General features: G+C 36.2%; 1 protein-coding gene across 1 annotated transcript; it reads left to right on the forward strand.

Annotated features, from left to right (window-relative positions):
• The first annotated feature begins 17,339 nt into the window (after positions 1-17,339).
• LOC131030103 (uncharacterized) lies at positions 17,340-55,579 on the forward strand. Its single transcript, XM_057960790.2, has 3 exons — positions 17,340-17,666; positions 21,657-21,817; positions 55,117-55,579. The coding sequence occupies exons 2-3, from the start codon at positions 21,689-21,691 to the stop codon at positions 55,204-55,206; spliced, it is 219 nt and encodes a 72-aa protein (XP_057816773.1). The 5' UTR covers positions 17,340-17,666; positions 21,657-21,688; the 3' UTR covers positions 55,207-55,579.
• Positions 55,580-72,089: the final 16,510 nt, after the last annotated feature.

Raw genomic sequence — 72,089 nt, forward strand, 5'->3', positions numbered from 1 at the left:
CCCCATGCATGTGCGTACCTCGCCCATTAGGGCAGACGGCTAGTGCTATGACGGCAATCATAAGACGTCTCATGAGGGGCACCTCTCCTGTAGGATGTAAGAGCCAACTGACCATGATGCGACCTCTCATCTCACCGGGCATGACTCTCCCTATGTAGTATACCTGCTCCCTCTGATGATCCTCTGCTGACCGATCGGTCGCGTATGTCACGGTAGCTCCTCTGATAGGTAGGCGAAGTATGCGGTAAACATCCTCAAGTGTCACCGTCATCTCTCCTACTAGGCGCTGGAATGTACATGCGTCAGGATCCCATCACTCCATAAGTGCCATCAGCATCGCAGGATGGAACCGAATGGCTGGCATAAGAATCATATACCACAAACCTACTATAGATAATGTATCTCTCTCTACCTGAGTCAGCCGAGGAATTTGATCTCGCAAACTATGAAGAATCTACCCTGCCATGTGTTCTCTCATGTACGGGAGACCCTGCAATACAAAAACATCAATATAATCAGTACTCAACCATCAAAATCATCTATGCGAAAAATAAAAATTGTCAACCATCGAAAGCTAACCCTTGCCAAGTCTTGATTGGGACCATGGCGCCCTCAGTGGACCATGGCGCCCTGAGGGGACCATGGCGCCCTGGGTGGGACCTAGGGTCAGATTCCAGGGCCCGCATTCGATCACAGAAATTCAAAGTCAACAGAAATGCAGAAAGTCAAAGTCAAAGTTCAGTCAACTCACCTCGTCCAGTGGCTCGTCGCCGATTACGGCCTGTTGCATGATCTCCATCCTCGTGGGATGCTCTAGTCGTCGTGAAGGCATGATGATGGCTATGTGGGCTCTGCTGCAATGAACAATACTCAGAAATCAACAAAGTGACAAATGCAATAGTCACTTTCAAGGTATATATTTTCATTTTGGTTTCAAAACCCTAATGTTCCTCTTTCACTCATTTCATCATAACTTGAGTTTGGGAGATGCAATTTCTGAACCGTTTGTTGCGTAGGAATTGTATTTTCGTTCCCTTACTCCCTGGATGTTCCAAAACATGCTCTGATGAAGCCTCTTCAGTGAACATCTCTCATCAATCATCTCTCACACAATTTGTTGTAAGTAAACATGCTATCCTGTTTCACCTCCCTAATAAGCAAGCCGAAACAGGGGGGGCATATAGCTACTCGCAAATTTCATCACCTTCCTTAGTAAGCATTAGGTGATTTTGTGATCTAACGTGTGTTTTGTAGGGTGCGGTTCCTAACTGTGTAGTGCAGATACCATTGGGGGCTTCGTTCGACAGACTTATGGGACTTATGGATATATCCTTTTTCAAATAATGTTTACTTTCCTGTATTTTAGCTTGCATATGCACGTAGTACTCATATGACCGCTAAAGTGGGGGCTAAATGTAATGTCATAAATTGTACACACTTGCTAAAGCAGTACAATTGCACACCTAGTTTAGCACCCGCCTTGGCACATTTTGCATTTGCATTGCATTTCCCCTTTAGCACTTAATTAATCAAATTAATTAGGTCTAAGGTTCTATTTCATCATCTTCCACATCATAAAGTTGGGCCCTTTCATTAAAGTGTGCCCCTTTTCACTTTATTCTTCCAATACATCATTTAGTCAAAAACCCTAATTAGGTCCTATTTTGAACTTGGGGGCTTGATTTCGGGGGTCAAAACATCTCGAAATCACCTGTAACTTCGGTATTCTCTCTAAAATCATCATATCCGACGGCCCTGAAAATTTGGTGAAAAGTTGTTGGGACCATGGCGCCCGGAGTGCACACGGTCCCGGACATTTTTCCCGAAATTTTAGGAGCGCGATCCAATCATAAAATAAAGCTTAACCCCAAGAAATTGGCGGGAGATTCAATCTCTAGGTCGGCCAAAAGTTGAAATTAAGACCTAGGGTTTCATATATAAGAGCTCTCTTCCTTCATTTGAAAGGATCCGAATTTTGTTTTCAGGAACCTTCTATGCAGCGAAAGAGAAGATCGTTGTGGCATACCCATGACCATTATCACTGATAATGGGCGACCGTTCAAGAACCAAGATGTACAAGAACTATGTGAAAAATTCAAGATCCAACACAAATTTTCCACACCCTATTATCCACAAGGGAATGGGCAAGCAGAAGCATCAAACAAAACTATTTTGAAAATCCTCAAAAAGACAGTGAATGATGTTGGTAGAGATTGACATATTCAATTGAACCCTACTCTATGGGCCTATCGTACGAGTATCTGCACACCAACATGCACCACACCTTTATTTATTGTCTATGGATCAAAAGCAATACTGCCAATAGAAGTAGAGATACCTTCTCTACGAGTATCATTAAAAGGTCTTATCCCTAATGAAGAACAAAGAGTATCCAGACTACAAGAACTAAAATTGATCCATGAACGACGACAAAATTCCTTTGATCATTTGAAGGTGTATCAGCAAAGAATGTGTCGAATTCATAATCACAAGGTCAAACCAAGAGCCTTTCAAGTTGGAGAACTAATCCACACAACCAGATAGCTTGAGAAAAGAAAGGGAAGTTTGAACCAAGCTAGTTAGGTCCATTTGTGGTCACAGTAGTATTTGGATCAGGAGCCTATCAACTATCAACACAGGATGCGGATCAACTTGAGGAACCCATCAATAGCATGCATCTGAAAAATTTTGATGTCTGAAAAAGCAAAAAAATCCAAAAATAATGAAAAACCTAGAAAATCTTTTAAAAAAAAGTGAAAAAGTAGAAAAATACAAAAATAGTGAAAAAGAAGAAAAAAAAATCAAATATGAGAAAAAGTACAATAAAAATAGATGGTGAAAACCTAGCAATAGGCGCTATCTGTCAGCTAGCTCTTCCATCTATTAGTTCATGCATCCTTCCGCTTGCATTCATTTCCATCAACGTTGTTCATATCCATAATAAGCCTTTGTACATATGCAAGCATCGTAACTTATTTCTTACCATGGTTTGGATCATTGGTTATATCATAATAAATTTGTTTCTAAGCTTGGGGCAAAATCCTACACCTAGTTGGGGGCAAGATTTTCGATCGTTTTGAGCTTAATCAAATAGGTAGAGAAATAGTTAGGCAACTCTTGTCAAGCAAAAACTGAGACACATCCAATGTTGAACACGAGATCAAATTATCAACTATCAAACTATCACATGTCAGTCTAAGCACGACACACACATATCAATGACTGATATCTTTTGACTAATGATTTTCACACTTTGGTTCAACTTTTATATCTTGCTTTTCGCTATCATGATTTCTGAGTGACTCCAGGATGTCTCTAACTAGCGGAACAAGAAAGGAACATGATATTTTTCTTGTCTGTTGTCTTTAAATTAATCATTAATATGTGCAAATTTGTCCCAGGACATGATCATCAGAGCATCATCGAAGACATTTCTGATTTGCATATAGAAATGGTTAATACTGCCTGTTTTACGCAAGCAACACTTAGGTCATCTTGGTTCAATTATACCTCTATGCTTGTGCTCACTTGCAATATCAAACTCTAGGAAAATAGTTCTTAGGTCATCATGGTTCAATTATACCATCGATGTTTGCACTCACTTCCCACATTTTAAAAAGCTCCATGATGACAGAAAGCAATAACCCAGTGACTGGTCCAATCACAACTTTGCATTTCATTTGCATTTAGCTTGCATTTCATTCATACATAGGATCACAAAAGCTCATCTTATCCAAGGCCAAATCTATCACAGGAATCATCAGTGTATCATCATAGGTGTATACACAATCAGATCGATGACTCATCTCTCTCCAAATATTGTCGACCCAAAGCGAATCTTATGCTACTCCCTCAAATATGCCAACATCAGCACATCTGAATCTTCCTGCAACATGATATCAACAAAATGTCAGTTCTTTATCTAATCAATCTTATCAATTCTATCAATCCATCTCATATGATCCATTCTATCATGTCTTATACAGGATGTATCTTTCCTAGAACCAGACGTTTTGATCAAGTCTTATACAAGATATATCGTTCTTGAAACCAGACGCTTTGATCATCTTTGTCTTATACAGGAAGTGTCATTCCTGAAACCAAACTAGATCTCAATCTTATCAATCTAATCAATCTTATCAATTCAATCAAACTCTATCAATCATCACATCAATAACCACATCACAATGATCAAAGAACTCACACTTTCATCAATCAACATTGTAAAAATCACATCATTTCTAATCGGGACATCAATTTCACACAAATTCAAACACTCCAAAGGTCAATTATCTCAATTGATCTCTCGAGGGGGCATCATCATACCACAATTTAGCAATCAATGTATGGGGCATCCTATCGAATCAATATCACATCAACATCATCAAAATGAGATTATTCTTTGAATCAACGCGTCATCACACCTCGCTTCAAAGAGGGGCAAAATGTATACACCTAAAAATGGTCTGAAGATAATTAATTAAATAAGCAATTATTTAATTAATCCCCCTTCCCAATTTAATTGAATTCATTAGCAATTTGATTAAATTCCCCACTCACCTGCTTATTAATAAATCTAAGGATTTACTTAATAAGTTCATTTCAATAGTCCCCTTTAGATTAATCCTCCCCCCATTTAATTCATTTCTTCTAATCCCTTAATTAATTAAAACAAATCAATTTATGAATTGTTGAAAGTTAATTAACCTTTTCCTTTTATTTGAATTTTTAAATTCAAATTTCCCACATGCCTCCTAACTTCTAACCACCTAACCTAACCACCCCCTTAACCTAACCCATTTCACCTAATCCTGGGTTTAGCTAACCCTATCCTATCTTGCACATCCTAACCTCCTCATCCTAACCTCCTTATCCTAACCTCCTATGAGTTGGATATTCTCCTCTTGAGACACATGGCACTTATGCCACACGTCTCCTCCCTTGGACACTTGCTCTCTTGTGAGAAATATTCCTTGACACTTGTCACCACAGAGATGACAAGTATCCCTCCCTCCAACCTCTTCTCCAACCTCCTCCAATTTGACCCTTGATATCTTCAGATTCAATCTTAACCGTTGATTCCTGCCACCTCACTCCTTGCCTTGGAAATCCTATAAATATCCCCCATTTTGGAGCACAAAGGATCCCATCTCATATCATTTTAAGCATTGTTATTATAGGAACATCCCCATCTCATCTCATTTCAAGCATTGTTATTATAGGCAATTGCATCTTAAATTTAGCTTAGTTTGATAATCCTCTAGCATAATTGTTTAATCATATAGCATAATCAATCTCTCATCTAGCTTAATTACATCTATCATTTAGCATAATCATGCATGTCATTAGCATAATTAGCTTCTTGGATCAATCTATCTTAATTATGCTTTCATCTAGCTTGCACATCATATCATTTTAAATCCTTTGTCTTGGTGTAGTCAAGTCACTGGGATTGCTCATCTAGATCTGAGAGCAAATCCACACTCGCATCTCTTAGGAAGCGATAGGTTGCTTTGTCATGGTTTATCTTTCATTTGATTTCAATTTGCTAAGCGTTCTTGTAATATTGAGTGTTTGTGTTGCAACTACGGGTATCTTACGTCACACACACGACAATTGTAATATTATATAATACAATAATAATTAATAACATGAAGGTCCAAGGGTTTGAGCTTAACTGGTTAAAACACTGGGTTCTCACTGTGGAGACCCAAGTTCAATTCCCAATAGAGACATCTAAAGTGGAATTCTAAGTTGGTCAAAAGCTATTCAGGCTTCGGCCAATTACCGATCAAAAAAAATAATAATTAATAACATGAAGTAGTTATATTATTATTATAATATTATTATATATAATATATTTTTTTTACTTAAATATGTTTAATGTATAATAAGCTAAGAATAAGAATAATGTTAAAATATAATATATTATTATATTATATTAATAAAATATAATAATATATATGTGTGAGTGAAAATGTGAACCAATAAAGAGATTGAAATAAAAAACTAGCAATTGAAGCAAACACAAAATCCATTCAAACACTCAAGATAAGGATGTTTTAGAAGCAAAATTAGAATGATAAAATAAAATAAACAATACAAATTCGCAAACAAAGTGACAATGACTACGATAAGCATGTCGCTTTTGGCTCAGAGTACATATGTTCCTGCTAGACTAGGTAGCACCCACTAAAGGACAATTATGACAAGTTGGACTGATTACTGGACAAATTTTATGCAAAAGATTTCTTTATGACACAAACACAATAAGTACAATAGCAGATGTTTAACTCAATTGAGATAATGAGGGCATCGATTAGCCCAAGATGTTTACAATTATTGGTTTCAATAAGAAGACAAATCAATCAAACAACCTGAGGCTTGGAATACGAATACTACTTGTTGAGTCCCCACTTGGAATAAATCTAGATACTGAAACAAAGTGGGTAGCTAGAGATATGGTAGCATTGGCTCCCCCACCACGGTGCAGACATACCAAATCTCTTACTCTGAAGAGTTGAAGATCTTATGAACTGAGGAATTTCCTATCTCTACAATGACTAGTACAAATTAGGGTAGCTTCAGAGGTTCAACCTCCTGCACCAACACGTATTAAGGTTTTAGGCTACTAAAACATTGGTTCGCAATGGGGGAACTTTTGGGGAAAATCTGGTGGCTATACATGTGGCGACAATAGCTCATTTAAGAGATATCCCAACCTATAGAACATAAATTTTTACACATTTGCCACACAAGCACTAGGGGATTTTGACTTTCGTCAAGACAACAAAGGTATTTGCATGTAGTTATCGAGAGAAATCATCGGTATAACGCAACTGCACCAGTTGATTATGGCTTTTGCCAAAATCATGACTATTTATATAGCAGACTGAAAGAAAGTATCACTTGGGTCATTCCTTCTCACTGGCATAAAGCACTAGGAGACAGGCCCTTTTCTAAAAATAAAAATTCAGGTGTTGTTAATCACCTTTCTCTTACACCCGGGATCCTAAAGGCAAGGGGAGAGGATAATTGGTGTAACAATGGGTCCACCCTATGATATGCAAATGCATCAAACACAGAAAACACTTGTTCTTTCCTTTAGAAAATTGAAGTGTGTGACTAACTAATAAGGAAGACAAGATGTAAAATTTAAACCCAAATTGTTTCGAAAGCACCACTCTTTGGTGGCCCTACAACAAACAAGTTAGTGCCTAGATTGTGGGGTCTTTGATAATCGATGTAGCTACACAAACGTTAGTAAAATTGCATCAAACAACAAATGTTAGCAGGTTAGCAATAAATTGAGAAAATTGAGATTCAGAAAAAGTATGTAGTAAATAACATAAACTACAAACCCGCTAAAACATAGTTCAAACCCACGAGAGCTAAGCCTAAATGCAAACCCGCAGAAGCATAGTTCAAATCCGCTAGACTATGGCTCAAACATGCCAAACTAGTAATCAAACCCGTTGTTTTGCAAAGAAATAGCAACCACACAAAAATAGAGATCAACAACAAACCCGCTAAAGATAACCCCCAACCCACTAAATTAACTTTGGACTATTTCAACTAACCAGATAAACTAGAGAACTTAAAGACTCAAAATTAATTCACCAACACAAACCCACTAGAGTAACTTCAAACTCGCTGAATGACCTAGATTGATTAATAAATAGACAGTTAGACCAGAGAACCCAAAAGACCTAGAACTAAGATTAATCAGTTCAAACCTGTTATAGTTAACTGCAAACTCGCTAAACTGTGAAAAAGCTAGGAATTTTATACCTGTAGACAAAATGGTAGGAATACATTCCCGCTGGACTTGGTAGTGAACCCGCCATTCCTAGTAACGTTCCCACGAGTTCATGAAAATTGAGCTAAAAAATCTGCAACTAAAATCATTTAAACAACAAAAAGCGTTAGAATGACCCGTGAAGTGGATCCCACCGGGCGTGCCAGAAATGTGTGAGTGAAGATGTGAACCAATAAAGAGATTGAAATAAAATCTAGCAATCTAAGCAAACACAAAATTCATTCAAACACTCAAGATAAGGATAATTTAGAAGTGAAATTGGAATTGATAAAATGAAATAAACAATACAAATTCACAACCAATATCAACTTCAATTTGATGTGTGCTCATGACGTTGTAGGTGCTCAATTTTGCTCCATGACGGTTGATGCAAGATGTGGATAATGACATGATTATGCAAAGGATGAGTTATTATACAGGCATTACGATAACGCATTATGCAAAAGGGTGGGTGATTTGCAAAAAAATGGAGGGATTAAATAGGTAAGGATGAGAGGGCATAGGGCTTGAAAAGGAGATACTTGTCCTCGACAAGTGACAATCCTTAAAATTCCATGTGGAATGAAATTCCACAAAGAGGACAAGTGGCTCAACCCAAGGGCAAGTGTCATGCGGGGGAATGACAAGTTTCCCTAAGGACACTTGTCTATTTGGGTGAAAACACCCAAATAATAAGGATCTTTTCCAAATATTGAAAATATTAGGAATGTGCACACACATGTGAGGGGGGAGGTTAGAAAGGATAAGGTTGGTTAGAACCCTTGGGTTAGGCAATAAAATAAGTTAGAAAAAGGGTTAGATGAGGGTTTAGGTTAGTAGGCATGTGGGGAAATATAATTAATTCTATAATGGAAAAATGAGCAAAATGACAAAAAGTGAATTGAATAGTCAAATTATGCATTTGATTTATTTAATAGAAGAAGGGATCACATTTAATCAATTAAATGATTTATGGTTGTCAAATAATTAATTAAAAGGGGACTATAGCGTAATTAATAAAAGTAATTAGATAGAAAGAAAGAAATTAAATAATGCGTAAATATTTAATTTAAAAGTATTCAGGATAGCTAAATTCAATTAATTAAATTTAATCAAATTTAGGTGTCTACAATATAATGTTGTAATAAAATGATATATACTATAATAATAATAATAATAATAATAATAATAATAATAATAATAATAATTTAGTTAATGGCTGCATTTTTAACTCCTATTATATTTTTCCAAATCAAAAGTTACAATTTTTAATGTTATAATTTTTTTTATATAATTCATAATCAAAGTTTTCGTATTCTTGGTCCAATATTGATTTGTTAAACTTTGATGAAGTAAAAAAATAATAATATGAAAAAAATTTGATATGTTATATAATTAATTGAAAATATAACTAGCTTATATATATTTAATAATATATATAGAATAAGCCGAGAGTTATCCTTCTCGAGGTGCCTATTGCAGTTTAATGTTGAAAAATTAATTAAAAATAGGCGCCTCGAGAAGGATACCTCTCGGCTTATTCTATATATATTATTAAATATATATAAGCTAGTAGCAATCGCAGCGTGAATTGGAAGACATAATTCAATAAGGATTAGGATTCATTTTGGTTTACTATTAGGGTTAGGATTTGATTTGGTTTAAAATATAGTAGGCCTAGTTATATAAGGAATAGGGTTCATTTTGGTTTGTTATTAGGGTTAGGGTTAGGTTTAGGATTATAGTTAGGGTTTACATTATTGTCGGAGTTAGGATAATAGTTAGGGTTTGGATTTACATCATGGTTAGTGTTACAGTTAGTGTTAAGATTGTGATTAGGCTTAGGGTTTAGGGCTATGGTTAGGACTATGTGTAGGGTTATGGTTTATATCATAGGGTTATGATTAGGGTTAAGGGTTAGGGTGAGGATTATAGTTAGGGTTAGATTAATGGTGAGGGTTTGGATTTACTTCATGATTAGGGTTAGGGTTAGGGTTAATGTTATGGTTAGGCTTAGGATTTAGCATTATGGTTAGGGTTAGGGTTAAGGGTTAGGTTTAGGATAATAGTTAGGGTTTACATCATTGTTAGAGTTAGGTTAATGGTTAGGGTTTGGATTTACATAATGGTTAGTGTTAAGATTGTGATTAGGCTTAGGATTTAGGGTTGTGGTTAGGATTATGTGTAGGGTTATGGTTTATACCATAGGGCTATGATTAGGGTTAAGGAGGGCTAGTATTATAGTTAGGGTGTACATCATTGTTAAGGTTAGGTTAATGGTTAGGGTTTGGATTTGCTTCATGATTAGGATTAGGGTTAGGGTGAAGTTTGTGGTTAGGCTTAGGATTTAGCATTATGGCTAGGATTATGTGTAGGGTTAGGGTTAGGATTATACTTAGGGTTTACATCATTGTTAGGGTTAGGCTAATGGTTAGGGTTTGGATTTACATCATGGTGAGGTTTAAGGTTCTAGATAGGCTTAATTTATAGGTATATGGTTAGGAGTATGTCTATGACTTGAGTTTATATCATAGGGTTAGGGTTAAGGGTTAGGTTTAGGATTATAGTTAGGGTTTGAATTTACATCATGGTTAGTGTTACAGTTAGTGTTAAGATTATGGTTAGGCTTAGGATTTAGGGTTATGGTTAAGATTATGCTAAGAGTTAGGGTTTATATCAATGGGATGGGGTTAGGGTTTACATCATTGTTAAGGTTAGTTTAATGGTTAGGGTTTGGATTTACACCATGATTTGGGTTAGGGTTAGGGTAAGGGTTAAGATTGTGGTTAGCATTAAGATTTACTATTATGGTTAGTTTTATGTTTAGGGTTAGGGTTCATATAATATCATTAGGGTTAGGATTAGCATCATGGTTGGGGTTATGGTTATGTTTAAGATTGTGGCTAGGATTAACGTTTAGAATTATGGTTAGGGTTATGTCTAGGCTTATGGTTTATATCATAGGGTTAGGCTTAGGATTAGGATTATAGATATATTTTACATCATTGTTAGGGTTAGGTTAATGGTTAGGGTCAGGTCAGGGTTGGGGTTAGGGTTAAGATTGTGTTTAGGCTTAGGATTTATGTTTATGGTTAGGATTATGTGTAGGGTTAGGGTTTAAATCACAGGGTTACAACTAGGCTTAAGGGTTAGGGTTAGGATTATAGTTCTGGTTAGCGTCACTTTTAGGGTTAGGTTAGTAATTAGGATTAGGTTAATGGTTAACGTTTGAATTTAGGGTTTAAGGTTAGGACTAGGCTTATGATTGTTGTTAGGCTTAGGATTTAGGTTTATTTTTATGATTATTTCTAGGGTTAGGGTTTATATAATAGAATTATGATTAGAGTTAGGGTTAGGATTTATGATTATGGTTAGTTTTATGTTTAGGGTTAGGGTTTATATCACAGCATTAGGGTTAGGATTAGCATCATGGTTACGGTTATGGTTAAGTTTATTTCTAGGGTTAGGATTAGCATCATGTTTAGGTTTAATATTTAGAATTATGGTTAGGGTTATGTCTAGGGTTAGGGTTTATATCATAGGGTTAGGGTTAGGGTTAGGATTATAGATAGATTTGATATCATAGTTAGGGTTAGGTTAATGGTTAGGGTCAGGGTCAAGGTTAAGGTCAGTGTTAAGATTATGTTTAGGATTAGGATTTATGGTTATGGTTAGGATTATGTGTAGGGTTAGGGATTATATTTAGGCTTAGACTTAGGGTTAGGGTTATAGTTATGGTTTGCATCAATTTTAGGATTGAGTTAATGGTTAGGGTTTGGATTTACATCATGTTTAGGGTTAAGGTTAGGGTTAGGATTGAGATTGTAGTTATACTTAGGATTTAGGGTTATGGTTAGGATTATGTCTAGGGTTAGGGTTTATATCATAGCCTATAAGGGTTATGATTATGGTTATGGTTTACATCATTGTGAGGGTTAAGTTAATGGGTAGGGTTTAGATTTAGAGAATGGTTAGGGTTAGGGTTAGGGTTAAAGTTTATATTAGAGGGCTAGAGTTAGGGTTAAGGGTTAGGGTTACTCTTTCATTTGGTTTAGTGTGAGGGTTGAATTTGGTATAGTGTTAGAGTTCAATATTGTTTACCATTCAATTTGGTCTAGTTTTAGGTTTAGGGTTCGATTAGGTTTAGGGTTAGGGTTTGATTAGGTTTAGGTTTATAGTTCAATTTGCTTTAGTGTCAATAAAGTTTAAGGCTAGTGTTCAATTCAATTTAGGGTTAAAGTTTAATTTGGTATATTATTAAGGTTCGGGTATAATTTTGTTCAGGGTCAAGGTTTATTTTGGTTTAATATTCAATTAAGTTTAGGGTTAGGGTTCAAATTGGTTTAGGGTAAAGGTTGTCATTCAATTTATTTTAGATTGTTGTCATTCAATTTGTTTTAGATTGGTTTTAAATTGTTTTAGATTGTTGTCATTCAATTTGTTTTAGATTGTTATCATTCAATTTATTTTAGATTGTTGTCATTCAATTTGTTTAGGTTTATAGTTCAATTTGGTTTAGGGTCAAGGTTTATTTGGGTTTAATATTCAATTAGGTTTAGGGTTAGGGTTCAAATTGGTTTAAGGTAAAGGTTGCCATTCAATTTGTTTTAGATTGTTGTCATTCAATTTGTTTTAGATTGGTTTAGATTGGTTTAGATTGTTTTAGATTGTTGTCATTCAATTTGTTTTAGATTGGTTTTAAATTGTTTTAGATTGTTGTCATTCAATTTTGTTCAGGGTCAAGGTTTATTTTGGTTTAATATTCAATTAGGTTTAGGGTTAGGGTTCAAATTGGTTTAGGGTAAAGGTTGTCATTCAATTTTGTTCAAGGTCAAGGTTTATTTTGGTTTAATATTCAATTAGGTTTAGGGTTAGGGTTCAAATTGGTTTAGGGTAAAGGTTGTCATTCAATTTTGTTCAGGGTCAAGGTTTATTTTGGTTTAATATTCAATTAGGTTTAGGGTTAGGGTTCAAATTGGTTTAGGGTAAAGGTTGTCATTCAATTTATTTTAGATTGTTATCATTCAATTTGTTTTAGATTGGTTTTAAATTGTTTTAGATTATTTTCATTCAATTTGTTTTAGATTGTTGTCATTCAATTTATTTTAGATTGTTGTCATTCAATTTGTTTAGGTTTATAGTTCAATTTGGTTAGGTTCAAGGTTTATTTTGGTTTAATATTCAATTAGGTTTAGGGTTAGGGTTCAAATTGGTTTAGGGTAAAGGTTGTCATTCAATTTGTTTTAGACTGGTTTAGATTGTTTTAGATTGTTGTCATTCAATTTGTTTTAGATTGGTTTTAAATTGTTGTCATTCAATTTTGTTCAGGGTCGAGGTTTATTTTGGTTTAATATTCAATTAGGTTTAGGGTTAGGGTTCAGATTGGTTTAGGGTAAAGGTTGGCATTCAATTTTATTCAGGGTCAAGGTTTATTTTGGTTTAATATTCTATTAGGTTTAGGGTTAGGGTTCAAATTGGTTTAGGGTAAAGGTTGTCATTCATTCAATATGTTTTTTGTGATGTTAGACTCGAAAGTGCATGACTAGTGCAATGAATCAGACACTATTTTCCTACACATGGTGTCCCTTGAATGATCATATGTAGGGATTTATTGAAGTAATTATTATTAAATTATTTCTAAATTATTTTTTGGAGATGTTGCATATGATGGATCATTCAACTCTAATATGGATTGGTCATATTTTTAGGACATCTGGCTTATGTTTATGAATTATTATGCAATGCCATGTAAATTTGGGAGTATAATATGTTCATTATATTTGTTGATATTATCAAAATCACATTGTTGAGCATCTCAATGGCATTTACATTTCCTTCGTTATTAATTTCTATTTGTGTTTATAACTCAATTTTTGTCTCAATTATATGGTTGTCATTCCACACATGATATTTTTAAAACTTGTTTCCTTCTAATTTATGATAACCTCTTTTTTATTAAATTTACATGTATGACAATGTTATAAAGATGCTTAAAAAAAAGTAGCCCACACTACTAAAATGTTCTAAAATATTCTAAATCCACTTATAGAACTATATAGAATCAAGGAGATGCATTGACAATTGCCTTTTATTTACTATCTTCCAAACCACAAAATCATTATAATCTATTGAATAACATACATGTATGTGCCTAGCTATTGTGGAACTCCGTAAGACTCCAATTTATTTTGCATTTTAAGACATAGTTTGAGATTTAGTGCTTGTGAAGGCTGACTATGTAACAAAGAAAAGTACCTTCAACGACATTAAAATTGAATGCATTTATTTCAATAAATTATTATTAGCATACTCCTTAAATTACAGATCCATGCACCTTGTAATCCAAGATGTCGATCATTTTGAACAAATTTAGCCACTCAGCAAAAATATTTATTTGTAAAATTTGATTGGTTTTTTCTTGCATTAGAGGATAGGGTATTATAGATAAATTAGTTAAGTTTGTTAGCAACAAGAAACATGAATACTCTAAGACAAATTTTAGAAGCTCGGCCATGCATCTTGTCACATTTATTCTCAACATTTAGGTGGCATTTCTCCTTGGAAGGAAAAAAACAAGGGTTTAAAGAACAAATAAATATATAAACATTCTAATTTAAATACAAAAAACCAATATTGAATTTCAACTTTACCCAAAACATAAATTACAAGAAAATAAATGTACAATTTTTATTATCATATTTAAAAACAAATAAATATACAAAACCAAAATATTAATTTAAATTTTATTTTTGAAATGCATATAAGAACAATAGGTTCTAGACTCAAAAAGACGCTTAAATCCTGTGGGATCATCATGTCTAGGTAAGGGATGGAAAAAAGATTCTAGCCATCCTCTTATTGACGGAAAAGGCATACACTCATTTTCTTCACCTCTTATTTCTTCTTCTAGATGCCTCCATTCTCCCTTTGGAAAACCAGGGTCAAAATCCCTCTTTTTTGGTAAAGGCCGATCCATTCTCGAATGGAAATCCCTAGATTTAGCCTGCAAATTTAGGAACTCAATGACAAAAGGCATATGTTCACTATTTCTCTGTCCTCTGCGGTTGAATTTTTCGTGATGGCAACCATCGGGACGACCAAACCTGAAACCCCTGCTTCTTTCTCCATGGAAAATCCCATTGTTTCCCCTCAGATGGGGTCTCCCCAGAGGCAAGCTCAATGGCTGAGCTTCTCTACCTATTTCTTTGAGTTCATCCTTCTCACTGGGCAAAAGAAGATGTTCACTTTGCTCTCTCTCTTTAACAAACTTACAATATGAAAATAGTATGAAATCTATAAAACAATATTACATACCTTTATCTCACATTGAAACTGCAAAATTGATCATTTTTCTATCTGGAAATTACTTTTTGCCAATGACAAGATTACAATTGTCTCATAACCGTTTTGAAAACCAAATCTTTTAACCTATCAATTATTCATTGTATATTAATTAATTATTATTTTAAGCCTTAAATAATTGAAAACCAAATGACTGTCAAAATAATTGAAAAGCCTCTTGGCTTAATTTTTAATTCAAATTTATTTTAAGTAGTTTCATAGAAAATAAAATATGTGAATATTTTATTTATAAAATATTAAATTATTGTTTGTATAGAAGAACCCAAATCTTAAATCAAATTAAATAATATCCCTAAATTAAATTAAACCATTAAAATGCAATAAACCATTAAAATAGTAGCCCTATTTCAAACAGTGCAATATTTTTTAACAAGATTGTTTTAACAAAAAGTCCCATGAACTTGGGTAGTTTAGCATTGATGAAGCCTGCTAAGGAGACGAAAGGTGCAGCAACAATCTTCCCTAATTCAGCTAAAATGTTTTAAGCATTTAGGATTACATTATAATAGAGTTCCAGTTTAATGACTTAGTTTTTGTTTAGTGGTAATATTCACCCACATCCTTTAAATCTCCTAATCAGATGAGATGATTTGTAACATTGTATAGAAAAATTACTAGAATGTTTGGCTTATTCAGAAGATTGCTTCTAATGTCCAGCCGGTTTCGTAATAAATTGACCTGGCTTTGTTTGTTTTTCTTGATTTAAGGTTTCAAGTAGTTATGATATCAAATAGTTCTGTAATGTAGAGGGAACAAACCATCTAGTTTAGATTACACATGGAGAAGCACAACCAAGCTTAGATAAACAGTTAGCACAGGGAATGCTTTAATGCGGCATTAAGCTTAGATGGCGATTAGCCTTAACTCTCAACTATCGTCTTTTAATGCACTGGGTTGATAAAAAAATATTTTCTTATGTATTTTTCTAGATTCAATAATTCAAAAAAATACATAAGAATATAAGATGGATTGTGGAAATCTCATAGCTTTTAAAAATATTCATTAGGATACCTTATTTTTATTTTTTAAAAATGTTTATTTTCCTTAATATTTCACCTAGTTCAAACTTATATTTTATAGATAATACATTCATACAAATTAAAGTGTATATTTACATTGGATTTTTCTCGTGCTCTAGGCTCACTAAAATAGGTACTTGCTCTTCCGTGCAAACAAACATTGGGTGGCAAGGGGATAACCGAAATGACAAATAAAACTGTTCCAACAAGAATGGCAAAGAAAACAGGAAAGGTAGGTTATGGGCACCTGCAACCTAAGATGTGTGTTGTTTAAGGCTGTGCGGCCGATTTTCATAAGGTAAACCTGATGACACAAACAAATCGTAAAAGAAAGCGTCGACGTACCACGTACAACAAACTGGTAAGAAATTAAAATATTTTGAACATTAAAAAAAACAACCCCAATTTATAAGCTACCCGATAGGAGTAATGGAAGAAGCAAATTTAGTAGAATGGAAAAAACTAAAAGCAAATCGTATGATTGATAGTGCAGATTAAATGACTATTGGGAGTGTTTCAATCATTGTGTACCTGCAAATCAATAAAATGAATAGACTCATTAATTGATATTCAAAAACATACAATATGCAAACAATATGAAAAGCAAAATAATCGTATGAAAACATACAATGTCACATACCTCCAATTGATTGCTCTGAAGTTTTTTACCAATTCGAAGAATGGTGCTTTCAATTTTTAGTGTAACCGTATTAGTAACTACTTATTATTAATTAAGCCTTAATTCAAATCTAACTATATTAATTAATATTATTAAGGCTTAAATCGACATGGCCGTCAATTTTTTTTAAAACCTCTATATGTTGATGCATAAATTCGCTGCCATTGTAGAAGCCTCTCGGCTTAATTAAATCAAAAGCTGTTTCTTGATATCTTGATGATGGATCACGGAAACATTGATTTAAAAATCTTGCACACAATTTAATCCAGAAACAACTTTTGATTTATGAAAATATAATTTTTAATTACAAATTAAAAATATTACGATTAGTATAATTCTATTATAGAACTTACAAGTATTAATAATGAAAGTTATTTTTTTTTGATGGAGGTCCACCTGGAACATGACAGCCCAACAAGAGACCTGCAAGCCACCAACCCAAAGAGTGAAAGTTATATTTTGTTTCAACATATTTTAAAAATAAAATTCCAGATACCTCTTACACAGGGCACTGCTGGCATGATATTTTCCCAAAGAAACAATTCTGAACATGCGATTGCTCGTCCTATACATTGTGACTACGTGGCTGTTCCACGAGACGACGTGTGCATAAGACAAGGTTTGGTTTCAAGTGTATCCCAAAAAAACACATTTTTTAGTGCAGATTTAACGAGGGTTTGATCTGAAGCGATATTCTCCTTTCACCACAACTGAATTTAAGCTTACAGCAGTTGCTAGTTACTAAGAAGTCGAGGACTAGTTGAGGAGGCTACACAGTTAAAACCATTTCCAGGACACCAAAGCTAAGGTAATAACTTCTTTTTTTTAATGATGAATATCGCTCTGTGAAGCAAAATTTAGTTATATGGTTGCACGCTAACAGACTTTTTGTACCCAAATTACTTTGATTTTATCGTATTTACATAATAAGTGTAGTCTTTACTGAAACACCGGAGAGAGCCAAGGGCAGAATTACAGATTAAATTAGGGTTCAGGTTTACAAATGTTAAGAATGTGTGAAATGTTATGCCGCACTGTTTCACAGAATGTGATGTAATCTTATAGACGGTTGTATTAACCAAGCAAAAAAATATGGTTCGGTGAGGTTAACAGAGTAAATAGTGGACTACTTTTTTATTTTTGTACAAATATTTACTTCAAGTTTACTGCATTTTAATTTTAGTTAGCAAAAAATTATACTTCAATTTTACTGCATTTAAATTTTAAGTTAGTCTTCATGGAAAAATGTGCGATAACTGAGGGTAGAATTACAGATTTATGGATAAATGTTGTGAAGGTTTACAAATATCAAAAAAAGGCAAAAGGCATCATTTAGCCCACACTTGGATTTAGATGGTCCATAACCTTAACCAAAATTCACCGAGAAAAATAGTTTAGTGAGGTTAATAGAGTATATTGTATGGTAAATTCAGATTTTTCCACTAGAATTGTCATCAATTTTACTGCATTTTAATATTTAATTGGTCTCATTCTTAACTTGGTCCCTTTAGTTTTTCATTTATTGTACATGCCTTAAACATTACCTATTTACGCTCTACTCGACATGTTTACCGGTCAGATATTTGATGCCTGTAAAATTTGGAGTATAGCTGGCACAGATTTACGATATAGTATCTTAAATTTCTTCCTGCCGAGGGCAACTTTTACCTCTCTGACTGAGTTTTGCTGAAGAGCTTTTTTGGATAAGAGCCATCTATCTATTGGTTATGTTGCAAGTATCCATTCAACTTCAGTTCGATGTGGACTAGATTTAGGAATTCGTATGTTATGTATGTCTTAAATTTTTATTAGCTGAGGAAAATGCTTACCTCTTTGATCGAGTTGCCCTAAATAGTCATTTTGGAGAAGAGTCGTCTATATGTTGCAAGTATCCATTCAGCTTCACTTGGATGTGGACCAGATTTGGAATTTGTATGGTATGTTGTCTTAAGTTTCTATCAGGTGAGTATAATACTCACCTCTCTGGCCAAGTCGCCCTGAAGACTTGAAGAGTCTTTTCGGAGAAGAGTCATCTATTTACTGGTTATGTTACAAGTATCCATTCAGCTTCACTCAGATATTGACCAACTTTGGGAAATACTTGCCATCATAGTGGTGTCAAAAAACTATCTATAATATAGGGATCATATAGCCCCAAATATAAATGGTATAGGTTCGCACAGAGGAATGTTGGCTAACAGGACGTCTCTTCACACCAATATGAGTAAAGGTCAAGAGGTTCATTGTGCAAATCATGGTTGGTTGTCCTTGTTAAACATTTGGAGTATCTAGATATAGGTTGCGAGGTTTAGTTTCAGCAAGTAGTTGAGCTTGTAGATGCACGAGATAGCTCTTTATAGCCTACCACTTATTCTGAAGGAAGCATGTGTACCTGATATTGCTGTTAAAGATCTGAATGAATGTGCTAAAGATGACATATAAAAAAAAAGTTAACAAGTAGTTGCAAAGTGTTGAGGCAATTTTTGCAGTTTTTAAAATGAATTGCTGCTATAGTTCTGAAGATGAGTAATGTTTGAATAGTTTATGTGCTTGGTTTTACATTTGCAGACACTATATTGGTAAAGCATATACTTTGCACCATTCAATTTAAAAACAGAGGGTGTAGGTATTAAATGAAAAAGTTAATATTAAAATCAAAATGTCATCATGTAAGCTTACATTCCTTCTGCAAAAGGATACAGGAAGTAAAAGGAAAAAATAATCTCAAATAGGCCTTAGGTCTTGAAATAGTGTATACATTGGAGTCCTATGATGGCAAGGACAGTCAGTCCTATATGATCCCAATTTAGCCAACTGTCCCAAGTTCTTAATTAATGGTAAAATTTACATAGTTTACTAACACTTGTTCCACCTCTTGAACTAATAACCACTTATGTGCCAAATATGACTTATGTGCTAGTTTCATCTTTTTGTGCAACACCTGTACAAATATTAGTTACCAAAATTTGTGTTCACAATGACATTAGTTCTCCTGAATTTCACATCATTGCTAATGTGAATCTAATTTCCACAACTTGTGCCATGCACTTTGTAGAGTCTTAGTATTTCAATGCAATAGCCTTTTCATGCCAATTATGCCAATTTCTAAATTGTGCCCTTGCAGCACACCACCTTTAATTACAAATCCGTTTCTAATACATGGAAGTTGAACCTCTTTAACTTACCAATCATTACCTTTTCCTTATTTTCCATGTATACCTTGCATTTGATGTATTCCTGTTAGTCATGTTTCCTCTATTTCCAGTTTCATTCTCTTCTACATTGAACATTTAGCGTCTCTTCTCAGAAAATAGGTGTTCAGACCTATTTCTTTTATGAAAGACAATTTTTTAAATATTTTTTATCATTTTTCAGTTACTTCACTCTAATGTTCACTTCGATTTGGTAATTTGCAAGTGTGTACTATTTAGTATTTACTCTTCCTTGTGCCTTTATAACATAAGAACATTCTTATTCACTATGATCTACCAAAATTAATGGTAATATAGAGCATTGCATGTAACAAGACGAGATTATGTGAGGCTCATAATTCATACTTATAATCCATCTACTTGCATACAAGCTCTCCACAGTCTTAGATGACATCCCACACCATTTTGCCGATCCGCACAATGCCTGAAGATATAGAGACAATAAAACGTACCACGAGCATTTTTCAGATCTTGTAAGGAGTTGCCTCCTTATATTCAGAGGAAAAAATGGTGTAAAACTTGTGAGTAATTCAAACCACCAAGCTGCAATAGTCAAACCCACAAAAACCTGGGAAAATCTGGCTAGTTTAAAAAAAAAGGAATCTCAGGAGTTACAAAAAACCTTGAAGTTAACTTGCAAAGTATTGAATAACTCTTATTCCCAACTTTTCTGATGAATGTTTCATCTTTTTTAATGTTTTCTGGGTTTTTCCCATTTAAAACTTTGGTAAATAGAATTCTATTTTCCTTTTACGACCATAAAATTAGAATGTTACTAGCCCAGAGGCATCATACTTTCATAGTGTTATGGTTTGTTGGCACAATCCTTTTTAAACTCAAGTTAACCTTGTCATTCTAATGAGTGGAGGCAAGATTGATGTTGATGCCTTGAATGTCTAAATTTGTTTGTCTTGAAGTATGCTCCCCCCAAACTCAATTATGCAGAGAAAATGACAGTTGCAACATTCAAAATTTCCTCAATGGCCGTGTTTTGGATAAGGCATGAGGATTGTTGTGAACTGTTTAGAATGTGGAACTAGTTTGTGAAAGCAAATTGTTCTGTGTTATACTCTATTAAACACTATGATGACTGGTACATTAAGTGGAAACAATTGTATGGATGTTGGGATTAGTTTGTTCAAGTTAATTGATTATATTCATGCTCTATTGAGACTCCAAGTTGGCATTTTGAGATGTCATCACTAAAACCTGGAACTAATGCAATGATTTGAGGCTCTATTGAGGAATTTTCTTTTGTCAAAGCTTGTGGCAAACAAAACATTGGAAAGAAGTTTAAAGACTCCAAGAATGTTAGACTTGAGAGTCTAGGAGGTAGTCTCAATGCAACAACCCGGACCATGCCGACAATACCAAACATCTTTACTGCTATAGAAGTACAAATCCAACAAGAAGTCTCAAGAAAAGTCAAGCATTGTGAGTATCGCAAGACTACAAAGTACCCACATGGCATGACAAATTTCATGCTACAAAATATATTTAACTGTTAACATAAGTCATGCTACAAATTAAATGATGAATCTGAACTATTTTGATGACGCCTTTTTATGTTTTCTTTTGTCTTGCAGATAATTTGTGGAAGATTGCAGTTCTAACCAGTATGTCTTCTTTGGGGACTTCCAAGGGGATCCTTGAGGTAGTGAAGTTTGGGGTCTATGTTACAGTTCCAATTTTCCTCATGTATGCAGTTGCCAACAACTCTGACACTATGCAGAAATTAATGAAAAATGTAAGTTATGATTCTCCCTTTACTCCTATATGTGTTGAAATGTCTTTCTCAAATATTGATAAGCTAAAATGCCTTTCATATGTCAATTAGCCATTTAGTTCATTCAGAAATAGGTGTAATCTATGATAAGATATTTACATAGACAAATTGGAAAATCTTTATGATATTGAGTTCTCTTTATTTCCTTCCTAGATATTGTAGTCCCATAATAGATAAGGATATAGATATGACTGGTTGACCTATCAAATATGAAATCTAAGCAGTATCCCATGAAAATTCAAAATAAACAAAATAAATTTGCTCAAAATAATTGCAATGAGAAAGAAAATGAATCAATGTGAATAGTAAAAATGTTATCTTCTCACAAACAATGCTTATCTTTAAATTGTCTGTTGCTGGGAAATTTCTGTTGTAGATTTCCCATGTTTGGTGGTTTTTGTGTGCACACTTAAACAAAGAAAGAGACTTATATGCACATACATAAGTATAATTGTAGATGCATGCATGCACACATACATATAGTATCTTGACCATATTCATAGCAGATGCCATACTTATATTGGATACTTGTATCCATATGCATATACATGCAATTTGCCAGATTGCTCACCCTTTGTCCTCCTAATGTGGATGAGCTGCCCATCCTTGCTCCTCTTATGTCAAGGGAGTGCCTAAACACCCTTGACCTTGGCAAGCCAAAACTAAGCTGTTTGCCATTAGTCAGTCCTCAATCTCCTTGCTAACTACTGAAACTAAACTACCAAAATCACAAGTTGTAGTACAAGTAAATGATGGGAATCATAATTCACATAGAGAAAATACTTGAGTATAGAAATTGATTATTTATTTCAAAGGTTGTGTTCAATCCAATGTAAGCAGTATGGGGAGGACATGTCATAAAAATTGGTGGCCTTATGGCTTACCCCAACAGCAGATGTGTTTTTTGAAGGATCGACAGTTGTTGGTTAAGACTCATTGTTGGTCTAGTTGTCTGCAACCACCACATAACTTGCACTACTGAAGTTATCGTTATAACAACACAATTAAGTTGGTGTAGCATGTATTAACATAACATGGTACAGTTTCCATTATCCTCCCACAAAAGAAAAATCAGAGAGCCATCTGCCACAACCTATGAACAAAAATAGATGCAAGTATCAAAGAAGGGCTAAGGAAGAAGACATCTTTAGAGGTACATTGGCTCTATTCAACCGTGATGAGCCAGTCCCAATAGATAAACTATTAAGGAGTAAATTAGTTTCTTGATGACTGGTCATACAGCTGAGTTTGAATCCCTGACAATGATGCCAGATGAAAGCTACTGAAATTACACACAGTAAGTGATAAGAATCATTATTTAGATAGAGAACAATTGCATGTGAATATAGAAGTCAATTCATTATTCTAAAGGTAGTGTTCAATACAATGAAAGTGATATAGGGAGGACTTTTCATGTGAATCAGCGCCCTTACCTCGAGGACTGGTATGCTTTTTGAAGGACCAATGATTGTTAGTTAAGATAACCTTTGGTTTAACTATTTGTAACCACCATATAACTTACACTATTGAAGCTAACAATTTCAACAACAAAACTGAATTGGTATAGTATGTATTACCATAACATTGTACGGTATACACTACCAATGTTAGATGAGTCCCTATCCCTCCCATGTTGAGGGAGTGCTTCAAAGTCCTTGATTTTGACAAGTAAAAAATCAAGCGTTTTTCTATTTCTCACTCATTGATCTATCAATTGAGTGCAGCCCTAAAGGCCTTCTTGTCATTTGAGTACCTAAAGATCCTCAATTTTGGCAAGACAAAATTGACTGGTTCTCCATTTCTCATCTTTTACCCTATTGATTGAGCCCTTCAACCTCCTATGTTACATGAGGGCCCTCAAATTTGGCAAGCTGACTATAAAATTGAGTGATTCACAATCATTCATCCCTTATCATCCTTTTGTTGGATGAATGTTTTGCCATCACTCACTGTCTTGATTTTGGCAAGCCAACTATAAAATTGAGCAATTCACAATTGCTCACTCATTGTGCTAGTGTTGGACAAGTTTCTTGTTCTCCTTGCATCAGACATGTTCCTCTTTCTATTGAACATGTCCTTACCCCTTTACATTAGAGTGCCTAAAGGCCCTTATCTATAACTCACCCTAAATGCCCTCAATTTTGGCATCCTAAAATAGCTTCAAGTTGATTTCTGTTGCTCACCCCTTAAGTCATCAGTCACCTTTGTTGGGTTAGTGCTTGAAGGCACACCTTGAGGTTTCCTCTCTCTATTTGGTCAAGCTTTTCCTTCTCCATCCTTGTTGGGAGAGTGTCTAAAGGCACTTTGTTCTCATTGGTTGAGGTTTTCCCTTTGTTGATGAAGGGCTTGACTTTCTAGTAGGAAAGGTCTTCTTCTCTTGATTGGCCCAATGAGAAAAAATGCCCCCAAACAAAGCAAGGGCAAAGCGTTTCTTCTTTTTTTTCCTAGAAAAGGAGGTTGAGAGGGAGGAGGGTCATTATGAAGAGCACATGATTATACTAAGAAGGGGGGAAGGGGGTTGGTGGGTTGTGATGTCCTCTTCTAGTTGACATCTGTCAACTGAGTAGATTAGCCTATCACTGACCCTCGTAGGCTGATGAGGTTGGGTAGAGGGTCCTCCAGAGTTTGATTCACCATCTACAGAGCGAGCACTCCAGGTCTGGTTTTCGTTTGAGGTCTCTAGGACTCCGTTTGAGATACTTTCTATTTTTAGCAGTCCTGCTATTTATAGCTAGTAGGTTGGGCAAGGACAAATTATGGTTTGGCAGTCTCCAGTTCAGACGGCAAGGATTTTTGATGAATACTTAGAGAGATATTAATATTTAATTATTTTAATTAAATATTAAATGGCAAACTTTAATGTTTTAATGTTTTAAAAGTCACTTTAAGTTATAACTTAAGTGAGGGTCTATTTCTCATCAGATGGGGCCAGTTTTATATTAAAGGGAAAATGATTTATTTTTTTGACACTTCAATAGTCAAACTTAAATAATAAAAGTTAAAACATTATTAAAGGCCAAATCGCACCTTTCTTGGGAATCGCGCCAACCCTAAATGGAGATGATTAAAGAAGATTTTAGGTCTTCTTTCAGGATGTTGAGTTTGGATAATTTGATTTGGAGCTCTGAGAGGAGTTTTGGCCAAGGGTTTCAGCAGAAGATTCTTCTGCAGTGATCAGGGGTATCGGTGCAGGAAAACGTGGGATTCTTGTGCAGCAACATCAGAGGTTGTGAAATATCAGCTGATTTTGCTTTCAGTTGGTTTTATCCAGAAACCAAGATTGGGCAGATTGGAAAGGGGTTTATTAATTTTTATGCAAAAGATTGATTGCAGCCGCAGAGTCAGAACAGAGGCAGGAATAAGTGTGTGACAGATGGGGGTTTTGTGCATGTACAGCTTGCTGATCTGCCATACCTTTCTTCCTTGAAAGGGTACGATTTTGCTGGGGTGGAGTCCAAAAATTCCAAAACAAATGCCAGAAGGGACGCCTTGCCAATGTCTTTCCATCAGGCTAACATGCGAGTATTTCGGGTCAGTTTAAAATAAATTGCAGCTTGCTGTCATAAAATCTGTGTATGACCAGCAATAGGAAAATAAGGGTTTTAACAGAATATACTGGTATTTATCAGTTCTTCTCTAGCTTGTTGTTATTTTCTATTTGAGTATTAATAAATGATGAACGGATGTAATGAGGGTTTGATCAGTGTTGTTGAATATAAATTGATTTCCAACAAATACCATTAGTTGCTTTTTGTTCTTAAGATTGTCAAAATTCTAGTTGCTGTCATTATTTGCAAAGAACACACTTGAAACGCAACAGGTTCAACAAAACAATAGTTGTCTCAGTTGAGGAGAGCTAAATCCTGCCATCCTAAGGGTTTAGCAATTACATGCAGTTGCAGGAAACGGGTTCACACAAGTATTACACATGCAGCAGAGCCTTTCGTGAAGGAGAACAGAGTCTTAACAGGCAATCAGATACCATGGGTGAAAGGCATACAGGCAGCCCAACTAGAGGTCACAGAGCTGAGGATGAGGAGACAAGAGAATTCTTTAGGAATATGGCCACTGGGCAGCAGCAGGTTGCTTAGGCTTTCCAGGCACTCACCAACATGATGGAGCGCATGAATCCTCCAAACCGAAACAATCAAGAACCAGAGGACAATAGGAGTGTAGCCAATATTCCTAGACCTCACAGGGTAGCTACACGCACAATTGACAGGCCTTCAAGGCCTAATTTCTTGGTAGAAGAACCTGAGGATGTTGCCAGAGTTGAGGCAGAACCTGTCTTTGTTGATAATGTTATGACAGTACATGATGAGTGGAGTCTTCTTCCACCTGATGTGAGGTAAAATCTGAATTTTGATTAGTTCATGAGGCAAAAACGGGAGGTAGAGAGAAACAGGCAAGAGAGGAGGCCTTGTTTCCAACATAGAGATCTTGAGTTTGCCACAAGCAAGCTCACTCTACCCTATTATGATGGTAGCGGTGCAGTTACAGCTAGATCTTGGATCCATAAACTTGATACATACTTCACACTGAGACCCATGATTGAAAGGGATGCAATTAAGTTTGCAACCTTACACTTGGACGGTACTGCACATGAGTGGTGGCATAATGGACTCATCACTCTCCAACATGATGAGATTACCACCTACCAGGAGTTCGCTGATTTGTTAGTAGAGAGGTTTGATAAGAAAGACCCTGAGTCATACTTCCGGGAGTTAGCACAGTTGAAACAAACAAGGAACTTGGAGTTGTATGTTTCAGAGTTTTTGAAGCTGTCATGCATGGTAAATAACATGTCAAATCAGCGATTAGTAGTTTTGTTTATAGAGGGACTCATGGAGCCTTTGAGAGGTTGGGTAAAGGCATTTGATCCCCCAACACTTCTACTCGCCATTAAAAAGGCACGGAGTATTGATGTGACAGCCACTCAAAATAAATTTGGGACAAAAGGGTCAACATCTTTCAAAGATAATAGGAATTTCAGCAAAGGGAAAGAAAAATCAGACTTTAGAAATGGTTACAAGCCAAAGCCAGCAGCCCCTCCCTTAGATCGGGAGACACTTAACGATTTAAGGCAAAAGAAACTCTGTTTTTATTGCAAAGGTCCATATGATGCCAACCATGACTGTCCTTTGAGGCCTAAGGGCAGGGCAAACAGAGTAATGTGGGCATATTATGAAGATTCTGAATCTGATCATGAAGGTCAGCCTGTTGGTAATGAGAATTTAGAGGCTGAAGATGACACACAGGGTCCTCCGAGACTTGACAAAATGGATGCAGAAGGTGATGAGCACCTTAAGGAGGCACTTCTCACGAGTATTTAGCAGGAAGGGTCATTTAGAATGAGAGGAGTACTTGCTGGTCAGAAAGTTATTACACTGCTGGATACCGGAGCCACACATAACTTTATTGATGCCAGGTTGGTGAAGAAGAGAGGAATCCAAACAGAGGAGTTTGAGGGCATTTGTGTGAGGGTGGCAGATGGTTACACTTTAAAGTGTAATAGGATGATTACACAACTCCCATTACGTGTAAACAATTATGAATTCAAGACTGATTTCTATGTGGTTCAGATGGGAGACATAGATTTGGTCCTTGGTATGAAGTGGTTGCATGAACTAGGCAAGTTTACACTTGATTTGTAGGAGATGGAGATGTCTTTCACCATCGATGATAAAACACGTGCTGAAAGCGATTAAGGACAGCAATTTCAGAATGATTACACTCAGGCGGATGGAGAGGCTTGTACGCCATGATCAGACTGAGCGGGCAGCAGAGTGTATGATCATGCCCATACAACAGGATGCTCAAAAAGTTGAATATCATCTTGACATTCAAATACTGAGAACCAAACATAGTAAGGTTTTCAGTGACATACCATCAGGGAGGCCACCAGATAGGGGTTTTGAGCACATCATTGAGCTAGAGGAGGGAGCGAAGCCAGTGATGATTACTCCATATAGACATCTGAAGCGCCTAAAAGATGAAATAGAGAAAACCATACAGGAGTTTCTGGCCATGGGACATATTCGGCCTAGTAAGTCCCCCTTTGCCTCTTCAATTGTTTTGGTGAAGAAGAAGGATGGCACATTGCGGATGTGTATTGATTACAGGGTCCTTAATAAGCGGACGATCAAAAACAGATATCCCATTCCGCGTATTGATGAGCTCATAGATGAATTACATGGGGCCTGTTATTTTTCAAAGATTGATTTGAGATTAGGCTATCACCAGATTAGTGTTCGTGAGCAGGATATTGAGAAGACTGCTTTTCGTTGTCATTATGGACATTTTGAGTTTGTGGTTATGCCATATGGGCTAACCAATGCTCCTGCTACTTTCCAGTCCACAATGAACAAAGTCTTTAGACATCAGTTGAGGAAATCAGTATTGGTGTTCTTTGATGATATACTGGTTTACAGTCGTACTTGGGAGGAGCACCTCAGTCACTTAGATATAGTTTTGAGCATTCTGAGCAGGGAGTCCTTGTATGCCAAGGAATCCAAATGTGACCTTGGAATGACTGAGTTATTGTACTTGGGCCATATTATCAGTGCAGAGGGAGTGCGGATGGATCTCGAGAAGATCTACGCTATTGTAGATTGGCCTACTCCAGTGAACCTCACTCAGTTGCGTGGGTTCTTGGGCCTATGTGGTTTCTACCACCGTTTTGTTAACGGTTATTCACAACATGTGGCACCTTTGACAAACTTGATGAAAAAGGGTGCCTTCTTATGGACTCCCGAGGCCTAGGAGTGTTTTGAGAGGTTCAAGGAGCTCATGACTTCATGTCCAGTAGTTGCTACCCCTGACTTCTCGAAGTCATTTGAGTTACAATGTGATGCCTCTGGTGAGGGCATTGGGGCGATGCTTATGCAGGACAAGCACCCTATTGCTTATGAGAGTAGGAAACTCCGTGGACCTGAGAGAATTTACAACATTTATGATAAGGAAATGTTGGCCATAATGCATGCACTGGCCAAGTTTAGACAATACTTAGTGGGCAACAAGTTCTGCATTAAGACTGACCACAATAGTTTGAGACATTTCCTTGGGCAGCGTGACTTAAATGACAAGCAACAAAAGTGGGTCAGCAAACTTTAGGCTTACAACTTTGATATTTCCTATATCAAAGGCACACAAAATGTAGTTGCAGATGCCTTGTCACGTCGTCCGCACCTAAATTCCATGGTCTCGATAGCAGAGGATTGGCGACATATTATAGTGGCAGAGTACACCAAAGATAGCTGGGCTGCAGGTGTGATAGAGGGGTTAGTAGTGGACAGCAGGTATACAGTTGTAAATGAATTGATCATTTACAAGGGGAGAGTGTACTTGATTTCAGGATCGGAGTTGAGGAGTAGGGTACTGTGGTTTTGTCATGATGAACCGATAGCAAGACATCCTGAGTTTTTTAAAACCTACAGACAGGTTCGTGAGCGCTTCACGTGAAAAGGGCTCAAGGCGGATGTTCTACAGTATGTTAGAGAGTGCCCTGTTTGTCAGCAGAATAAACAGGAGCATACATACCCTGCTGGTTTACTTCAGCCACTTCCAATTCCTAACAGGAAGTGGGAATGTTTGTCTATGGATTTCATCACAGGGTTACCAAGAGCGCAGGGACGTGATTGCATATTTGTGGTTGTGGATCGTTTGACGAAGTATGCTCACTTCTATTCGATGACCACCACTTATTCAGCTATTCAGGTAGCAGAGTTATTCTTCAGAGAGGTATTCAGATTACATGGGTTGCCTCGGACTATTGTCAGTGATAGGGACACGCGGTTCTTGAGCCACTTTTGGCAAGAGCTTTTCAGACTTTGTGGGACCGATGTTACACCGAGCACCAGTTATCACCCTTAGACTGATGGCCAGACTGAGATAGTTAACAAATGGGTGGAGGGATACCTCAGGAATTATATTTCAGGGCAGCAAAAGGCGTGGGTGAAGTGGATTTACCTCTGTGAGTACTGTTACAATACCGCTCACCACATGTCCATTTAGATGACTCGATTTACAACACTGTACGAGTATGAACCTCCCTGTTTCATTGACTTATTGCTGAGTGACAGTAGGGTGCCTAGGGCGGGAGACATGATATAGGAGAGTCAGGACATCGTGAAGACTCTTAAGGAAAATATAGCCAAGGCACAAAATCAGCAAAAACAATATGCTGATCAGAAGAGGACAGAGAGGTCATTTGAGGTAGGAGACATGGTGTATTTGATGTTGCAGCCTTATCGATAGTCTACTCTCAGGAGGAGTGGAGCAGAGAAGTTCAAGCCTCGGTATTATGGCCCTTTCAGAGTAACCAGGCGTATAGGTGAGGTGGCTTATGAGTTGGATTTACCGGCAAATAGCAGAGTGCACAATGTGTTTCATTTGTCACGTCTCAAAAAGGCGTTGGGACACCGTATTGTTCCTTCCACGGTCTTACCACCCCCGGATGATGAGGGGAAGTTGATACTCGTACCTGAGGCTATCATTGAGTTCAGGGAGAGGAATTTCAGGAGACGAACTATCACAGAATATCTGGTGAAATGGAAGGATTTGCCGGTAGAGGATGCTACTTGGGAGAGCGAGGAGATTTTACAACATCCGGAGTTGAGATTGCTTGAGGACAAGCAATTTCAGGAAGGGCGGACTATGATGTCCCCTTCTAGTTGACATCTGTCAGCTGAGTAGATTAGCCTATCATTGACCCTCGTAGGCTGATGAGGTTGGGTAGAGGGTTCTCTAGAGTTTGATTCACCATCTATAGAGCGAGCACTCCAGGTCTGGTTTTCGTTTGAGGTCTCCAGGACTCTGTTTGAGATACTTTCTATTTTTAGCAGTCCTGCTATTTATAGCCAGTAGGTTGGGCAAGGACAGATTATGGTTTGGCAGTCTCCAGTTTAGATGGCAAGCATTTCTGATGAATACTTAGAGAGATATTAATATTTAATTATTTTAATTAAATATTAAATGGCGAACTTTAATGTTTTAATGTTTTAAAAGTCACTTTAAGTTACAACTTAAGTGAGGGTCTATTTCTCATCAGATGGGGCCAGTTTTATATTAAAGGGAAAATGATTTATTTTTTTGACACTTCAATAGTCAAACTTAAATAATAAAAGTTAAAACATCATTAAAGGCCAAATCGCACCTTTCTTGGGAATCGCGCCAACCCTAAATGGAGATGATTAAAGAAGATTTTAGGTCTTCTTTCAGGATGCTGAGTTTGGATAATTTGATTTGGAGCTCTGAGAGGAGTTTTGGCCAAGGGTTTCAGCAGAAGATTCTTCTGCAGTGATCAGGGGTATCGGTGCAGGAAAACGTGGGATTCTTGTGCAACAACATCAGAGGTTGTGAAATATCAGCTGATTTTGCTTTCAGTTGGTTTTATCCAGAAACCAAGATTGGGCAGATTGGAAAGGGGTTTTTTAATTTTTATGCAAAAGATTGATTGCAGCCGCAGAGTCAGAACAGAGGCAGGAATAAGTGTGTGACAGATGGGGGTTTTGTGCATGTACAGCTTGCTGATCTGCCGTACCTTTCTTCCTTGAAAGGGTACGATTTTGCTGGGGTGGAGTCCAAAAATTCCAAAACAAATGCCAGAAGGGACGCCTTGCCAATGTCTTTCCATCAAGCTAACATGCGAGTATTTCGGGTCAGTTTAAAATAAATTGCAGCTTGCTGTCATAAAATCTGTGTATGACCAGCAATAGGAAAATAAGGGTTTTAACAGAATATACTGGTATTTATCAGTTCTTCTCTAGCTTGTTGTTATTTTCTATTTTTGTATTAATAAATGATGAACGGATGTAATGAGGGTTTGATCAGTGTTGTTGAATATAAATTGATTTCCAGCAAATACCATTAGTTTCTTTTTGTGCTTAAGATTGTCAAAATTCTATTTGCTGTCATTATTTGCAAAGAACACACTTGAAACGCAACAGGTTCAGCAAAACGATAGTTGTCTCAGTTGAGGGCCTTTTGAAGTTCTTACATGGGTTGGATCAGTATAATGAGAAACTTTTAACTTTAAAAATAATTAATCACAATGGCAATACTTCAGAACTTTATCAACCACAAATGCAAGATCTAGCAAGTAGGAACACAAGAAGAACACACGATTTATGTGGAAACCCTTGTGACAGAAAAACACTGCAGAATATTGCTTTTGTATTAGAAACTTCTTACTATCTTTGTATGCACCAACTTACAGGAGAACCAATCCCCTTTAGATGATTCATAGGCACCAACCCACTGAAGACACCAGTCACCACAACTGAGCACCAACTCAGCAAGAGACACCAATCTTTTTGAAAAGGAGGCACCAACCCCCAAAAATAAAGTGTTAAGTGCTTGATCGTCTTCTTGAATCAGATCTAATCGTCCTGCATAAATCTGCTCAATAATTGCTTCTTTAAATCTGCTTATGATCTTCAAAAATCTCTGCTCATAGGTCTGCAATAATCCACCTTAAAATCTGCTTCTATATGCTCCTTAGATCTGTTTCTAAGGTCTGATTTAATTCCTTCAGTTTTGCCCTTAAATCTGATATAAGTCTGCTCTTGCTTCTAATTTAGATCTGCTCTTGATTCTGACTTAAATCTTCTCTTTTTCTCTGCTATAAAATAGAAAGATATTTGTTGAATTGCTTGATAAATTGCACCCCAAATGACCATCTATTTATACTTGATTTTGCACCTCTTAATCCAAACAATGCACCTCTTCAAAACAGGTCGGCCAAGGGCAGCATAATTAATTTTATTTGTCTCCCAAAGTGGGTGCCCAAACCAAGTGGGGGTCAGCCACAACAAATAAGACATAGTTTGCAAAAATTTAAAACATGAAGAGGAGCTTCCAAAGCCTAATGATTGGCCCTTAGCAATAATTAATTTTATTTTATTTTGCTTCTAATTCTTCCAGACATGGGTCAGTCCATGCATAAATATCTGTGCAATTTAATATTTAAATTCCCTCCATATTGTCCAACGGAGTACTGAAAATGGTGTCATAATGTTGGGACAATCTAACCTCCAATCTTGCTCTTCAAATGCCTTTGACATCAATGATAACAATTTCCAAACTTTAGGCATGGCAAAGCAATGTGCCTTTGTATTGAGAATGAAAATCTTGACTTTTGGGTTGATGAGAAAGATTAGATTTGTTGATTTTTGTTCCAATCAATAGGTCAATCAATGACATAAATGACTCACCTTCTCTTTGGACTTTACCAGGATGAGATAGTACGAGCCCCGTGCCCTAGATTGATTCACTCTTCAACATAGTCTCTTATGAGACTAGCTGGTTGAGCCCATATATAGAGAAGTGCAAGTTGGGCAGTTGATGGAGGGAAGTCTATTGGCCCCCACACCTCACTTGGTTTATCAATGTTACTATAAACTCTCATCTTTTGCAAGGTCTCAACCAAATAAGTATTGTTTGAATGGAGACCCTTGTCATGCTTCTTTTTGGCATGCATCCATTTTCCTCTAGGACCCTCCCTTCTTCATTGGTTGAGTCCCTCCTACTGTCTGTATGTGCTTCTCAACCACCATCGACATGAAGTTCCAATGTTGACAGATAGGGGGACGGAAGATATAAACTGGAAGTTCATCTTCCTTAAAGGGAAGCCCATTGGTTGAATGCTTTTTTGAGAGAGTAGAGTTTGTTGGTCAAGTCCTGTAAAGATCTCCCCTGATTTTTGTTTTGTTGATAGAAATAGATGGAAGTGCAGAAGTTTTTATGTTTCATGTTTTTATTCAACATCATGGTTGTATATACTATATATTGATAAGAACATAGCATTGCAATGAGTTCAGGGAGTTTCCACCATAATGAGCTCATTGCAATGCTATGTTCTTATCAATATATACAACCATGATGTTGAATAAAACATGAAACATAAAAACTTCTGCACTTCCATCTATTTCTATCAACAAAACAAAAATCAGGGGAGATCTTTACAGGACTTGACCAACAAATTCTACTCTCTCAAAAAAGGATTCAACCAATGGGCTTCCCTTTAAGGAAGATAAACTTCCAGTTTATATCTTCCCTCCCCCTATCTTAATTATTCCCTTTAAGGAAGCAACACAAATCTTACTTTCTTGTTGTTGTACCTCTTGATTTAATTTATCCACTTCAAATGTTAGTGCTAAAAATTTATGACCTTAATATGTCTTCATTGTTTAGTTATACCTGCATCACAAAACTGCCTTTTACAGTTTTCAGCTTAATGTTTCATTAGATTGCCATTTCTGGTTTTCAATATAATGTATTGTATTTGTTTTTAATAATATTATTTTTCTAATATACAAGAAGACATTCTCATTAAAAATTTCATCATTTTGAGCCTTATGATTTTTTTCTATATTAGCTTATTAGTCATGTGGAGTAGATGGACCACCAGCTAGCACGCTTCAGAAGCATTGCTGTTGACCTATGGTGCAGAAAAAAAAAGTGTTGCAAATGTAGAAATACAACCCTGTCTCTATAGTTACCATTCCATCTCACTAGAGTACATGGGTAAGTTGTAACTAGCTGCTGCAACTGCTGATTAATCTAGGAAGTGTTGTTGAATACTGGTGTCACCTGTGTTTTTCAAGTGCAATATATGTCGACCTGTCTTAAATGTTTCATTCTTCTTCTCTTTGTTAGAGTGATCAATTCTAATGCAAATTGAATCATCACAAAACATGTCCAATACTGAACAACTATACCCTTAATTCTGCTATAATATTCTCCCATAGTGATGCAGAAATAGTTTCAACCCTGTTGTTGTAAAGTCATCCTTATCTATTCTACATTTTATTTTAAAAATGGAACTATGGAATGTTAAAGAAAGCCTTCTCGCTTGGATGAGATAAAGGAGATCTTCAAAAGTAGGATCCTCCAACCTGACATTGAAAGTTTTCAGCAATCGCTATTTATGAAAGGAATTTTCCCACTAGAAACCTAGTATTCAAACAAATTCCCATTCAATGATGCCACGAGTATTCTCACCGTTGCACTTTGTTTTTTTCTTTTCTTGAAGTGAGATGTAACATATGATGGTACACAAGTGTCTGGTCAACAAATCTTCATATGTGAGTGCTGAATCACAAAGTTCAAAAACAATGTATGTGGATTTAACAAACAAAACATGATTGGGTATGAGAATTATGAAATTTATAGGGATGCAAGAAGTGAATATAGATTTGCACTAATGTAGGTTCTTTACAAATCAATAGATGAATGTTGTGGTAGACAATGATTGGTATCCGCAAAGTATGACCATCCAAAGTGCTATAAGGGCATGATGCAGGCGGTCTTTTTAGCGGAGTGACTATCAATGTAGATAAACTTCTTTCAGGGCATGTTGACCCTACAAATGAGATACAAAGTCATAGCATTGAAATTAACATAAATAGATAAGCATTCCACACTAGCCTGCATTGGTGTGGAATTAAAAATAATAATATTGAGAGGTACACTTATCTATAACAGGCCTCTTTTTCTCCCCCCCTTTTTCCCTTGTTTTTTTTTTTTGAAATGATTTGGTTGCCAGAAAACCCTTTTTTGTTTATTCGGTTTTGTTTGTGTAGTACTTATGCTAGATGTGGTAGCACTTACTGTTGGCTGTAGTAGCACCATGCTACACTGTAAAAACAATTATAAAATCTAATCCTTCTTTAAGCAAAATAGAAAAACTATTTTAATCTAAACTAGTTGGAAACCCTCTTTGCAAAAATAATGGTTCCTATTTGTGTGTAGGGAAAAGTGATCTCAAAGGAATGCAAATAACTAGTAAAACCACTCAAAATCACAAAACAAAACAACATCATGATTGCACAAAAAAAAACCAAAACAAACATAAAATGCAAACCAAAGTAGTACAATATGGTCTTCTTGATGCAGCGATTTGTCCTTTGATGTAGGATTGGATGTGTGCTCACTCAAAATTTTGGCAACATAACGATGCTCAAATGGAAAATGGGTGAGAGAGTTTGTGAGAGGGGGAGAGAGAGCAAGATGATCAAAATGGCTAAGGGTTGATAGATATGATATGGGATGAAAAGGATAAATGGTTGAGATTGATTGATGAAGATCAATGGTTGAAGATGAAGGAGAGGAATAAAAGGATTTAAAAATTCTTTTTAGGGCGCTTGAAGGGACAAACCCATGTGCTTGTGTAAGAATCCCATGTGCTTGATGTGGTGGGAGGAGCTGACTTCACTTATTCAAGAATTAAGTGTGTGCACATGATTAGTGGAGTGGATTGGGTGGAGATGAGGATTAGGATTAGGATAGTTAGGAGAATGCAAGTGGATGAGGGTAAATAGGATTTTTGAATTAATTTTAATTCAAAATTGAAGGAAAGTGGGGATGGGGATTTAAATAAATAAACATAGAGTTTTATTTAATTAAATAAATGAAGGTCTTAGAGGTAGGGTTGAAGAGGTAAATTATTTAAATTAATTACCTTAGAAAATAGGGTAGAAAATGGAGGAAATAAAGATGATTAATTAAATAATAACAAATTATTTAATAAATAGAAATAGATATAATAGATAAACAATGGGGATAAATTGATCAAACACAAGTGATCAATTTTAGGTGTCTACACTATCATATCACTCAGCTAATCTATGTTGTGTACTAATGCTACCACAGTGGTCATGTTCCCTTGTCAAATGCCTACTATAGATCATGCTAAACATAATAAGTTGCCTTTATAGATGTAATTTTGACTTTGTGGAAACTCCTTTATCTGCGATCTGCAAAACAAAATTATACTTGTTCAGCAATATAAAGTGAACTTGTATAAGGAGGAAGATAGTAATATTTTCTTCTAGTTTTCTTCCAATAAATTAAAAATATAATAAAAGCAACTGTGGAAATTAAAAAGAATTTAATAGGTAATTGGATTATTAGCTTTAAAATGCCTTTCTTATGCCAATCTTCTTGTTAATCATTAACCTAAGGGTGGAAATGTACATCAACAATAATTTATATGAAATTTTGGATGAATAATTCTAAATCTCTTGGTTTTTAAAAAATATTATTGATTTGCCCTTTTTAATCCTGAAGTAGACCATGGAAACCATCTTGCAACAACTGCAAGACACTATTGTAATGCCTGGCGAAGCTCAAATGAGTTTCCTCCTCATTATGAACACTTGAATATGCTTTGTTAGTTATTTTGTTTACAATGACAATAGTAGTAAGCCTTCATTGTGAGATAATGGCTGTAGAAAAACTTCAACATTTCTTTTTACTTGTGAGATATCCTGACAAGCAATATTTTGATCATAACTTTTTCATGTGACATTGTATGAGGATCATTTAAAAAGTAAATCAAAGTCTATTCAAGGGGGCTGCTATTGATGTTCACAAATTTTTTTAGGTTAACATTTGAGCCTTTAAATCTACAAAATAATAGTCTATTATACTTATTTTTCAGAGTTAAGAGAATTATGACCAATAGGTTCTTATTATTGTCATATCTCTCTCATATGATATTGAAATGAGACGATTTGTTGAAACTAGATTCAAGGGGCTATCTTCAATGTGAACAGTTTTTTCCCAAACATTTATCTGATACTTCAAATCTGCTAGGAAATGATTGTGTTTGCAATTTTTCAACAATTTTTAGCTCAGACCAACAGTCATTGTTTTGGGCATAATTTTTTCATCTAGTATCAAGATGAGATGGTTCAAAATGTTTCAGAAACTAGACTTAAAGAGCTATCTACTCACAAAATGGGTTTTTAGTTTTACAATTATGGTTTCTCGTCTTAACAAGCACTATAGAATACATTTTTTTTGTAGCAGTTTTGATAACTCAAAATGTTGCTTGAAAAAACGGGAATTTTACCTAGAAATTCAAAATAATTCTACTTTGAATGTCTGCAATGAGGTTTCCATAGTTCTTTTTAGCACATTAGATCATTTCCTTCATATCTTCCAGCCTTTTGAAGGTTCTAATTTTCTCTTCTTCTTATCTATTCTTTGGAGCTCTTTGTGCACCTGTAGCTGATTATGCATCTAAGCATGCAGCTAGATTTAATGTTTTAGAAGAAATCTCTGCTTACAATATATACTACGAATCATGGATCTAAATGACTCATGCCTAAAAGAACCTGAACTGAGGGAATGCCAAGGCAAGGCAAACTATTGCTTTGTTGCTCCTCTATTTTATGGTCCTAACTTAATTGTAATTGGTTTGTAGATCTTGACACTGTCCCAAAAATTCAGGAAATCAGAGGCACAGTCTTGTGCCCATGTCATGGTAAAATGTATTCACCAGAGCCATAGAATCTTGGACTAAGTACAACTTTAATGAATGCAATCTTAGGTTGGGAACAAAGGCTGGATAGAAGAAAGACTAAATCTAAAAGAGTTTTGTTGAATGCTAACTAATCTAAATACTAAAGCGAAGCATGCTTGCATGAATTGAAAGCACACTTGCAGGAATGGAAAACACCTTCCCAGGAAAAAAATGTCTTAATTGATCACTTGTGATTAGCTCCTTGGAGGAGGCTATAGGATTACCTCTCTCATATCCTCCAACAAAGAAATGCCAATGACTAGTGCCTTCGTTCCTTGACAACTGTGCAAAGAATGACGGGACACAATCAAGTGACCTATCATAAAGGGCAGGGCAATGACAGTCCGCCCTTCTCAAGATTGCTTGTCCTCAAGCAAATTCTAAATAGTTGTCTCTTCAAAGTAAGCGGCTTGGTCTTCGCAACTTCTAACTTTTTTTTCATGAAAATCTATCACACAATTTTGTACTGCTGCACTACTGCGATATTATCCAAGTTGTCAATTTGAACAACTTAACCAAGGTATTGAAAATTTGCAAGGTTTGAAATTTTAAGACAAGTTTGCTTTCATCATTCTGAAAGAAGGAACAAGGTCATCTTGTAATAGCATTAATGGTATTTGCAAGAAACAGGTTTGGTTGGCCCTATGTTTGTGTTAATTTTGTAACATCGGTCGTGCCATTTCATTCCGATGTATTAATCTGTTTGCATATTAACATATACACTAATAAATTAAACCGTTAGTATATATGTTAATGAGTAATAAATAAAACAAGATTAAGTTTAATCAACGGTCATACCGTTCTTGCTATCGGGTTGATTAGCGAGTCTTAACAATTGCTCTCCTTCCGATCGGGTAAATTGATGGTAGTTAACGTGCTGTGGTGAAGAGGTACGTAGGGAAGAGACGTGTCTTCGCACATGGGAAGACATATCTTTCCACTACGTAACCCTTCATCCACTTATATAACTAGCATACATTGAGAGGGATGCATACACCGAAATCTATAAGTGTAGTGCATTTTTCAAAATCACACTTTAGCAGATAAAATACAACCTTTAGATCATATCTGGTATTGCAGATCGTGTATTGCAGATAGTGCTATATAAACATATTGCATATCGTGGCACACTCATATAGCAGATCGTGAAATATTTAATAAGCACAGAATCTACTTACAGTAGCTTATAACATTGGGTGAATTCTAAGGTCACACAGTAGATTGGTGACATATACTACAAGCAGTTTGAATTTTTCAAATCTGATCAAAACTTAACAGTTTGCACAATGTCATGGATATCGCTTTAAGATTTTTACATATTAAGATGAGTGTTAGAAGTGTGACACACATCTATGACCTTAATTGTGTGGTTTTCTATTAATGCTTGTGTTATGATATGTAAGGGTACATGCATAGTGGGTGAAAGTTCTTAGGATGGAAAAGAACTCACTAAACTATTCTGTATCAAGATACAATGCAAGGGTAAGAAGATTGATGCATTGCTTGATAGTTGATACATTCTCACAAGCAAACCTAATATCCCAAGGTTGTAAGGTGAGCTTAAGATAGGTATATGTTCTTGAGCCCAAAATTCACAAATTGTTTTGATGGAGAAAATTAAATCCTTGATTTAGAGTAATGTGGTGAATACACATCTTTTCGATGATTAGACCTGTAATGTAGTGCTCAAAACCTTATTATAATAGGAAAGATACCTTATAGGCTGTAATGGGAAGTTGATTAAAATAAAGGTTAAGTTGGTTTGGAGGAGGATTGTTGAAAACTTGTAAAGTAGTTAGTAAGTTTGAAAATTTGTTACAAGTGCTTATGGGTTCTTTCATGACTTATTGATTTCCTATTGAATATACACCCTTAAGCTGGCCAACCCCAAGCCACATTTTGTATTTAACCCTTTGTGAGTCTATTGCTTAATTGTCTGATTTTGCAAAATAATATTTTATTTCTGTAGCTAGAGTTACTTGCTAGTTTAATAATGCCATCACTAGTGTTCATTAATCTCCTTAGAGAATGCACAAAATAGAAGACTTGAACCCTTTTCTTGTCCACCTGCATGCCTCAAAAGGATAAAATCTCTATGTTCCTCATCTCATACTTAAATTCCTTTACAAATAGAGCTTGCTGTTCTAGAGTCCTTCATCTGAACATTAGAAACTTGATTCGCCTTGAATTAGAAAGTAGCCCAAGTCTTAATCACATTGAAGGATATGCCTAGAGCTCTATGTGACCAACAAGGCCTTTGAAGTTGCATATACTCTCAACAAACAACAATTATTTTCTGGTAGCTTGACCTCAAGTAATTTGAAGGCATGCTGGAATCCTGTATTTACTAATGAAATCGGGGACTGCTTGTTGAATGCTATACTATGCATTTTTAGAAACACTTTAATTCCAAAATAAAGACCATGTGACTTGCCATAATATAAGTTAGTATGCATGTCCTCCACTACCATACTTCTTGTTGTCCAAACATCTTGCCCCTTGCTAGAAGTCCTTTTTCCTGTGACTATTCCCATTGATGTATTAGAGACAATTCCAAAAACTATTTCTTTATATGTAAGGTTAGCTTTTTTTTTTAGATCTGCATGTCACCCATGGGATGTAGATCAGCAATAATGATACAATACCCATCAAGAATTTCTATCCTCATGTATTTCAGTTTACTTCCCACATTCCATACCCTTGTCGAAAGATGACATTGTTACAATCATTCTTATGGTTCAATTGTAATCACCTAATCACGTGCATTGCATTCAATCCAATTTTTATGTTATATTCATGCAATCTATTCTTTGCTTTTGTACACACATTTGTCAGTTGTTGTAGGTTGACTGTATAGAAATTTCTTATCTTGAGTAGAAATGTTGATCAGCATTGATAAGCATTTAGCAGCTGTAGTTGATAGGTTCATTGGCAGTATATGGATGCATTTGTCTTTATTATTTAAGATTTTGGGTCATATCTTGGCAGTCAACCTTCAGGTTTATGGTTGTACCATTTACATTTAAGTATCTCTTTCTTCTATTGATCTGTAAGATGGAAAGGTCAGTTTTTCCTTATTTAAGCCAAGGAGTTTCAAGATGCCTTTCATCAGTTATGAACATTGAAGATTTGTATACAAGGTTGTGTGCGCAAGAACAATTTTGTCTGTGCTACCCTAAGTTGAGTTGTATGATGATGGTGGAACTTGTGGTCATGCTTTTGATTCAGAAATGGAAGAGTATATCGGTATTTGTAATAATGATGCATGTTGGCATCTTTTTGGTAATTGTCAATAATTTTTTTTTTGGGGCTTCAAGTTTGTACAAGGATCCATGTCCTCTTGTTATGGGGGTGTCCTAGAGGATTGTACTGTCATTATAGGCTGCTCCTTACATGATTTATGACTACTGTCCTCTTGCTTTTCTTTGTCATGAATATATTGTGAATAGTGATTATTATATTTGTTTGAAAGCATTCTCAACATATTTCCTTTCACATATAATGACAATTAGTAGGCAACTTACTATATTCATCAAGACATCTTATATTGAACATTTTTATATTTTTTAAGCATAAAGTAATCATAACAAACACATGGAGTAAACATGCTGAAAACATATCAGACATGAAGCAAACACATAAATACACATAAGACATGAAGCATACATGCAAGATATGAGACATACATGAGAAAGGTACTCATGGGGTAAACATGCTGAAAACACATCAGTCGTGAAGCAAACACATAAATGCACTTATGATATGAAGCATATTGTTGACGTGTATTTTGTACACAATCATACACAGAATAAAATACCTAAAGGCATCTTATCCTCTCTTGAGAAAATAGTCTCTAACTGCTGAAGATCTGCAAAAAGGATCAGTTAGATGGACTCCAAGGTTCTTTTAGTGGGGTCTCCACGTGTGGACAAGCTCCAGTGGTATGATGTGATTTGCTGGAATCACAAGGGGACTTACATTGAACTTCCGATCTGCTTTGCTGGACACAGGCTCTTACTAACTTAGATTAAAAAAATGGAAAAAGGATAAGGGCGAAGAGAGGATCTAATCCTAATACTAAGAATGTAGGAGCAATGATTGATTTTTGATGAAACTCTAACTAGGTCTTGTTTTGACATCAATGGAACATCTACACAAGGCTAGTGCGATCTTCTAGGGAAGCTTTATGATATTCAAATCATCACCGCAGGCATAGATACCATCCAAGTTGATGCATATCAATGAAGAGGCGACAAATTGAAATTGAGCTTAAGCTGAACGATTCCAGTCGACTACACAAGGCAAGTTTGCAATCAACAAACTGCTAGTAGTATGGATGTACGAATTCCACCATCAATCAATCACATTTCCTCCATTCATCTAATCATCTACCATCTAAGATTGAAGACTCAACAAGAAACCATGCAAATTGCAAGAAAAACGACATATTTCACCATTACTTCAATGAAAATGGAGTTTGTTTACAATCAATGGCAACAATTTCTTGCCTTGTCCTCCTATTCTACTCTAATTGCTATTCTATCAATTTCTAAATACTCTCTACCTACTAAATGCCTTCAACTATTTACAACTCTCTCTAATCATCTAATCTCTCTAACTCTAATTTTTTTTTACAAATGAAATGTTTGGGCTTATATAGTGCCCACAATACAATTTGATGGCTTAGATCAATTCAAGATCAATGGCCAAGATTTTACAATGAAAACCCTAATTAGGGTTTGTTACAACCATTACATAACATTTAATGTTTGACCAATGATAAAATTGTATTGCTTGGACACATGTCCCTTTTAGAAAAATCGACCAATGGATAGCCAGGGTAGGTACATCGGAGTTTGTGCCACCTTCCATGAGTTAAGTACATTGAATCTGGACATGCTGAGATGGACTTCACTGATTGGAGAAATGATGACTAGGACGCCACCTCATTTGACACTTGGAACTTGGTAGATATTCAACTTGATGTTGTTGAGAAGCTTGCTTTAATTAATTCATCTGGAACTATTTTGCTTCTTCAACGAGCCCTTGTTCTAACTCCTTGCGTCCTTGATGTGCAGGAAGATGATGTACCTCGCCTTGGAACGCTGGATTGAAAGAGGTCGCCCATGTCCTGGCTAAGACCATCCCGGCGAAGACCGTCCTGGCGAAGACCGTCCTGGATCCGACTTGATTTTCCTTGAAGAGACCTCCATTTGATGCCTACACAACATTTCAAAATTAGTACCATGATTTTGCAATACATAACATAAATTAGAGAGCAATTTTTTAGGAAACTTAATGATAAGTCCTTTATTAATCATTTCCTAAAAAACGATTGAGCTAAGGAAAAACAAAATTTCAAAATTCAAAATTAAGGCAATGACAATCAAAATTTGAAATTAAAACAAGAGATCTTGCCATACCTTACTTGAGAGCTTAACTCTAAAATGCAAAATGAATAAAATCGCCTAGGCGAAATTGAGGTATAAATAGTCTTCAATGTTATCTCCTCAAAAGATCAATTTCACCACCTTTGGATTTCAACGTGATCTTCAAGTCTTGCCTCTTTGACAATTCGCTCAAATGGATCTTCAAGTTCGCCTTAACAAATCCTCCTAGTCTCGCACCTTTGACGTGGTCTTCAATCCTTGACAAATTCGCTCCAACGAAGTCTCCAAGATATCGCACCACCTTTATTAGTAAACTCCAAATCGCACTTCTCCCTTGTCTTCCTTAATTCGCATGTAGAAGGATAAAATGATGATGTGAAAATGAAATCTTCCACTCCCCATATATAGCGCTTGGATTGCATTTATCCCTTAGGCCGACTTGAGGATATAAAACAATTTTTTAAATGATTTTTAAATGATTTAGCAAGGCCGACCTCCCTTTGTAGCGCTTCAAATTCGATTTTTATTAATTAATTAATTAATTATTAATGCCTTACGTTTTTAATTTGCAAATTTCGATTTTGAATAAAGGCAAAATAATTAATAAAAGATCAACGCCACATTAAATGCCAAATTAAATAGGATTTTCAATTTTTTATCGAACTTAGCATTTAAGGAAAATTTGAATTGCTTATTTGGTGCCAAAACTATGAAAATGAGAGGGACGTACCTCATCGCCCTGGTCCCTTGGAGAGGGACAGGAGCGATCCATGATTTTGTCTTGATTTTTGCATTTTTCACGTTCAACTCCTTCATCTCCACGTTCAACATTAATCATCATGATGAGCTCTTCGAATTTGATTGCCTTGCATGCGTTCATGAGTGTCTTTGGATGTTCATCGCCCTGGTCCTTGTCCAAAGGACAGGAGCGATCTTCAAATTTCCACGTTCAATATGCATCCTTTTATCTTCGATCTTCATTGTGATGTCCTCCAAACGTCATCCCTTGCCTCGCTTAACCTCACCTTGCTTTGATCTTGAAGGAATATGAGTGCTCTTGATAGGATCGCCCTGGTCCTTGTCCAAAGGACAGGAGCGATGTGAGCTTTTTACCTTGATTAGCAATGTTTGGACGTTCAAAACTCTTGTATGTTATCTTCAAACGATGCCTTAGACCTTGCATTACCTTATGAAATCTTGTTCTTACGTAAATCTTGCACAAAATGACCAATGCATCTAACATCGCCTTGGTCCCTTGGAGAGGGACAGGAGCAATCTATGTCCTAGGATGCGAATTTCATCATTGTGACGACCTTTTAATGTTTGTGCTTGCTAAAGACGCCTTGAAATGTCCCTCGCCACCTTGTCTTGACTTGGATCGACCTTGAACTTGCATAGGAAGTAACATCACCATTGTATCGCCCTGGTCCCTTGGAGAGGGACAGGAGCGATCCTCCTTTTGTAGCCTTTATCTCACTTTGTCAGGTTCCAAGTCTATATTCAACGGATTCGTCTTTCTTCACTCCATTCGTTCATGCCTTGACATTGTTTGTAACTTTGCAAGAAAATCAATTATATCAAAAATCGCTCTGGTCCCTTCCTGAGGGACAGGAGCGAACTAGACATTTAGGACCTTTGTGGACGTCCAAAAAAATCTTCATTTTGTATTCAATGCGTCCATCTCATGTTCTTCCTTGCTTTTGAACGTACACTTGTCTTGACATTTGCCTGGATTCTGTCTAATGAAGGAAATCGCTCTGGTCCCTGGGAGAGGGACGAGAGCTACAAGGTACCTCGCCCTGGTCCCTTGGAGAGGGACAGGAGCGATTTTGCTCTTGTGGGCCTCATTTCACTTCATCACCTTCGAAAATTATATTCAACGGATTCGCAATGCCTCCTTTCATTCATTCATGCCTTGAGATCGGTTGAAATTTGGCGAGAAAATCATCTACAACAAAAATCGCTCTGGTCCCTTCCTGAGGGACAGGAGCGAACTTAAGCATTTTGGTCCTTTGTTGACGTTTGATAATCTTCAATTTGTCTTCAACGGGTTCGATTGACCTCCTTTCTTGCCTTCGAACATAAAATTTGCTTGATCTTTGCCCAGATCGTACCTTATGAAGAATTTCGCTCTGGTCCTTCAGTGAGGGACAGGAGCGAATTTGACCCTCTAGGCAAAAACTTCATCATTTCGTTGTTTTTGATCAAGTCTGGATGCTCTATCATGCTCATTTCGTCCTTCACCATGCCTTTGATGTCTCGATTCGTCCAAACAAGGTCAGGAATGGCTCAACTAAGCATTTTCGCTCTGGTCCCTTGGTGAGGGACACGAGCGATTCGCCTTGGTCCCTTGGAGAGGGACAGGAGCGCTTTTCGCTCTGGACCCTTGGAGAAGGACACGAGCGAAATTTGACTTTTCGCACTCTTTATCAGGATAATTTTAATGGAATATAACATTTAAGTATAAGTTTCTTTCTTATACTTTAAGTTATATTCCATATATACTTTCAGGATGTTTGAGAGTGGTTTCAGACCTCCAGGAGTTATATTGCAAAATCTAGTTTTTGGAGGTTTTTTCAGTTTCCAGACTTAGTCAAATTTCAGGGTCAGGACATTCCAGACTTAGCCAAATTTCAGGATCAGGACCTCACTCAAGCCGGACTTGCTTATCCATGTGATCTCCCCGACAGCACTTCAAGTTATATTCATTTGATAAAATGTACCTCTTTGGACCTTTTCACATCGTCAAGACGTTAAAATCTTGCAAGGACAAAGCAATATTTGATTTTAAGCTCCGGTCCTTCACTGAGGGACAGGAGCGATTTTGCTCCTACAGGCCAAAATAACATGATTTTACACATTTTATCACTTCACAAGGCGAAAACAAATTATTTGAAATGCCTAGGATCAAAATTCAAAAAAGTCAAAATTTGGTCAAAAATATTCAATTGGACAAAAATTCACATTTCATCTTCAACACTTAGACAAATTTAAGCTCTGCATCAACATTCCAATTGAAAATTAGACCATTCTGGCGAATTCATTTCATTCAAAATTTGCATTCTAGAAAAGGAAATTCAAAAAGCTCCCAAAACCGACTGGATTTTGGCCTGAAAAGACAAAAATAAAAACCCTGGTGGTTGACCCTAAATCCAGACGACCAACTGACTAACAAAACCCTAAAAAACGAAAGCAAAAGCGAGCGAAAAACGAGCAAAAAACATGGGTCCCCATTTGCAATGGGGCGATGTGTGAAAACGTCACAACACATATATGCAAGATACAAAGCTTACATTGAGAAAGGTACTCATGGAGTAAACATGCTGAAAACACATCAGTCATGAAGCGAGCACATAGATGCATGTAAGATACGAAGCATACAAAGACACAAGGCATACATGTGGAAGGCACACATATAAAACACATTAGATATGAAGCAAACACAAGGCATACATTAGAAAGGTATGTGTTGACATGCGTTTTGTGACCACACCAACACAAAATAAAGTTTTCCAATGGTCACTTTATCCTCTCTTGATCAAAATCAGATGTATGCTAGGATTGCAGGAAGATCATACGTTGACTCTAAGGTTCCAGCTGCGTCCTAGCGACTTTACTGTGGATATAGATTCGTTTGGTGGATGTTGCTGGTAATCCAAGGGGACTTATGTTTGGATCATTCTTTCACTTCTTTGATGTGGCTGGAACTTCATCATCGGATATAGAAATTCTATGATGCTTCTACTTCAAATGAACTGAACTAGAAAGGACTGAAATTAAAGGGGAAAGGGTTAGGAAGACTAAGCTAAATCTAGGAACTTAATAGATAGCAATGCTTCGGATGAGATCAAACACACTTCACTTGGCCACTAGAAGACAACTAAATGAAGCGGGTGCAATCTTCAAATGTTGTGCTCGAAGGATTTTAAACCATTGATGAACAACATCAGAGAACAATGTTCATCCCACGATTTAGATTAAACGCACACATAAAATAGCTCAGTCCAACCTTGCACTATTGATAAAAATCATCTATCAACAAAAGGTATGAGCAAGCGATCTTCACGTTAAAACACTGCAATCAACCTTGTTCATCTAAATGCTTGAAAATAAATTTCAACTCAAGTGAGGAAGGTGAAACCATGCAAGTTTTGAAAAATAACTTAAGTGAACACCATCAGAGAACAATATATCATTGTTATTATCTCAATAACTTAGCGCAACAATTTCATACAAATCTCCCTCCCTTTACAAATGAAGGGGTGACCCCCTTATATAGGCCTCCAACTTGAAAATGGACGACCTAGATTACAAACCAATCAACGGCTAAGATCCAACATGCAAACCCTAATTAGGGTTTGACCAAAAGATTCCACACACATGATGCGACAAGGTGGGAATAAACATTAATGACCCATCATGTCCACTATCAATAAATTCCTTTTTGCCAAGAGTGGTGTCCATTGTGCATTAAATGCACCACTTCTTTCAAATTCGCCCAATATGTAATAAATGCTCCATCATGCTAAAAACTGCCCATTGTGCAATAAATGCACCATCACCTCCAAAATCGGCCACATGCAAAAGATGCCCCTTTACCTCATTAAGTATGACGACTGCCATGCGTTGAATCTGTTGCCACTTGGTCAAACATTCCCAACAATGAATGCGCCACTATGCTGCCATGCAGTGAAAAGATTCTCACCATGCAAATGGACCCCGCCATCATAGGAACTTTTATAATTTTCTGGGTTGCGCTTCATTAATACAAAATATTCTCTTTGCATGTTGCCAACTCATCCTTTACAAGAATCTTTCCATTTCGAGCCAACAAAAGGCATTTTGGAAGATTTTCCTTCCTTGGAAGAATTTTAACAATCTTTTTGGAAGAATTTTAACAATCTTTTCCATTTTTGAAGGATTCTTGTACTTCTGGAATTCTAGGAGAGAGAAAATCTTTGTAGAGAGATTTTTTGTCTTGAAGAATTTTTTTGCGTTCTAGTTCACATCTTGTTTTGAAGGAGATTTTCCATCAATTGACCATTTCTTCCATGTCTGGGAAATTTTATCCTGTCCGAAATTCTTGGAGAGAGAAAATCCTCTCTTAGCCAATTTTCCTTATGCCTTGAAATTCTTCACCTTGGGCACATTTCTTCCCCGAGGAAGGAATTTTTTGAAATTTTGAAATTTTCCTCAGCCTTGAATTCCACGTTCTGTTTTGTCCTTGGGTGCTGTTTGAAGGTGGTGAAGGATTTCTTTGGAATTGACATTTTCCTTCTTGACCATGTTTATGCATTTACTACTTGTCTTGGAGCGAATTTGCTAGGGAGTGGAGAAATTCTGGAAAATTAGACTTTTCTTCCTTGATGTCACTTTGGCGTCCATTCCTTTCCTAGAGCACATTTTCTCCATGGTGAAGGAATTTTCGATGTGGAGGAAAATTCCTCTCTAACCTCATTTTAGCGTCCAACCTTGACCTTGATTCTACTTTGCCCTTGAGGAAGGAAATTCTTTATGCCTTAGACCATTTTTTACCATTTCCAAGAATTTTGTCCTAAAGGAAGGAATTTTCAACACTTAGAGCCAATTTTTTTACTTTCCTAGAATTCTGCATACTTGGGCGCATTTTGGCCTTAAGGAAGGAATTTCGTTGAGGAGGAAAAAATCCGCCATGGCATGGAATCCACTTTCTCATCTTGTCCTTGGCGCTGAAATGACATGGTGCAGGAATTTCCTTTGGAGGGAGGAAATCCTCCCTTACCCCATTCTAGCGCTGTACACTCATCTTGGGTGCAAATTTCATGCTATGTAGGAAAACGTGCTTGGATTTGAGTTCCTCCATCACCCTGATTTGGCGCCTTGACCCCTTGCTTGGGCGCTACTTTGACCTTGTGGAGGAATTTGGATATTTCTTGCTTTTCCTCCATGACCCCAATTTGGCACCCACTTCCAAGTTAGAGCGCTATGTGATGGAGGGCTTTTTGGATTTCTTGAGCTTTCCTCCTCTTCCTTGATTTAGTGCCCAAACCCATTCTTGGAGTGAAGGAATTTCAATTTCCTTCGTGACTTAGCCATTTGTTGATCATTTTCCAGATTTGGATGCCATTATTGGAATGAAGTAGATTTCTTTGCCTTAGAATGATTTTTCATGCTTTTCCACTTCAGGAAAGAACTTTATACTTAGCTACTTTTTCTGACCATCCATTTGCTTTTTCAACTTTCCAGATTTGGACTTGGATTTTCAAGAATGCTCTGCCTTCAGTGTCCTGCCAACTGCCTAAGATGAACCCGCCAAAAATAGACTTACTAAAAATACTAATAGTAAGTACTTCCAAACACCAAATCAGGGAAATTGGGACAAGGTGACACTTAACAAAAATAGAAAGTGCTCAAAATTCATCCAAATTTCATTGGTAGTTTTCTTGAAGGGTCCTGACTTCATTGCAATGTTCAGATTTCCCAAAACCCTAAGGAAAAGACCTGAAACCTAAGTTTGAAGGGCAAAACCCTAAAATAGACACAACAGGTTCCAGACTTAATCAAATTTGCTCAAAATAGTTGCAGACTTGATAAAACTTCATCAAAAACGCTTGCAAACTGGGGGGATCAAAGGGATTGCTGCGAAAAGACCCAAAGAACCAAAACCAAAAGACCAAGAGGACCAAAAAGCAAGGGGTCCCCATTTGCAATGGGGTGATGTGTGAAAAGGTCACAGCAGTATGCATATAAAACACACATGGAGTAAGCATGCTGTAAACACATTAGACACGAAGTAGACATGTAAAAGGCACACATATAGAAGTGCAATGTTGGCCTACTCGATTTCATTTTTGATTACTTAAGAACAGGGTTGAATAGTTAACCTTAATTGAATGGCAGTTTAAAGTAGGTTTGTCTTGCAGGCTGGCAGGATTAATGCTCTAATACCACTGTTGTCATGTCCCTAACTCAGATTGCAGCCTCTATAAATAGTCATGATAATGGTTTCCAAGGTAAAGGGCCAACCTGGTGTCATACTCCTGCCAAAGCACAGTCCATTGAAATAGATTGCAGCCTTTACAAATACAAATTGCAATCCAGGCTAGGTGATTAATAAAGGGGCCGACCAGGATTATTAATAGCCAAAGAAGGATGACTAAGATTGGGAAATTAACAAGAGGCTGACCATAATAAAAGAAAAAATAATAAAATATGCTAAGGTCACCCAATCTGGTCGGCACTCTATTTGGACTTAAATAAAATTATCTGGTAATTAACTACAGTGGTTGAAGGGGCAGCAATTATGTGGAGGAGACACCTCCTTTGGAGATTGTGACCTTTCACCCCCTCTTGAAGACTATATAAGACTAACCTCTTTTGGGAAGAAAGGCATCGATCGGCAAGATGAATCTGAGATCTGGAAATCAGGAAATAACAAAATAAAAAGGCAGAAATCTGATTTATAATCATCAGCCTGGAAATAGTAAGATCATCAATTTATGAAATGAATTGGAATAAGTTCTGTTCTGACATATAAGACAGTTCTGTTCTAAAAAACAAGAAAGAAATAAGAATAAGCAACCTGATCTGACTAAGACCAGAATTCTGAGATCGAATGAGTTCAGGTTTGATATCAGTAGTCTTGTGATCTAACATGTGTTGTGGTATGCAATATGATGATATTGTTTAACATAGAATCTCATATGTATTTTTGATATAGTTAATAATGAGAATTGCTAATCTATCTATTTATTTTCCTACAAATAGTCATGTAGGGGTTAGTAAGGAAAAACGATTGGGAGGGCAGAGACGGGTTCCCCATCTAAGTAGGCCACCCCATGTTGGATGGACAAGAGTTCTTGGCACTTGTGGGCCAAGGGGTAATATATCACACCCTTGGGCTTAGTTGTGGCGAATGTTTTGGGCACCCTATCGTGCTTTCCTCTCCAATCCCTATGATGGTTGGTTTCTGGAAGTGAAGCTAAAGGATAGAAGCAATCATGTATGGGTTAGTAAGGAGACACGATTGGGAGGGCAGAGATGGTTTCCCCATCTAAGTAGGCCATCCCATGTTGGATGGGCAAGAGTTCCTGCCACTTGTGGGCCAAGGGGTGTTATATGAATATCACATCCTTGGGCTTAGTTGCCGCAAATGTTCTGAGCACTCTATTGTGCTTTCCTCTCCAACCCATACTACGGTTGATTAGTGGAAATGAAGCTATAGATTAGATCCAAGTATGTGATGTTATTTAACTTAATTTCTTATTTACTTTAAAAGTTCGATAGTTATTATATGATCTAATTGTTAATATTATTTGTAAACAAATTATTTTGTGGAATTGTTACTTTGGGCAAAAATTAGGTGTACCCAAATTTGGGGACATTACAACTGTAATGTTCCCTTTGTAGGGTATATCTGATTTTTCCCCAAAAAAAAACAAATCCAATAATACAATTTATTTACAAGAGTATTCTTTCACTATATTATACAATAGCAATTGAATTTAGGGCAAATAATCAGTTAACATCAAACAAAATGAGAATGAAGATTCCTATTGTAAACATGTACGTTAGTTGATCGATTCACCTAGGGCTCAACAAACTTGAACTTCTATTTATTGATTTAGTTAGGGTTTGATTGATTTATACTTAGGATTGTTGATCAATTAAATCATGCTCTTAACCAACTTCAAGTTGTTGATTGATTGCATTAGGGATTGTTCATGCCATTGATTGATTGATTCAGAGATTGGTTGATGTCAAAATTTCTTGATTGAAGTTAGGGTCCTTTCTAGAGCTCGAGAAAGAAACACTTTATAAGTTTATAACTCAATAAAGAGCTATGCTACACAGCCTAAGAAAGAAACAAAGGAGATTAGTTAGGAATTTTTATTCACCATAACGAATTAGGGTGAGCTATTATGTTCATTTTAAACTAACCAGCCTACCTCTATTTTAATTTCATTTGTCTTATCTATGTACTTTTTTAAAACCATAAACTACTACTATTGTTTGTCTCTATTCCAACAACATCACCTTCTTACACTATTTATCTAAAGACCCTTGACATAACAGACTAATGCAAAAACAAACAACATAACCCATTCAGTACTGAAGCCCTAAAACTGGACAAGTTTGTTCCATATGCACTCAATGAATGCCTAAAGGCCTGACATCAAATGAGTTCTCCCCAACCGGGCTTTTTGATCTGTTGGTCAAGTGTTGAAAGGGTTTTCAACGAATCAATTTGCGATTTTTAATAGGACTGGATGATGCCAGAATTTGCAGTTACAGTAATTGCTTTTGGATGATTTACTTCGAGTAATTGAATATATCTTCAGAAAGGGTAAGGTTGAGCAAAGCGGCATGGTTTTGGTGAAAAAGAACGAGTTTAGGACATGGCCAATGACTCTGAATGATAGTTAAATGCATATTCTATGAAATTGTGTTAGGATTTTACTAAACTTGAAGTTGTATATTGAGGAAGTTTATGATGCAGCTGTATTCAAAAAGGGATGTTTCATTTACATGCAGGTGTGATCATCATTTGACTAGATATTAATGATAAATTTGAATGGTAGATGCAAGTAGAAAACTGGAATACACAAGCGGTTATCATTTTAGAGAAAACCTTTGGAAAATTTTGAATAATGGGAGGATTTTTAGTTATAACAACCATATACAACTTTTGTTGATGTTGGAAGGAACAAGAACCGCACCATAGATGAAAAAATCGGCTATAAATCGTTCATATCGCAATTTATTGGGAGTGAAATGCCCAGCCGATTTAATTGGCAAAAATATCGCCAACGATTTTCCCTTAAAAATCGTGTTTTTAGGGTGGGAAAAATCGTGCAAAAATCGCGATTAAAATGCAGAATATCATGTGTTAAATTAGGCACGTCTTCATTCCATGCGACTGAGCTTCATTCCAAACGAACCCTAAAAAGCGAAAAGGTTTTAACTCAACTTCATTCCATGCGACTGAGCTCCCTGATGCCCGATGCCATTTATCTGCACGACTCCTTGACAGCCAACGCAATTTAATAGTTAATATTAAAATATCGCGTGTTAAATTGAAATAGTTATGAATATATGCTATCACATGTTAAATCGAAATAGTTATGAATATAGGCTATAAATCGGAATAATATTTAATATTGAATATCGCGTGTTAAATTTAATATGCTTGTTTTTTAGAAAATTTTGATGTATATGCAATTTTTAAGAAATTATATATTTAATATTATAAATTAAAAATTTAATATGTTATTATGTGTGTTTTTTTATGTTAAAAAATTTAATGTTATAAATTATGTTAATATTATAATTTAATGTTAATGTTATTAATTATGTTAATATATTATTATGTTCTATAAATTTAATGTATATATGTGTTTTTTTCAAATATTTTAAGAAATTATATATTTTCAAATGTTCGATAATTTTGCCGATTTATTGCCGATTTTTCCCTGATTTTTCCCAATTACAGATTTTTTTTAAAATTTTCGGCCAAAAGATTTATAGCCGATTAAGATACTTACATCTTTGAACCGCACAACTACTGAAAACATAAAACTTTTCCTGTGGTGATAGGAACAAGAACCTATGCAATTAGTTTGCCTATTTTCTTAGATGGAAGTAGTGAAGAAATGCATTGATGTGCAAATTGAAAGAACTGTAACATGAAGTTATTTTGTAAAATGGAGAGTGGTAGAATGTGAAGATATAGAAGATTCTAATAATCACTTGAGAAGCAATTCTTTATAATATGAAGTTGCAAGTTTAATCGGCTGGGGGCCCGCCCGGGGGAGGCGGATCGAAAGTATTCATCGAATTTCAATATTCCAGGAATACGAAGTGAATTATGAGCACTGCCACCAAAAATTTATGCACATCCATTTGACGTGTTTGTGTTTTATAAGCATGCTTGTAGCCCTTAGCTGGTGTTGATAGCCGTGAATCGGAAGCCATAATAAATCATTGACCGGGAGTGTTGTTTCTGATATCTTGTTTCCATACTTGCAAACCCTCCTCTTACTCACAACTCTCATATTGTGATTGGCATATTAAGGATAAAAGCAGGAGATGGAATGCTTAAAGTTTTATGAACTATTTTCGTCACATCACAAATTTATAGGTTTTAAGCAATATTTGTTAATTTTTTGGTTCATATATCTAGTATTGCTTATTGATTTTAAAGTTGGCCTAGCTTTGAACTTATTATGTAAAAATATAATGAATGAGAAATATAAGCCTTGACCTTTGTGATGAAACTTATTATTCATACAGTGGCGATCAATCTTTCTTAGTATGAATAGGATGTTTTAGTTGCTATCATCCTGTTTTGTTTGTCATTGTTTGGATGTGGAAAATTTACAGCATGAAATCATATTATGTGGCAATCAATATAGCTCTTGAAATGCGTTTCTTTTCAATTGATAAAGAATGTTAAGTATTTCCAATTTTGTATGAGAAATATACCGCATACCATCTAGTTCCTTGATACCATTTTAGGTCAGCTAGTTTTTAATGTCTTAATACTGATGATAGCACGTCCTTCATTTTCTTAATTGAAACAGCACTCTTATGTGGTATATCCACCTGAGGGCCCACGTCCTCCTTCTCTAGAAGAAATGAGAGAATGGGAACAAAAGAACAAGAACAAGTAGCGTTGAAGTTTTATGTCATTGTCAACATATATGCCAATGCTGAAACTGGTGAATAAAAATTCTTTTTGGCAAAGTTGCATTATTTGCGGAGTTGTCAAAGTAGATTTCTCCTTGTAAAGATATACCACGTTGGCATATTTGCTGGAACTTTCTTGTTAATAAGGAGAAGCACAATTAGAATGATAGTTTGATTGTTTTAAAAGCATATAACTAATTTCATAGTGTTGGGACTCAATGGATTTTGTTAGTCTGGACATAGCACAACTCACAATTGTGATATTGCCTGGTATTGATAAACGTTTACTGTTAAAAAATAATTTCATGCATTCATCTGGTGAAATTGAAGAAATCTTTACTATTGGACTTTTAGAAATTCTTTTTCTTCTCCATTCAAATGTGAAATCAGAGTTACTGCTATCTATAGCATTCTCAAAACATGTGTAGACGATAATTTTTTGATTATATTTGAACTCTAATTTTTATTTTCATTTTATCTCATGCAACTTTTGAATGCACTATATTATTGATTTAGTTTCTAGCTGGAAAAATATCTTGATGACTCGACATAGCAAGCAAGATTCAAATTGGAATAGTACTCTGCCTTTAATGGGGAATGCTTAAGTGTTGGGTCACTGAAAGTTGGCAAAGCTTAAAAAATATACCTCTTTCTTTGTGAGCATATTCAGTTCCAATGGTATAAGAGGAGCACCTATTTGATCCAAAGCGAAATAGGTACTAGAGAAAGGAATTCCTTCAACATGTCCATCATTCAATTAAACCCATATCAATATCGAGGAAAAACTTCTACCTCTTGCTACACCCCGTTTCAGGAAGATAAATTAGTTTAGAAACTTGTTTAGTGAGCATTTCAAATGAAAAGAGAGAAAGAAAAGCTTGGCTCATCATCAAATCCTAGACGATGGGACTTTTCTTGCAAAATGATAGAAATAGGAGCATTATCTTCATCTTTGCAAACTTGGGTAAAATCATCTTCGTTACTGTTAATACAGAACCCGTGATAGATCTGAGATACTTCCTGTACACCTGGCTTCAAAATTGTCTCTCTGTCACCCAACATTGTGAGATTAAGAAAAGCTTTAGAAGTAGGAAATTTTTTTTGCCTCCTTTTGAGGACTCTGTAGTGCAAGAAGAGAGGTGCTTGCCCGAAAAGAGTAACTACTTCTTCGTGGGTGGCTCTACCAATATTCTCCTCAAAATTGCCCAGTAGATTTTCTTACAGTCTTCTCAATCTTTCTGAAAAAATTATCGTGTTATCCTCTATCTCCATTGCTTGTTATCGTGCAACCTCGATGTTGAATATCTTCTTTTAAGGAAGAATTTGATTTTTTGAATTTGTCAATTTTTACACATAAACCTTTAGATATATTTCTTTTAATGAAATCTAATTTTTACACATAATATGTTGTTACAAAATTAAAACCTCAAACAACAACGGAAACACCATCCACAAGAAATTGACAACATTCAATTTCATTGATAAACACAAAAGTGATAAAATATAAACTCCAACATATTTATGATATGAACCAGATTTTTACATAAAAATGAAATGTAATGACAGTCAACATTATCAACAACAGTTATGCAAATCTAGAATCAACACCAACAATACAACTAAAGATAAATTGACAATCTCATTAGAATACTGTACTTAACATTGTTAAAAACTTAAACTGCACTAATTTGTACTGTGAAAGCTACAACTCTAAAAATAACAATTTGGGCACTGATATACCAGCAAAAGACATACTAAACAGAAGCAAAAACACCTATAGAAAATTGAAGCCAAACTACAACACAACATCTTCAGACCACCAAAAACTAGCTAAATTGTAATCCCATAAAGCTCTGTTGAATTCCCCGGATGAGAATGCCTTCATGTACTGAAGGGTTTTTGTTGTTTTTTATACCAGCAACCAATAGGTTTTCGTTCAATGATCACCAATTTCCAATGGTTTTTCCTCCACAAGATTATTTAAAATTTTGATAAGATGAAAAGAGATGTTTGAATGTCAAATTTTCTACAAATAAATAGATTACCAAATCCAAATGGCCCCCTCTTTGAAAAAATAAATTAAATAATATTGTTTTCATCCATTTCCCTCTAAAATATGCCCCTTTTATGACCCTGCAAGATTCTTGGCTAAAACTAAAAATTAACTCCTCACATGCAAGTTGTCATCAAAACTGTTAAAGAATATGTTAATAATTGATTTTCACCTAATTCGAGAGGTTACAAACTAATTCTAAAAAAAAAATTTTTTTGGACAAAATACTTCAAATGAATAAAATTAATAAACTATTTGACCCTTTCGATAGAAAATGAGAAATAATAAATGATTTGGGTCCAAATTATAAAATTTGAAATATGATTATTTTTCAATTTTCATACCATAAACCAAAGAAAAAAATGGAGTGGTACAATTTTTTTCATAATATATTAATTAAAAAGAGGATATAACAAGTCCAACCTTCCCAACATTACTTGGCTTTCATGCATTGCAAGCTCAAAGTGCTTTGTTTCTAACTCTCTAACTGATCAACATCCACCTGTGAGGCTTGTGTAAACTCCAATATTTGCTTTATCCAATTCCTTTTGGAAAATCCTAATTAAAATAGGAACTAAAAAACTCATGCTTATGAGGAGACCTGTAACCTTCATACTTTCAATTGTGTGCATCAAACCAATCGGAATTAGCGCATTGTGAACACACCATGACATGTGGAAACATACCGATAAGCATGTCATGAGTGTTGTGGTAGCCATATTTGAGGTACAACCAATTGAACCATTCTATCTGGTGACGTGGTATATCTTGTTGGTGTTTCCAATTGATTCCTTAATATCCTTTAAAGATTAGCCATAACTTATGTTCAAGAATATTGAGTTTGGGTGGTTGGTTAATGAACAGGTAACTCACTTTTAAATTCCCTTTGCAGTTTAGGCTCTTGTTTATGTTTCCAATTGATTCCTTAATATTCTTTAAAGATCAGCCATAACTTATGTTCAAAAATATTGAGTTTGGGTGGTTGGTTAATGAACAGGAAACTCACTTGTAAATTCCCTTTGCAGTTTAGGCTCACCAAAGTGTGGGTTCCCCTTTATGATATCACTAAATAATATACACTGACAAGTAGATGATACCTAATAGATAATTTCTCATACATTTTGACAAGGATTTATAAAATATAACATAAACACATCCATTATCCATGGAAACTTCCAGATTCAAGTATGAGAAGTAAAAATAATTACAAATAAGTTACGATTGGTTTGCGATTTAGTTTTTGATTTGTCATTATGAAATGTTTTTGGGATGTGGATTAGAGTATTCAATAAGATCAGTGCCTATCAGGGCTGATGACTCTCCACATTAGTATAATACAATTCAATGGCCGATTAAGTACTATCACCTTGCAAATAGTTTGACCAAGAAATGGTTAACACTGTAATCCTACTCAATAATCCAATTGTGAAACAATTTCTTTAGCATTTTCATGAAAAAATTAATCTATATACTTGAATACAAATATTCGTTGAAATCACTTACTTAAAGAAAATATGTAATGATCTCAATAATGCTTGATTATATTATTCAAAAAAATAGTCTTACAATATGGAGACAACAAATTGAAGCATATTTTCAAATAAACCTCAATTGAATGTGTATTTCTGATACAAAAGACTCATTTACAGGCCTTATGCAGTATATCCTAAGACATACTATAACCAAAATATCTCACCTACAATTAGGTGTCCCAAAACACTTTGCAATCAGGCTTATATCACCTTAAATAAACCAAATGAGCACGTCGGCTCTTGAGCCACTTGACGTGTCCTATGTTACATTGGACAACCACACTTCCTTTGAAATAAAATGGGTACAATAACCCATTAGAAAACAATATTCCCTTTACACTTTGGAGCGAAAAAGCTGTTGAAGTCATCGGAAAGACAATTCGAAAAAAAAACATGAACTTTCTGATGGAGACAAAAATTTATGATCAAGTTGGCCTCGCAAAAAGATTCTTCCTTACTTCTCTAGCGATGAACTAAATATGTCTTTTGCAACTTTATTGATATGAGCATTATACCTTGCATCCAGAGCCATGTTGGCCTGTTTATTCAAATAGTTTGAACCTGATTCCAGCTTTATCAATTCATCTATACTATTATTTAATAAAGCTGATTTTGGTTCTCCAATTGCACATATGAAAGAACACAAAGAAACTATAACCGTATCGAATTCTTAATTTCATTGATCAAAAGCTTTAATAATCCTATTATTGTCCAAAGTCTTGGACATCAAAGCCTCCTCTAGTGCCTCAAATGAATTCAACTTACTTTTAAGCTATAAGTCCAAATTACTTTGATAAGTTGAAATATCTCCCAACAATCCCATCACTTTATTAGTACTTGCCAATTTTAAAGGGGCATTGGGGTCATGCTTGGCGTGTATGTAGATTCCATTTATTGCCGATACCTTGGGGATCCAATTACTCAATATGTCTTTCAAACTCTCCTCATGCTGCATATATTTAATGTAAGCATTTCTCAGGTTATTTTATCCCACCAAAGTTTCATTCAGCCTATGCACAATGCAAGACTATTTTGGGCCAAGTAAATCATCCACCAAATTAATTGCCTTTTTCTTTCTAACCTTCCTAGTTGCTTTTTATGCTTCTTTGATTTGTCTTAGTTCCCCTTTCATTTCTTTTATTCTTAGGGAAAGTGTTTACGTATCCTTCATTGTTGTCTCAATTGAACTTGATTTAGGAGTAGCGGGCTTTGTGCTAATGTTTTGTGGAGGAGGAGGTAGAGACTGTATCCTGTTGTATTGTTGTAATAGTTTCACAGGATCCTTTTGCAATTTATCAAATTTAGCCTACAACTACTTTGCTTCTACTTCACTGAACATAGCAGTGCTGACTACTAGGGACGCTACTTGGGGAGTGGTCGTGTTTGCAAGCCTTCTGGCAATAAGATTTTCATCCAAGTCCATATTGTCTCTTGCAAATTATTGCTTCTTTGTCTCAGGGGAAACCACCCATATTGCTAGAGTTTCAGACTTTGCACTAAACATTAATCCAAAATATAAGTCATTTTCTTGATCATCAAAGGCGAACACTTATTCATTAGTATCTTCTTATTGTGTCTAGAGCAATAGTTGAGGCAATGTACTAGGCTAGCAATAATAAACACCCGCTCTCCTGCATGATTCTCCTGCCTTAGGGGTTATGTTGTTGACATGACAGTCACCTTTTGCCGTCACTTTATTTCACCTCCAATTCTTGATTAGCTTCTCCTTTTTCTTAATTAAAGGAATTTCCCTATTTTATTCTGTCTAAAAAATCTTTGAATTCCTGAAACTTGATGGATTCATCATCTGATAGGAACTCTATACATGCGAGGGCTTTGATGCCATTCACTATACTTCTATCGTCCCTAAAATCAATAATCATCGTGTCTTCTGTTGCATCTTCAATTTGTACCCTTGGTGGAGAGGGTAGTGTCCACCTCTTCTTGATCTAGTATATTCTTCCCACCTCTTTTGTCTTTGTATAATCCATTGAGTAATCAACCAAGGGTGAACAATACTTGATTTCCTTGGAGACGTGTTTGGAGAAGCACTTGATGTTGCTAGCACTTCAAGATGTTGCATAAGTTGTTCAATGTAGTGTCCCCATTTTCGGGTTCTTTTGCATTGCCCTTGGTACTGAACTTTTGGCTGTGTGTCAATGTCAGAGGAATTATTTGATGTTGTCAGTGAGTTCAGATGGTCTTGGAGATTCATGCATTTTTTAGAAGTGATTTTCGACTTATTTATTGTAAGTCACTCAATTGGCTCCATTTGTCCCCATTCATCATCGAGATCACTCCAGTGCCATCAATTTTCGATTCTGGTGCTTTTCTAGTAGTTTCCACAAAATGGGTGCATATATATTTACAATAGCGGACATGGACCTTGTTGTGACGTTTTCACACATCGCCCCATTGCAAATGGGGACCCTCTACTTTTTAGGCCCTCTTGGTCTTTTGGTTTTATGTTGTTGGGTTTTTTCGCGGCAGTCTCGTTAGTTTCCTCAGTTTGCAAGTGTTTGGAGGTCAATTTGTGTCTGCTTTTCGTTTGAGCAATTTTGGTTATGTCTAGGGCTCGTATTGTCAATTTTAGGGTTTCTCCCTTCGGTCCTAGATTTTAGGGATTTCTTTTAGGGTTTTGGAAAAACTGAACGTAGAACTAGAGTCAAGACCCTTCAAGGAACCTCCCAGTAAAGTTCAAGCGAATTCTGAGCACTTACTATTTTTAGTAAGTCTATTTTTAGTTAGTTTCACTGCCCTCCCGGATTGGTGTAATTTTGCCAAAAATCAAACTTACTATTTTTAGTAAGTACTTTCCTAACCTGTTTTGTCCAAACCCTAACATTTTGAAACACTTACTATTTGAGAAAATCTATTTTGGCAGGTTCATCCCTGAAGACCGAACATTCTTGAATATCATTTTTGAATCCGAAAGAGTCAGAAGGCAGACAAGTTGGATAAAAAAAATGGTCAAGTATGGCTATTCTAGAAGTGGAAAGCATGCAAAATCATCTAAGTCTGCATATTCACATCAATCCACAAATGTCATCCTGATCTGGAAATGGCTTGAAATTTGACTAAGTCAGAAAATTTAAAAGATCTTCCAAAACCTAGAATTTGCATTATAATTCGTAGAGATCTGAAACCACTCTCAAACATCCTGCCAATATATACATGAAATATAACAAAGTAAAAGAAAGAAAAAAGACATATTGAAATACCACTTATACTTAAATGTTATATTTCATGTATATATCCTGATTAAGAGAATGAGACCGACTTGGAAAAGTGAAAATCATGAAATTTCCCTCCCCAGAGCAAAACAACACCCAATGATGGAGTAGGGTGCTATAATCTCCTAGTATGGATAATTGAAGAAAAGGTAAAAATCCTTGCTCCATGCAAAATAGCGCTCAAAGGAGAGCAAGGGCGCTAAAACATGGGTGTGGAGGAATTTTCCTCCACCCCCATTTTCCTTGGACTTGCTCAATCAGCGCCCAAAGGAGATAGAGGGCGCTAAAACCAAGACACCATGAATTCCCTCACACATGCAAAATTCCGCCCACGTTTGGATTAGGGCGCCTAAGGAGATGGAAGAATGCCAAAATCTAGGGATCAAGGATGAATGCTTCAAGATGAAATTTCCTCCATCAAGGTCAAAATTCTACGCCCACTTCAGAAATTCAAAAAAAATTTGTAAGGCAAGGAAATCTAGGGGTCAAGGAAGAAAAAGCAAGAAATTCCCCTTCGGTTAAATTTTTAAAATCCTATTTTTAGGCATCAGAACATGTTAGAATTCAAAATTTTTTGCAGATCTGGATTCGTGAGAGAATTCTCTCTCCGTCAAGACTCGAAATTCTATTTTTGGAACGTTCCTAAAAAATAGGAAATTTTGAAAAAAAAAAAATGAAATTTTGAAGAAGCATAGAAAAGTTGAAAGCTTCATGAAAATCTTTCACAAATCAAGAAGTTCTCTCTCCAAAGATTTTCTCTCTCCTAGGGTTTCTCGCCAAGTGGCAGTCGAGTCATTGCACACTGAATTAATCGAGCATGTCTTTGCATGCAGCCGTCACATTTATGGCATTGTGGTAGATTCCTTTTGCATGCAGCCGTCACGTTTAGGAGATGATGGTGCATTTATGGCATCATGGACGATTTTTGCATGAGGGTACATTCATTGCATAGTGAGCACTTTTTGAATGTAATGGCTAATTAATGCTTTATGGGTACCATTTTTGGCAGGATTGTAATTAATTGTATATGGGCTTTATGGGGTATTTATTGTCGATTCCCACCTTGTTGCATCTTGAGTGGAGAATCTTTTGGGGAAACCCTAATTAGGGTTTTGCAATGCCTGAGGCCTATATAAAGGGGTGACCCCCTCATTTGAAAAAGGAGGGAGACTTGTATGAAATTGTTGCAATAAGTTTTTTGAGATAATAATAGTGAAACATGTTCTCTAATGGTGTTCACTTAAGTTATTTTTTCAAAACTTGCATGGTTTCACCTTCCTCACTTAGAGTAGAATTTTATTTTCTTAGTTGTTAGATAAAGTGCTTTGATTTCAATGGAGAATGTAATGGTGTTTGATGAATTTTCATGGTTCATACTTTTTGCAACTTGCTGATTGTAAGTTGCAGTGTAAAGTGAGCCTGAACCCCCAAATTTATGCTAAGTTTGATTGTGAATTGTTGTTTGGATTGCACCGTGTTGGGTATTCAAATGCACTTTCTCAATGTGGAAATCCTTCAACATCCTCAGAAGATTGCACCAGTTCTTGCAGAGTTGTAGTTAATCTTGGCGAAGCAGAGCTTGGTTTATTTGGAATTTGTCCACTAAAGCACTATCCATTGATATCAATGCCCTTAGGAGTAGATTTAGATCCTCTAACCCTTTCCCCTTTAATTTTAGTCCGTTTGAAGCAAAAGCATCGTAGAATTGCCATATCCAATGATGAAGTTCCAGCCACAACAAAGAAGTGAAAGAATGATTCAAACGTAAGTCCCCTTGGATTACCAACAATCACATCCGCCAGCTAAGTCACGTCCATCGCGAAAAGGAACCTTGGAGTCGATTGCTTGAACTTCCTGCAATCTCAACATGCAATCGTACTTTGATCAAGAGAGGGTGAAGTAACCATTAGGCAAATTTACTCTGTGTTAGACACTGTCCTAAAAAAACAGACGTTAGATAGTATCCCTATACTATATTCTATATTCCAAAGTTCATATTTATAGACACTTGTGCTAAGGTGCAGCATCTTCTTTGGATCTCTCTTTATGCTCTATTCCCCTCCCAATATGATCCCCTCTTTAAAATTTTGACTTGTCCTTAAGTCAAGTTGGCTTAGGCAAAAGGATGTCCTTGTAGATGTCTCGAAGAGAATTGAAGTTATCATCCAATTGTTTTTTCACTGATTGAAGTTGATTGATATGAATTTGTAATTCACTATCTATTTTTTAGCTTTTGGAAGCATAGTTGCTATTTGAATGGTCTTTGAATTTTTTTAAACCTCTAATAGTATTCTAGTGATGTGGGTTACTATAGGCTAAAAAACTCTCTTAATTGTCGAAATCTTTTCTGGGATTTGTCTCTTTACTCTTGGACCTACTGGTATTGAAGATCATGGAGATCTTCAATTGTTGCTCTCTTGTCCATTTACTCTTTTGAGGGCATTGTAATTCTGTGATGCGTGAAGGACCTAGAGTTCTAGATTATCCATATGAGCCTTGATAGGGGCCACAATGGTTGGCCACTGCAAACAATAGTAATATGGTTGATTTATTTCTCCTTTTGCACTCTTTGTTGTATTGATGCGAGCCTCTAAGGTAGACCAAGTAGTAACACATATTTTCCTCTCTTTGTCCATCTTTGTCTTCTGAAATTCTATCTACACTTCTTGTTTAAGTTTATCCTTATGTTGGGCTAGATCTTGGAGTAACTCATCTATAAATGTCCTCAATTGTACCAAAGTCAGTTGTGAAGGGTCCCCTTTGAGGTGAGGGTACTTGCCATGTTTCTCCTATATTGTTTCCTCCATCTGCTTTGCATTTTGTACATGCTGCTTTAGAAGCTCATGTCAGGCTGCCTGATAAAAGATATACCCCGATTGAAATTTTTGTAAGGGAGATATGCTCCCTATATCCTCTTGAGTGCTAGCCAACGATAATTGAAGTAATTGTGACGATTCCACTAGTTGTATCTATTGTTGTTTTGCCAAGAAGTCTTTGATATGTTGCATTGGAGAGATTGATTGCATAGGTACAAAGTGTATTGGTCTGAGGAGGAGGTTTTGCTACAATTTCTTTACACTTTTCTTCTTCCTTCCGCAATTGATTGTATGCTTTTGTTGTTGCTTCCATTATCTCTGATTGGACCTTTTGTGTAGCTTCTGATTTCTCTAACATCAATTTGTCTATTATGTGCTTTGTTTGGAGCTCTTTTGTTTGTATCTCTTTAAGCTTTTGCAATTGTGGGGGTGTGATAGCTAGTATCATCATTTGAATAGCCAAGTCCTTAAAGTTCTCCTCTTTTGGGTTGCATTTTCCCTTCCGAGCTTAAGTGCAACACCTAGGGGTTCAGGGAGTTACTCATGGAATCCTCCAATGTAAAATTACAAGCTATCGTATACCGGATTAATGCTTTCTTAGTTGTTTTCTTATTAGGAGGGCCCATCATAGGGTACTTTTGTAGTGTCTTTACAAAAATCCTTTGCTCATATAGGGTACTATATAGTTGGTCTTCATTTAGTAGAGGGCTTTCTATTAGTGTTGATGTGCTCTTTGGTCTGATAGCTTCCTCTAGTATTATTTCTATCTCCTCAGTATCTGTCTCTGAATCTACCTCCATTTGTGCTTGTTGTCTCCTCTTTCTTCGATGTTGTGGGTAATTTCCTTTTGACTCACTTGCTACTTCCGACTTGTGTAGGTGCTATAGGAGGAGTGTTAGTGTGTAATCTCCCAGACCACCTTCTAGGGGTGGATTTGGTTTCTGCTTTTAGCTCCTTTGTCTCTTCTTCCTCCGTGGACTCCTTTTTAGGTATCCCCCATCGCTCATGTAGCTTTGATCTTTTCTTTTCCAAAATTTTTGCAGACTTCTGCTTGGTCACTGATTCCATATACTCCTCTGTAAGATTTCTTTTTGCTTCAGGGTCTTTAGGTAAACTTAACAATCTTGTAGCATACGACTACCTCTTCCTCCGACACCTCTTATGGTAGTGGTGATATCCATGAAGTCTTGTTGTGATGTTTTCACACATCGCCCCATTACAAATGGGGACCCATGTTTTTTGCTTTTTAGGGTTTGTTTTCTAGGTCTTTTAGGGTTTTGTCAGTTAGCCTTTGCATTTTGAGTGCTGTCGGGGAGATCAATAGGATAGCAAGTCCGGCTTGAGTGATGTCCTGATCTTGAAATTTGGCTAAGTCTGGAATGTCCTGATCCTGAATTTGACTATGTCTGGAAACTGAAAATCCTCCAAAAACTACATTTTGCAATATAACTCCTGGAGGTCTGAAACCACTCTCAAACATCCTGAAAGTATATATGGAATATAACTTAAAGTATAAGTTCTTTCTTATACTTAAATGTTATATTCCATAAAAATTATCCTGATAGAGAGTTCACAAAGTCAAATTTCGCTCTTGTCCTTCACTGAGGATCCAGAGCGAATTTCGCTCCTGTCCCTCTCCAAGGGACCAAGGCAAAGCGCTCCTGTCCCTCACCAAGGGTCCAGGGCGAAAAGGCTTATTTGAGCCATTCCTGGCCTTGTTTGGTCAAACTGAGACATCAAAGGCACAATGAAGGACGAAATGAGCATGATAGAGCATCCAGACTTGATTAAGGACGATGAAATGATGGAGTATTTGTCTAGAAAGGTAAATTCGCTCCTGTCCCTCACCAAGGGACCAGAGCGATTTTATTCATATACACATTTTTAGACCTTGTTTGGACTCGAACTTTTATTCATGGCGTGTAAAGAGATGATATTTTCCTCAGCGAAGGAAATTTGAAGTGAAAAGTAAAAAGATTTGGCCGTGAGAGCAAAAATCGCTCCTGTCCCTCACTGAAGGACTGGAGCTTGAATTCCAATTTCGCATTATCCTTGCCAAGATTTAAGTGGTTTCCCGATTTGAGGAGGTCAAGGGAAGTATGTTTTGCCCGTTGAATATAACTTAAGTACGCCACAATGAAGAAAATCGGCCTAAGTAACAAAATCGCTCCTGTCCCTCTCCAAGGGACCAAGGTGATTGGCTAGGGCGCTCCTGTCCCTCTCCAAGGGACCAGAGCGATTTTCCCTCAAGGCAAGTTTTTGGCAAAAGGAAAGCAAGTTTCGCGTTTGAGGTGGATGGAGGAAGACACAATCGATCCGTTGAAGATAATTTTCGAAGCTAGCAAAGGACGAATTGGCTTGTAATTGCAAAAGTGCTCCCGTCCCTCACTGAAGGACCGGAGCTTGAATTTCAAATTTGCACTGTTCTTGCAGGATCAAGACAATTTTATGATTTGAAGAGACCAAGGAAAACATGATTTATCCATTGAATATAATTTGGAAGGCTAACAAAGGACGGATAAGCTTGGATTTGCAAAATAGCTCCTGTCCCTCACCAAGGGACCAGGGCGAAAATGCTTTAGAGTGCACTCATTTCAAAGATCGAATAAATTGAACTCGAAATTCTAAGTAAAAATGCCATCTTGGACGTCAAAAATGAGGTCTTGGACGTAAAAAACAAGAAGTGTGAGGTCTAGAATGAGATCGCTCCTGTTCCTCACCAAGGGACTAGAGCGATCTTGTTAATAGCCATTATTTTTCATGATTGGGCGCCAAATATCCTTCAAATTAAATTAAATGCCAGATTCGATAAAACCTTGAAATATTTTTGGCATTTAATAAAAGCGCATGGTATTTAATAATTAATTTTGAGCCTAAAAAAATCAAATTTTTTAATTATAAAGGCATTTAAAATTAATTATTATTATTTTAAAAAATAAAATAAAATTGGAGCGCTTGGGGTATTATTTAATGTTTTTATCAAGTCGGCCTCTTCTTTTATTAATTTTTATTTTTCTTTTGGCCTATTTTTCCAAGTCGGCCCATGGAAATAAAATGGTGAGCGCTCTATATATTTGAGGCATGTTTTTCATTATTCAAATCATTCACTCATCATTTCAAGTGCGATTTGGAAGAGCAATTTGAGGAGCGAATTTCTCCCAGGAGTGGAGACTAAGAAGGGCGAAATTCATATTGAAGGATATGGGAGAGGCGAATTTCTTGCTACATTTGAAGGCGAATTTCTAGATCTTGAAGAAGCTAGCTAATGGAGGCGCAATTTTATCCAAGGGAGAGCTTTGATCTACACTTTGCCTAGCAAAATTCATCTATTTTTACATCATTTCTTAGAGTTAATTCTCAAGAGGAGGTATGGCGAAATCATCTTGACACCCTTATTCAAGGTTTGATTTTTTAGACATTTTTTTGGAAAAATCTAAGTATTGCGTAGTTAATTAGGAAATGATAATTCAAAGATTTATCATGAAGTTTCCTAATTAAAATCTTGAATCTTCCTTTTAAAGTTTAATTTTTAGATTTCAAGATATATTACTAATTTTGAAATGTTGTGTAGGTATCAAGATGGCGACTCCCGAGCTCGAAAGATCTACAAGTCGGAAGACTCTCCTCAAGGAAAATCAAGCCAGATCAAGGACGATCAAGCAAGGACAAGGATGACCTTCTTCGATCCAGCCTAGCATCGACAAGGACGGCCTTCTTTGGACTAACATCAACAAGGGTGACCTCTTCCAATCCAGCATTCCAAGGCGAGGTACATCAATCATCCTGCACATCAAGGACACAAGAAGTTAGAACAAGGGTTCGTTGAAGAAGCGGATAGTTCCAGATGAATTAATTAAAGCTAGCTTCTCAACAACATCAAGTTGAATATTTACCAAGTTACAAGTGTCAGACGAGGTGGCATCCTAGTCATCACTTCTCCAGTCAGTGTGGTCCACCTCAGCATTTCCAGATTCAATGTACCTAACTCATGGAAGGTGGCACAAACTCCGATGTACCTACCCCGGCTATCCATTGGTCGATTTTTCTAGAGAGGACATGTGTCCAAGCAATACAATTATTTCATTGGTCGAGCATTAAATGTTATGTAATGGTTGTAACAAACCCTAATTAGGGTTTTCATTGTTGAATCTTGGCCATTGATCTCAAATTGATCTAAGCCATCGAATTGTATTGAGGGCACTATATAAGCCTTGGCATTTCATTTTGTAAAGGCAATTAGAAATAGTTAGAAGATAGTTGGAAGAGTTAGAATATAGTTGATAGAATAGCAATTAGAGTAGAGTAGAGAGAGAAGGCAAAGATTGTTGCCAAGATGTTGTTGTAAAAGACTTGTAACTTCATTGAAGAAATGGTGAAATTTATGGGTTGATTCGACAATTTGCATGGTCTTTATACTTCTCGTATTTGATTTCATGTTATTAGATGAGTGGAAGAAATGTGCTTGATTGATGGTGGAATTCGTATATCCATACTACTAGCAGTTTGTTGATTGCAGACTTGCCTTGTGTAGTCAACTGGAATCATTCAGCTTAAGCTTAACTTCAATTGTCGCTTCTTCATTGATATGCATCAACCTGATGGTGTCTATGCCTGCAGTGATGATTTGAACATCATAAAGCTTTCCTTCGAAGATCGCACTAACCTTGTGGAGATGGTCCTGGGATGTCAAAACAAGACTTAGTTAGAATTTCATCAAAGATCATTCATTGCTCTTACATTCTTAGTGTTAGGATTAGATCCTTTCCTCGCCCTCATCTTTTTTCCTTTTTTTCAAGTTAAAGCTAGTAAGATCCCGTGTTCCAACAATATTCAAAGCAGATCAGACATTCAATCATCAAATGTAAGTCCCCTTGTGATTCCAGCAAATCACATCATACCATAAAGAGCTTATCCACACGTAGAGACCCTACATACAAGAACCTTGGAGTCATCCTGATTGATCCTTTTTCGCGATATCTTCAGCAATCAGAGGCTTTATTCAAGAGAGGATAAGGTACCCTTCGATATTTTATTCTGTGTTTGATTGTGTACAAAATACACGTCAACAAGTCCCAAGTTCAATGATGTTTATTATAGTGAAATCTTTATCTACAGGATTACTATCATATCCTGGTATTTCCAGGCTACACATTGCCCCATTGCAAATGGGGACCCCCACTTTTTTGCTCATTAACATAGTTGTTTTGCTTAGGTAAGTTAGTCTTGCATAATCTTGGCAACGGTTTTGTCTTCTAGCCCTAATAAGGAAGGTAATGTCTTGTTAATTAGGAAGGTTGCAGTGCATTGATTCAATCCAGGGAGTAAGTGTAAGAGTCTGTCCTTGCCAAGGGTAATTATTGATTGGAAGACTAAGTTCAGGATCTTTAGGAGAGCGATTTTTAAAATGTTAGGAAATGTAATTTGAGGGGAGGAAAATCACAAGATGAAGAGTTGTTAAAGCAAGAAAGTTGTTGCAAAGTTGTTAGGAAAATTGTTGAGTTGAAATACTACGTGTGAAACATGAAAGAAATTTCAAGGAATGTGACGACCTTGATAGGATAGGAAAATAGAGAAGACTTTGTGAAAATCTTTGTGCAAGAATCAAGTGCAACAAGAAATGTTATCAATATTGTCAAAAATGCAAGATGTTGTCAAATTTGTCAATGTGGTCAGGGAGAGTGAAGCAAGGAAAATGTTAATAAAGAAATTCATTTTCAAAATAAGGAATGTAATTTAATGGCTTGTTAATTTCCATTTCCAAGGATCAATTTTCCTTCCATGACGAAGAATTCCTTTCCAAGGTTACAAAATTTCACACAAGCATGAAATTTCGCTCCATCTAAGGGAATTCCTTCCTAGGGTCTAGAGTGCGCTCCATACAAGAACTAAGTTCCTTTCCAACATCTAAAATGCACTCCAAGGATTGAATTCTTTCCTCAAGTCCCAATTGCACCTAAGCAAACAACTTATTGCAAGAACATATAGAGAATTGCACTTAGAAAATTTTCTCTCCATGTCTAAATTGCGCCCTTCAAGAGGAAATTTTCTATCCACCTTGCAATGGCGCACTAATCAAATTTATTGTCCACCTTTAATCCCGCTCTCCAAACATTAAAATTTCTTAGCATCATGTAAAATACGCTCAGGATGCAAGTAAAAGTTGACTAAGTTTATACCAAAGTGAAGGGCGCCATTCCTTATATCATGTTTAAGCAATTATTGAAAAATAGTGTGATGTCGGTCTCCAAAGGCAAATTGCACCTATACTTTGTACATTTCCTAACTTGAAGTACAATCATACCTAAGTAAATTTCTGCATTACCTAAGAAATGTGCTTGAAAATTTCTTGCAAGTGCCTCAACCCCGCTGAAATATGAGCGCTAATCCTTGCCTATCTTGCAATTGCGCTCTATGAAATCCCTACACACATAGGAAACCCACTCTCCTTGCCTATATTAGCTTGGAAGACATTTTCACCAAGTTTCTGAAGCGGATTGTAGGCGAAATTATCAGCCCTATGGTGCGAATTGTAGCAAATATTGCAACGAACTGTAGCATACCTAAGCAACAATTATATTATCAATTCACCTTGATTTGGAGCAAATTTTCATCATAACATTTATCAATTTCCAGATTTCAAAGGGTTTTGAAAGCTTGTTCAATGAAGTAAGAGTGTATAGGATTAGAGTTTCCTTTATCATCACATCCTTTTTATTAATAAATGTTTATTTTTCAGGTTTGATTGAAGGATGACTGAGAGGGGGTGAATCAGTTCGGACTGCAAAAGTACTTAATTTCTGATTTTCAAACTTTCAACCACAAGCATATAATCATAGCAGAAATAATTATTGAAAGCATAATTCACAACAAACACATGAACACCAGAATTACGTGGAAAACCCAAGAAGGGAAAAACCACATTGAGAATCATATTCACAATAAAAATATAATCTCTTACAATGTTGCCTCCAAAACCCACTACTCTCGAGAGGATCTGCAGAACTAAGGTCCACAACCTTAGGGCAAGATACAAATGACTTGTAACACTGAAACGCACTATTTTAGGGCAAGATATAGAAAGATGCCAAGAGACTCATTGTCATTCGACAAAGAAAGGAATAATTGAATTAAAATGAACAAGATCTCTCGATCATGAAATCTTTGAACCAATGTGTCAAGCAATCAAAATCATGGTAAACTCATTTGACTTCAAACACAATCTTTGAACACTAT

This window comes from Cryptomeria japonica, chromosome 7 (assembly GCF_030272615.1).
Source record: "Cryptomeria japonica chromosome 7, Sugi_1.0, whole genome shotgun sequence".
Taxonomy (NCBI): domain Eukaryota; kingdom Viridiplantae; phylum Streptophyta; class Pinopsida; order Cupressales; family Cupressaceae; genus Cryptomeria; species Cryptomeria japonica.

Excerpts from the sequence above, each read along its gene's own strand:
- LOC131030103 (XM_057960790.2), top strand. The coding sequence starts at position 21,689 with ATGTCTTCTTTGGGGACTTCCAAGGGGATCCTTGAGGTAGTGAAGTTT. Across the intron at positions 21,818-55,116 it reads TGCAGAAATTAATGAAAAAT|CACTCTTATGTGGTATATCC; the intron begins GTAAGTTATGAT and ends TAATTGAAACAG.